The following is a 57,554-nucleotide window of genomic DNA, read 5'->3' as shown; positions in this document are numbered from 1 at the left end:
GAGAAGGAGGCCTCCCGACTCTCCGCCATGACTTCATAACAGCAACAGCAAGGAAGCAAAACAGGCATTAAGTTTAGTCAAATATGTGTACTGACTAGAAACACATCTTTTTGTCTATAGTTGTGGATTCTATTATTTTTTTTCTGTATTTTTATGCATATGTGTGTATTTTTCTATTAACTATAGTTGAGGCTTTGAAAATAAAAAACAAACTTGGGAGAATAAATCCAATGAACATCCATTCGTCTGTCTCCTTCAGAAAAAAAAACTCCTGGCTGTTTAAAATTGTGACTCATTCAGACAGAGGCTTTTATCTCGTCTGAGTTCAAACCCTTGCACTCATGATAACTGGTGAGAAGAATCACCTATGGTTTACAGAAAGGACGGGAAATGGTTTGTGTTCAACCCAAACACTTGCAGAGGGTTGAGAGGACCTTTTCCTTTTTGTTTGCTGAGGTGGTGAGAATGTTTACATTCAGATTCACAAATGAATCATTCCCTGTTCAAAAATTGGGACTCAGTTAATCTTAAAGGAAGCTCCTCACACAAAGACATTTAGAAATATGGTCACTTTGTGTCTTTTACAGTTTACTTTTCTCCGTTCAAACTCAATCAAACCAACCACAGCCACAGGTGGAAAAAGCCCAGTAAAAAAAAAAAGAACCAAACACATGGTACTTTTATCTGGACATCAAATAAGTCAGCTACAGCTGAGCTGGAAATCAAGCAATAGAGATCATCATTTACAGTGGTAAGTCTTTATGACTTCAAAGAAGAAGATGTGGTTATACAGCAGGGTTTCAGACAATTGTGGACTTTGGAGTGTCGCTTTACACACACACACACACACACACAAACACACACACACACACACACACACACACACACACACACACACACGTGCGCGCGCGCACAAACACACACACACGGATCACCCCACGCACCCCCTTGTAGTATGACCTGAAGTGTGCATCAAGGGCTGGTAACAAGGTCCATATGTGGTGACTTCCTCCCTCTACTGCCCTAATGTGGGGATGTTGCATTAACAAGACTGGAGAATCCATTGATTAACTCTCCAGAGGAAGAAGAAAGGCAAACAGAGAGAAGAAGAAGGAAAAAAAAAAGATCTTACAAGCTTCCTTGTGCAATAACTTTCTTTGGCATTGAAATGTGAAGAAAGCAACAGGCTTGAAAGCTTTGGGCTTCCTGTCGTGGTTTGTGTGACTCTTCACTAATCCAGTCTGAAACAGTGAACAAAGCAAACAGGCCAAATACCAAGTGAATCGTTACAATGCGTAAGTGGATTTTAGAATGATGTGGAAAACCCTTTCAAAATTTGTAATATATGTATCTGTATATGGTACGATATCAGTTTCTGTTGTGACAAAGTAGTATCATAAGAGTATCATAAGAGTCACGATGAAACTGGCAACCCTTCTCATTCACTTTGTTGTGAATTTGAAATGTTTCTCTGAGGAAGACTTTGAGGGGCATTTTTTTAAATGAGAAAATGCAGAAGTGACAAATTCTAAAATGTTTGAGTCATTCATTTAATTACTATAAACATGTCTTTAGATGCATTTGATCATTTTCAATGTTGTGGTATTCGAAGTTTGGGGGTGGGATTTCCCTGGGAGGCACCAGAGAGCTTCAGGTCTGGTGAAGGCCTTTTTCTACTTTTCTAAATATTACTTTTAGCTTTTCATCAAAACCTACATTTTTAGAAATGATGTTTTTGTCATTGTAATAGAAAGTAATTGAAATCATGAAATTAATTTTGATGCAGAAATGGATCGTATCATCATGATTATATCAGTTTGGACTGTTGCAGACAATATGCAGAGCAGGCTGTGAACTGTGGCTGTGCGATAAAGTTCAAGCTCAGTAATGTGGGGTTTTGTCATTTCAACACTTTAATAACTTTTCTGAATAATAACATGTTAACAGGTTTCTTCTGGTTTTTTTTGTGTTAAATAATAACTGATAACTGACACTTTTTCATGATATCATTGTCGCTGTGAGCTGTTTTAAACCTGTGAATGTCGGTTGTTGTTCACACATGCACCCCATGGGAAACGCCTCTTCATTCTGCCAGGGATATGAAATCCAATGGGCTGAAATGACAAATGAAGTCAATTTGAATGTGAATCCACACTACTTGGTGTGGGAGTGAATCAGCTGGTTTCTGGCAGTGCACTGCTTCGTCTTGCTGTTTGCAACAGAATGTAATAAAAATGGAGACTGTGATGAGCTGAAAAAAAGCAGGTACAAACACTTTAGTAGATCGATGTCATTTCAATTGTGTACTGATTTATATTCATAAATGTCAGTCATGTTGCATATACACCCTATGAAACAAGTTGTGTTTTTCTTCCAAATATGTCAAATTACACACGTGAACCCGAGCTGAATCTGAATCTTCTGAATTTTGTGTGGGTGTGGATCAGCTTGTTCTTGGCAGTGCAGTGCAGTGCTTCACCTTGCTTGGAGGAAACAAGCACAGTAACGTTCATACAAGTCAAGGAACAAGCATGAATTCTCCTTCCCAATTGATTTGAGACCGTATCTCGTGCAACATAATCATTGTCCCACATTGATCCAGCAGTAATAATTGATTTGTTACAGAAGAAATGTGCTGCTTTTTAAGCTCAAAGGAAATATTTTTTCCCCTCAAATATTGTTAATGTCAGGTTGGCAGGTTTTATGTCCACCATCTGTTTATTGGAATCAATGTGTCTTCAAATAAATCTTGGTATTATAAAAACAGTGGGACAAGAACATTGAAATGTTGTCTTGACGGAGGAAGATATTGCTGTTGTGAAAGAGGTACTTACTTGCTTGGAGTTTCAGTTTTAACAGCTGCCAATGAAATAAGGTTCAACTATTTGGGAGTGAAATGAATGCATGTTTGTTATTTACAGTATTGGAAAAAGAAAGCGTGCACAAAACCCACCAACCATTTGTTGACATTGTTCCTCATCACCTCATTTGGATCTCATTAAAGCCGCATGAAAAATGTTGTCGTAATCAGGGTGACTCCAACCCAAAGAGATGAATTACTGCTAATAATAAAATGCCTGCAGCTTATTATACCACGGTGGATAACAGCCTGGCCAGTCGGAATCATGTGCAGCAAAAGTAATTATATTGCAGACCATCAGCAATGGTCGGTGTCCAACAGATGTGAACAAACAGTAACGTGGATTATTGTTATATGTTTGAAGAATCAAGTTCCAGTCCTCAAAACAGTTGTGTCGCTTTTTGTTTATTGCTGTATAAAAGGTTTCCCCAGTCACCCTCTACATGTATCACGCAAAACACTTTTGCACAATCCCCTAATGTGCCACATTCTCATACGTCATTGCGGGACTCTGTCGAAGATATTATGTTTCATGACATCTGCACATCCCCAGTTTGCTGTGTCAGAGGTTCATGGCAAAGTGGGTTGATTTACCAAATTATAGCTCATAAAAAAACTCATTTGACCCTTTTGTTGTCTTGAAAGGTCACAAGAAACCATATTTAATATCAGATTTAAAATTCTAGTTTTCCTCAGAGCATCTGAAAACTGTAAATTTTCTCTTCAGGGATTGAAGACTGCCCACGGACTGATTATTAAGCAGGCTGCATCACTACAAGTGAGGAGACACACAAGCTGTGAACATTTAACGTGTTCAGTACAGAAACATAAATCGACAAACCTTTCTGTCTCCTAAAATTACAGGAATTGACTTTGCATGTTCTCTTCGTGCATGTGTGTTTTCTAGTGAATTGTTGTCACTAAATTGGTTGCATGTGTTGGCCCATGGGAAGCTGGAATCAGATCCAGCCCTGCACACTCTGAATTAGATAGAGCGAAGTTACGATTGATATGAAAAATAGTTTATAGGTGAAGAGTCAATGAGATACATACAGTTTAATTTGATTGGTTTTCTCTAAATTTGTCTTTACTTTAATATATCATGTATGTGATCTGAAAACCATGTTATGTTGTCATTTTTTTGACATCCCGTATCAATAAGGTTATTTCTCACCCTTTGGTATTCTGTATTCTCCCTCCATCTAGTGGTCAAATTGAAGAATAAGCGTCTGAGTAGCTTAATTCCATCATGGAAACCTGTTGCCAGGATGAAAAAAATGTGGTAATCTCTAAGGCATTCTAGTTATAATTTCATTATTTGTATATCAAAAAATGTATATATGTATTGGTGTGCAGAATCATGTGTGGATAGGAACAAACACGAAGAGCCATACTTATTTATTCACATGGTTCTCTACACATAGTTAATATATCAGTCATATACATACAACATCATCATATTGCTGCAGTTAACAAAAACAAACATTTATATCCAGATCTCATTACACATGGAACTTCATATCACCATTACGTCTTCAAATATATGGGAAAAAAAATTGTGATCCAACTGTTCTAAACTCTACCAATAAAAAATATATAAAAGTATCTTATTCTTGATTTTGAGTAGCAATAATAACTTTTCAAAATTACAGTTTGTGAAACTTATTGCAAAGTGTTGAGAAGTTACTTCTCTCCAACTACCAGAAGAGGGCAGTGTGTCACCACTGCCTAAAGGAAGGTCGCAATCAGGTGAGTGTTTCTCAAGGTCAATGTTTCACATCATGTTGACTGTTAGGGCAGGTAGTAAGGCTCTGTTAATGTGCAGCTACTCAGCACCAGATCAGTTTATGGAGAGGACAGAGGGCCTAAAGCAGAGCTGACAAGAATGGCTTTGAGACTTTGCTTTTCCAGCAGCTGTCACTGGTATTCTCAGAAAGCTTTCTCAGATATCTCAATAGCAAATGAGTCCCTGTATGTCAAGGATTGTCTCATTAAATGAAGTGATGATTTACTCACACACAAATCCAACACACTGCTTGTGATGTGCTTGCTTAATTCTAATCACAGCTGAGACTGGAGGTGCCGTTGGCAGTAAAAGGACACATCATTATTAATAAGCACCTCAGTGACACACACACACACACACACACACACACACACACACACTTGCTTTGTCTTCAGCAGGGGCTGCAGTGGTTGCACCATTACTTCTTTGCACTTGCAGATGTGCATGCACGCGCGGGCACGTACACAGCTAACCATCTCTGAACTCACCCACTAGAAGAGGATCTGAGCTGAGTTAGCCGCACACACACACACACACACACACACACACACACACACACACACACACACACACACACACACACACACACACACACACACACACACACACACACACACACACACACACACACACACACACACACACACACACAGTGAACGCCTGAGCCCCCATTGGTCGGCGTCTCTCCACCCCACCGCGGGAGTCTCTGAGGGGTCTGCTGCAGTACTCTGCTCCAGGGGCCTGGAAACGCTGGAGTGAAGCTTTTTTTTCCCCCCTTACTTCTATTTTTGGGCTGAATATTGAAGGTCCACAGTCTCCCTCATTCTCCACTGTTTTTCTCTACACTGGTTCCCAGTGTACACTGCGTGTGCAGCTTCAGTTTCCGCTCTGCAGAGAGAAACAGCGGCAAGGCCCGCAGCTCAGAGGCAATATGATACCACCGAGACAACAAGAATCTGTGCAATAAGCTTGTGAGGAACGACGCATAAATCGTGCCTCCGCTGCAAGGCCCAGGGGCAGCAACCTAGTGCTCAGCGAGCCATGTAGACTCATGCCAGGGCTAAAAGAATTTGGAAAAGGACCCTTCCTGCAGCCCACCCCTCCCCCTCCATACGAACAGACACGACTTAACCAGCCTCCTTGCCTAGCAAGGATTCCAAGATCATAATTCTTTAATAGTCCATAGTAGCTTTTTTTGCTACGCTCTGCTGAAATAAAGTAGGCCATGAGATGTTATGTGTTGATAATCTCATAATATGAAACAACAGATAAAATAAATGTGATATAGTGGTTTTTATTTACAGTAAAATACATTATGTCATGTTAGAAAAGTTTAATTATCATCCAAATCAAATTTACTTACCGGTAATACCCTATATGAATGGGATTCGTTATCAGATGGTGTTTTATGAAAATGTAGTGAAATTAATTGTGTTGTTGATTCCGTAGCTGATTAACAAACATTCACATAATTGTGTATTATACGCAAAAGTGAATTGTTGGGATTGTATGTTCATCATATGAATAAAAAGGATACCTACTGGTAACATGTGCAAAGGTTATATAGGTGAATATTTGTATTCTATATTCCTTATTACACTTATGTATGCAGATTATGCAAATTAATGTGAAGCAGAGAGATGGAGACAGCATTGCATACATTAGGATCCACATCTAAAGCCTGCAGGGCATCAATCAATCTCACCCAGGAAAACTCCTCACCCTTCATCCTGGAGTAAAACACAAGAGTATCTGCCCACATTCATAAAATAGAGGGAGGTCCCTAATTCCACAATAGCCTATAGGGCTTCAGATTCATGTAGGAACCTGTCAGAGGGAAGAAGCATGTTTATGAATGAACAAAGTGCTTGTCTGAGTTCAGTGTGTAGTCTGCTGAGGGTAAAGGAGAAGCTGTGGATACAGTGGAAACATCCACCGTGCACTTTGCATTTTCGTCTACCTTCAAACGCTTTAATAAACTTACATAAGCAGAGCTTTTCAAGAAAACAAAGTGTTGCAAGTCCACTTTTGTGATGTGTGTGCAGGAGTTTTGCTTTAACTTTTCACACCCTGGAGTTTTCAAGCTTTTTGACAAGTTTGATTGACAAGCACAGTGGGGAGGGGGTGTTTTGTGATGTTTTTTTTTTTTTTGGGGGGGGGGGGGGGGGGTAGATTGTGTTTGCAGGCAGAGGTTTCTGTATCTCCACGGCCTCAGAAATGGGTATCCGGCTTATTGATGGTGGTGAATGCCAGCGGGCATTAGAACAGCGAGCGGCCATCTGCCAGCCTAGCGAACTAGCAACCCCACCAGCTGCAGTCGCAAAACGCCCTACAAAGCAGGACATGCATGCAGCTTCTGACGTCTGCGGCCACACTGCGCTACAAAGCCCAGAAAAACCAGGAGCGGAAACAATGAGAATCAAGCGTATAGACGCCGCATAGGTCCACCGCCGGCAAGTTTTTTTTCTCCCTTCTTCAGCGGGAGGCTGCCGTTAACGGCACATCACTTCATTTCGGATGACCGGTTTGTGCGATTGTTTTACCACGGTGAGGAAATATACATAAAAAAAAAAAAAATAGGACTCATGCAGGGGCACTTTAATACCCCGACATGGCGACGGCAAGAAAAGGGAGAGAGCTTTTTACTATTTTGGAAACTAACGCGGACGCAGAAAGTAGCACGGCGTGTGACAGTCAAGACTCTCCGCTTAATCTTTCGGCCGATGTGAAGTGGTTTGAAATTCCTTACAGAAAGCCAGACTCGGACGAGGAAGAAGACGGAGAGCGGGAGGAGGAGGTGGAGGAGGAGGAAGAAGAGGAGGAGGAGGACGACGGCGGCGGCTGCTGCGAGGGGGAGAATGGATTCCCGGGTACAGCCGCCGCCGCCGCCGCGGAGGAGCCTGCAGACGCGGCCAGCTTCATCGCGGGAGGAGGCTGCAACATAATTTTGGTCACTGGCAGCAATGGGGTCAAGCACGACGAGGAGGAGTACGCGGAGGACTGTTATTTCTCCACCTCCACTAACTGCTCCGACACCACCTCGAACGACTCGGATATTGATTTCTCGGATTTGGAGGAGGAGGAGGAGCGCAGGAGTTTTTTCAGCTTCGAGGACGACTTCGACGAGGACTGCACTTCTGGCGACTTCTGGGGCGAGCCCGACCAGGTGATCTCGATCGAGCCCTGCTCCGCTGTCAGTGGCCCGCAGCACTCGCTGGGGGACGATGCTGACACCCGTGACTATTTCCGGATACTGTTCCCAGATTCTCTTTTTGAACACATGGTAGAACAAACAAACAATTACGCCCTCTACCGGCAAAGGAGGAGCGGGAAATCAGACCCCCACTGGCACCCCACTGATGTGAGGGAGATGAGAGCTTATGTGGGTCTGAACATCCTTATGGGCATCAATCAGCTTCCAGACACTGGCATGTACTGGGCCAGTGATATTTTCATAGGAAACGCGGGCTTTAAAAAAACAATGACTGCCAGGCGCTTCGAGAAACTCACCCAGTACCTCCAGCTGTGTGACCGCGACTCGGAGCCCGTGCGCGGCGAGCGGGGATATGACGGCCTCTTCAAAATTAGGCCGCTCCTTGATGTGGTGGAGAACACTATGTGGGACGCGTACGTGCCCAACCGCTGTTTGACCGTGGACAAGTGTGCCATTGTGGCGAAGGGGCGTTTCTCCCCCACCCAGTACATGTCGTCCAAGCCCCTCAGGAAGGGGCTGACTGTGTGGATGCTGTGTGACTCCCGCTCAGGCTACTGCCACCGGGCCAAGCTCTGTGTTTTCAAGCGCTGTGACGATGAGGCAGCGTCTCTCCTGGGCTACAGGGTGGTGACCTCTCTCGTGCGAGGCCTGGAGGGTCAGTACCACCACGTCTTCATGGACAGCTTCTTCACCTCGGTGCCTCTCCTCCAGAGGCTGTTGAGGGACGGGCTGTACGCCTGCGGGCCCACTCAGCCCGGCCGCAAAGGTTACCCGGAAGTCCTGCGCCCCCGGAATGTCGGAAAGCTGTCCCAGGGTGAGTTCTACCAGTGCCAGCGAGGAAACCTGGTTGCCACGGTGACACGGGACGTAAAGACGGTCAGCTGCCTCTCCACAAACTGCGCTCCGGGGATTGTGGGTATCAGTCCCGGCAGGCAGCAGCGCGACACAGACGGGGACAGCGAGAACGACAGCATGGAGTCCTCGGGTGTGTCTTTTGGCGTCCCCCGACCCCTGCCCCTGCTCTTGTACCAGGAGAACATGAGAGGAGTGGACCTCTGTGACCAGCTGAGGGAATGCTACCAGGTTGGCAGGCCGTGCAAAAAGTGGTGGCGCTACTTCCTCTGGTTCTACGTCAACCTGTGCATAGTCAACGCCTACATAATCTTGAGGGAGAGTCGGGGGGGCACGCCGCCGGCGGGCTTCAACGGCAAACAGTTTACACAGCGCCACTTCCGCGTGCGCCTGGCACAGCAGCTGATCGGCGACTACCAAGGAGCCAGGGGCATGGAGCGGGCGGCGCGCAAGAGACACGCAGATTCACCCATAGAGTACGGACATCGCCTTGAGCGCATGTCGGAGCGCTCTCGGCGCTGCAGGAACTGCACCAACAAGGGACTACGACATGAAAGTGTGTTCGGCTGCAAGATATGCAATGTCCACCTATGCAGGGGAGGGTGCTTCTCTGAGTTTCATAAATAAAACCGAACTGTTTTTTTTATTATTTTTTTTTTATCCTTTGTGTATTAAAACAACTTGTGTCAAGGGATTTTTAAAAAAGTAGAAAAAAACAGTAAAAAGTATTTGTAATTCCAAAGGTTACCACTACAAGTGCACAATATAGTCACACACTTTATGTAGAACTAGTTTTAGGTTAGAAGTATTATTGCACGTTAAATAATCTGAGAAACTGTAGATTATTTGAATTAGGATAGAATGTTTTGGCAACTCGCCTTCTGTAACATTGACAGAATTGCCTTGTCTCACTTTTTTATACATTTAAAATATGGTAAGGATTTTATATGAAACAGAAGAACTCAAACTTTTCTGCACTTACAATAGACCAGAAAATGTTTACTATGGGAAGTTTATCGCTCTCCTTTTTTCCAAAATAAAAACTTGAGTATGATGAAGAGAATTGAGTTACTTCTTTTTGATGCATGAGACACTGCTGCAGGGTGATATTCAAGGGAGAAAAGCATCAATGAAGTCCGAGCATGTTGATATAGACTGCAGTTGAAATTTTTGTTCAGCTTTGGTTTGCCTGTGCTCCCTGCACATGAAAATCTGTGTGTCTTTGGGCCTTCAAGGGGACACAGCTTGGAGCAATTAGAGAGCAGAAAAAGCCCCTGAGTGCTCTCCAGCCAATGGACCTAGTGATGCCATTTCTTTCTCCAACCGCACTACAGACACAGAGCCATCTGTGGCACTATTACGCCGAGTCCAAACCCAGAGAGCGGTACTTGTCATGGACACGATTGGAAGAAAGATGGCAGAGCATGCACTCTTTCAAGGAAAACTCTGTCTGATGGGTCAGAAGAAAAACAAAAAGGGGCGAGGGGCACTTATTTCAATCGTGCCAAACAGCTTGTACCTTATTAGTTAATTCAGGGCTCGAACCATCCTGACCACTTCTGTCATGCTCGCAAGGCAGGGACAGTCGAATCAAGAAGTATTTGTGACTAGTGTTAAAGAGGTTTGGGATATTCACCAGATTTTCTCAGTACACTGCTATCTGCTGGCAAGCTAAGGGCTGCATGTAGGCAGAGATAGGGCGCCTGCAGCAGGTCAGACTAGCCGTCTCCTCTCTCTCTCTCTCTCTCTCTCTCTCTGACTCTCTCTCTCTCTCTCTCTCTCTCTCTCCCTGCAGGCTCTGCTGTGCCATCCTACACATTAACGCACACACAAATGTTACACACGCAGACACACTCCCTCCTTTCCCTTCCCCTTCACTCCGCTCTCTTGCGCTCCCCTCAGCCGTTCCCCAGCTGGGAGAGAGTTAGTCAACTGGACGCCCATCCCGCTGATCTGCGGGAGCCCCGTGGGGAGTTGCCATAGCAACCGTGGCCGATGAAGACAGGGAGTCGCCAGCAGGCCCACATGGTTGTCATGGTACTCGCTCTGGCTACGGAGGTGGGAGGTGCCGGAGGCCACACCTCCCTACCCCTTCTCCCAAACTGGAGAGAGAGAGAGAGAGAGAGAGAGAGTGTGTGTGCGTGCGTGCGTGTGTGTGCGTGCGTGTGCGTGTGCGTGTGCGTGTGTGTGTGTGTGTGTGTGTAAAATCCTGTAAATCTTTTGCCGTGAGGCCCGAAAACTCGGAGGAGCCTAACTTGTGGGCCCAGAAAGCTGGTCTCCACACTGGTGTATGTATACATGTGGTTAGGACGAGCTTCTAGTGATAAAATCAGACTAAAGTACAGGTGTGTAGCGTCAAAATGAGGCAAACGATCCAAAGGAAATAAGTGATGTTGGTGGGTGATGTTTTCTTAAAAAGACATAAAAAAGATATTAAGGGTTGAAAACAAACTATTAGATTTAGGGTTAGGAGATGCACTATATCAATAAGAAGGCCCCACAAAGATTGCACCATAAGTGTGTGCGTGCGTACGTGTGTGTGTGTGTGTGTGTGTGTGTGGCGCTGGCTGCACGCCGTACACTGAGCCAGACTGGTTACCAGGCAGGCTCTGCTTACAACAGAGCCAAAACCATGATGGCTGCCAAAAGACAACCAAACTGCTGCTCTGGAGACGTCTTCATGCAGGTGTTCCCAGATTAGAGGAATCTTACATCTTCTGCATCATACTCAAACATAAAGAATCAGCACCGGTGTATGTATTTGTCTACAGTGATACATTTCAGTTCAAGCCCACCTTTTAATTATTCCTCCTTCAACCCAGATGCATGGGCTTTGTTTTGTAATTGTGAATTGTACTGATTGCTCCCTTGAGCAGATCCACCGTACAGAAAAGATTTTCATCTGAATGAGAAAGAAACAAAATAGTACCGGATCTACAGAAATTGTAACCTCTGCTGCTTTTCTGGTGTCACGCACAGGTAGGCGGGGAGGAAGAATAAGTGCTGCGTATTACTAATCCACACATTTCCACTCTCTTCAGTCACACAGAGTTAATTCCCTGGGTTTTACTTTTTTTTTTTGCTAACATATGCCAAGACATGTCAATGACTGCCACTCTTCCTCTACCCACATGGTCATTAAACAGTCCAAGTTATTACACTCACTGACAATAATTGACAGATTAAAAACCACTTTTTTGACATATTATTGAAATTACACTTTATGTGTTTTTACTCAAATACGAGATCGGCCTGATGCCAAGTCAGTTGAAGCAGATTTGAGCTAAAATATGAGTTTCATTTTCCGATTACAAGAATGGCTGTGCCCAGACATGTACACCACGATGGCGAAATTCGAAGCCGGTGTTGATCACGGTCGTGCTTCTGTATTATTAAACTTGAGAGGAGAACATTCTTCTTTCCTGTAAATCTTCTTCTCCGTTTTGTGGGCTGACTGAAAATGTGCCGCCCTTTTTTTGTGCTGAGTCAGGACCGAACGCGGCTCCCTCTCTGCGGGTAAGTGGGAGTGCTGTATGTGGTGTCACTAAAGCCAGAGCTAATGTTTCCAGGATGGATCCCAACCATAAAATGCTCAGCTCTTGACTTGTTTCCCGTCCTGGGCGAGTAAAGATCTCTGAGACACTGTCAAGAACATGGGCCTGGTTTCACTTAGGAACAACTGGTTGGGTAACACATGTTCTGTTCCAATCATGAATGTGCCTTTGTTAAATACTTCCCTGTGTTGCAAAATGAGGACTTGGACAAGAATGAGCGTGAGAAACCCCAAATATCTTATTCTCAGCTCTCTCCGATTCATTGTGCGTCTCTCTTGCCGTGGCGTACGAATGTTGTCGACACGCTGGGGATGATGAGGATTTCTGAAAGGGACGAGAAGAGTTCTGCCAAAAACATTGCATGGTGATACGCATATATCCTTGAAATCCTTCTTCCTTTTCTGGACAATAACCACACTGGCTGAAGGGGGACCCCAGTTGGTTCAATGGTTTAAAATAATGCTAATAGAAGTCATCATAGCATGTCTTTATACTGATAGGAGAAAACCTAGGATTGCACAGGGTGCCCATGCAAACGCCACATGGAATGGAGGGGAGTAGAAAGTGGTTAAGAACATGTGACATGAGAATTCCTGTCTGTAATGCAAGAGTCTTGAACATGCAGCCCCCTTGCAGAAAATCAAGTGTCAGAGATTCATTGTGATGTTAATGCTGCTGATATTGTTGACGTTAAGTTACCAGCTCTGTGTGGAGTTTGCGTGTTCTCGGTGTGCATGCCTGGGTTGTTTCTCTGTGTGTGTGTGTTTCATTCATCTATTCATTCATTATTAGCTGTCTTGGCAATGGTCATAACAGAAATGACAGCGAGATTATAAATTCCTTAACATCACATGTTTGTAAACAGTAATTAATCCCAGAAACAATGATGTGGTTTTTACAGGAAAATAACTGCATGGGCATACTGAAATAAGGGGTTATTACTGACACTTTACAGCCACTTATAAATTGTTGGGGAAATATTGCTTCTGTTTTCAGTTTAAAACCTTTTCTAAAGACATCCCTTAAATGAAAGACAAATAATATGAACACAGCGATCATGTTGATAAATACCACAGTGAGAACATTTGTTTTTGTATTGTGGTTGCTGAAAATGATGTTTATTAACCTGACCATTTCTTCTGTCAACCCAGATCTCAAATCAACAATGAGAAACACATGAAACAAAATACATGTTGAAATAGGTGGTTTATTGGACACACTCAGCCCTTTGTATTCCAATTATGAAATCCTGCTAAAGTATATGATCGACAATTGATGATTTTTTAAAATCTTCCCCAGATTTTCTTTGCTTGACTATCCCACAGGAGTTGAGGATATAATCTATCTGAAATTTCATATTTCATCAATATATATTTGTTGGCAATAAATACAATTGCTTAAACGCAAATAAATCCACACTGACTGCTGTGTCAAACACCCCCATCTAGTGGAAACTGCAATGAAAACATTCAAAGTCACTAAATAGTTCAATTTTTCCTAAATCATAATCATACATTCATTATCTTTTACGCCACTTTAATTCAGTAAGGGTCAAGCTGGTCAGCAGATGACTATAATTTGAATCCTATCACTGCTTCACAAACGTCATATATGTGCTGCTCGCTATCTCATTCTTTCAGCTTCCTAAACCAGATCGATCTCTTCGGCCTCTGTTGGTGTGGTTTCGGTGAACCCAGCAGGACAATCAGCGGGAGCTTAACTTCCTGGTCTCTTACCAGAGGGACATCAAGGATAACCTGTAGATAAAAACGTAAATATTTAATCTGTATTATCAATATACAAAAACCAACTGGGATATGTTCAAGAGTTCCAGAAAATATTGAAGAAATACACTTCAATTGAAACACTAGTAACAGAAATATAATTTGAATTAGGTTGCACAGTCAGAGTTGCATGTACCATCATCTGAGAGTTTACAGGCTCTGAGGAATGTTTCTTTTAGTCCCAACCGGTGTCTCTCTCTCTGCCAGATTTCTTATCAAAATCACATTTCATAGTTTCATGGTACTTTTGTTGTCTCCTTTGATATCAAACTTTAATTCAGTGACATTGTGTAGTAGAACATAACTACCTTAAGTCTGTACTCCAGCTTCATCATGCAGCAGTTGAAGAAGGCCGGGGGCAGCTGTGGAGGGATGCTTAACACTTTGGTTATAGTCCCACTGGTTTCAGCGGGGACAGAGTCCCCTGTCCCAAAGAAGACGTCATTTGTGTAGACTTTCGTCTTCGACTGAGCAACAAAGGTCTGCTTTTCACAGAGGTAGAACTTGGGTATTACTCTTCGAGCCGAGCCATTGGTTATATCTACAGACACTCCCATTGCTTCACCTGTTGAGGAGAAAAAACTTTTTTTTAAAAATGATTTTCAGTTGAAACTCCTGACAGAAAATCAGCGTGAAATCTGTTTACCTTGCTTCAACCCCATTTTCTCCGAAGTAACCATCATAGTAATCTTTCCTGACCCATAGAATGAAATCCTTGTTGCGCATTGCTGTTCCTGCAGAATTATATAAAAGGCAAATCTCAAACTATTTGAATGTGACTGAGACAGATTACTGAATATTTAGGTGGACTCAAGTTGGAAGTTGAAGAAAACTCACATTTCCATACCTTAAGTCCAATAATAATCATTTCTGACTTGGAAGCAAAGGGGAACTCAGACTTGGTCAGGAAAGGGATCTCAGTCTTGGTTTTGTGGACAAGCCAGATTGACTGAGTCAGCTGCGCTCGCAAACTATACGTAATGTTGCCCCATTTCCCACTGAAAGATGAAGGCATGTCCCTGGAAGGAAATGCATTTTTGTTTTGTTTTTTCAAAATTACAGCAGGACAGTGCTTTACATTTTATATAACAAGACTGATTTATCGGGAACACATACATCTTTGGAATAAGAAACTTGAATGGATACACATTTTTTCCAGGGACGATGATTTCTGAACCTTGTGAAAATAAAGAAATTGTTGGGTTAAGTTTACATGACATCAAGGTTATAACTAAAGTGTGATGCTTGTTTAATAGCTTTGAGCAGAAGTGAAACAATACCAACCATCTCCCTTTTGTTTATCCTGAAGAATAATGTGTTCAAAATAAAAGTATCTCCTCTTGTTGCAGTGGACCACTGTGGATTGTCCTTCTTGTTCATACCAAGTGACTTTGGCTTTCCCTTTAGCTTTGACCAATAAACACTGTACTTTGGTTTCCTTGCTGGTCACCACCGTTACTTTCCCAGAGAGAACGTCCCCAGGAGAGAAAGTGCCTCGATCGTTCACCTTGTCATATTCTACTGAGAGATGCCTCACAGTCATAATAACACCAGATCAGATAGCGATCCCGAAAGGTCGTGGAGTTGAAAACAAAAACAAAAACAAAAACAACTTCAGTGAAAATAAGATCCAATGAATTTACAGCGAGCAGGTTTGAAATGATCCAGCATGGTATGGAGACGGGCCTTTCTTTGATAAACAAAGATCCTGGTCAGGTTGGCCACTGGGAGTGTAGTGTCGCAATGGATTCCTCCAGATCCAGAGTCTGTGTCACACGCGGTCACATGAACGACCCTGCAGGTATCACTTTCAAGTAACTTGAACCAGAAGCTTTGCAAACTTAATTAGGCTAAGTACACAATGTGTGCTGCGGTATTGAGTACGACTGATCATTTATTTGAAAGAACACAGGTGAAATCAAGGCCAGCGTTAAAGAGTGTAGGGGAAAACAGTGCTCCACGTTGCACATGCTGTCAAGGCATCACAAGCACAATGTTCTTTATTTCATCTATCTCATAATGCAGGGCAAAACATATGAGGTCCATGTTTCTACTGACTTAGCAAATGTAGTTAAAATAAAACAAATTAAATATAGAAAAGTGCTATTTGTCCCAAATACCCAAATTTACCATGCAACCAGTTTGGATTACTATACAAACATAGTCCCAAAATTCCCCACAAGTGTTTGTGTAATAATGTAATGTGAATGCATTAGTGCACCAGAAAGTGTCTTATTCTGACTTCAGCATTTATATATTCTCCCTCAGAATGTTTAACCAAAAAGACACACTAAGCCTCCATTGTCTGGCAAAACATTTGATACATAAACTATGAAAACACATACTTGAGCAAGGCAGCTTCCACATGCAACTATTGCAAGTTTTCACAATTATGAAGAAGGATTTTAGTTATTCATATTGAGTTTACTTTTTTGTGTGCAAATGATATTGATCATTGCTCATTATATTGAAGGGCAGTGGTACTCAATAGAATGGTCCCAATCTTTTACAGAAGTCCAGTCAGAATTGTACTCAGTGTGGACACTTTTTCACTAGAAATATCTGACATATTGTTTATGATGTTCAGCACGATTGAACATGTTTCATCATGTGCAAATGGCACACAAGATCGTTTTTCAGTCACTGTGAAGTCATGAAATATCTTTCGACAACTCTCTGGGATGATATTTCAATGAATGCCCTATAAAGGGTTAAGGGGTGTGGCGAACCAGTCTATGATTTGTTGTAACCAACTGGGGGGTACATTGAATGTGATTCATAAGGCGGTGGCGGATCCACAAATTGGTGTGTTGCTTGTTGGGGTGTGTTTATCTGGGCTTGTTCATTTGGAGCTGCAGAGGAGCCAAACACAATGTTGGGGGGTGATGGTTGTTTTCTCTCTGAAGCCATCGGTAGGATGATTATTGGGAGAATGACCGTTGGGTCTGGATAATATTTGATGTCCAGGTATACCTGTAAAAAAAATAATGTGATGAGTTAGTATACCTTTGATAACTGCTTGAGCTTATGGTTAGACTGTTTATATTGAATATATTAAAGTCAGTGGGGCTTTAATAAATGGCTCGATTATTTGCGGCCTTTTCCCTCTTCAACAAGCACAGTTCATTACAGTCTCACCTTCAGTATGCTGCATGGCTTTTTCGTAAGCTGCATATAATATTTGCATATACGGTTCTTTGGCTGACTGATATGAGGTACGTAAACATATCTACTTTTTATGCTGGAGGCACTTCTCAGTGCTACAGGATTCCCATCTGACTCTCCCACGTGCAAGGTAAATACCCAATCCAAACACATTAGCCTTTGCAATCTTAAAGTGGGACACATATACCTTCAGAAAGTAGTCCAGCTTGATGATGGAGCAGTTCAAGATGGAGGCAGGCAGTTCTCTTGGGATGATGAGCGTCTCGGTCACAGTTTTTGTAGACATAGTCCCCACAGCCTCATATTTCTCTCTGAAGATCTCACGCTGGCACACTTTTTTCTGACCTTGTGCAATAAAAGTCTTCTTCTCATACAGCACGAGTTTGGGCTTCACTGAACGACTGGCGTTATTTTTTATTTTAATTATGACTTGTGCCGATTCACCTGTAAATGCAAACATTTAAATGGAAAATGACATGATAGGATCAGTAACAAAAAAAAGGAAAGAAAAATCACTGAAGACCCAACAGAAGAAACAGTAACAACACACACACACACACACAGCACTAAGGTATGGTAAGATACTGTGAGGATACTAAGATATTGTGGCATGGCAGTAACTGAGATTACTTTGGTGCCTCTGTTTATTATGTGACTGCAAGTCATATGTCGTTATGCAGTTCAGGCAGTAGAGGGCACTGTAAGGAAACAAGTCAGTCGCTTCATGCTGTTTATAATGTTTTTAGCGCAGTCTGACCTGTAGAGGTAGAGCAAGTCACCAAATATTAGTATTCTGTTACTGTAGTTGACTAAATTTTAAAGCTACCTATGCGTTGCATGAATTTTTGTTTCACTACATTTCAGTTTTACTCCTTTCATTTGAATAAAATATGTATCCATTCTACTCCCTACATTACTGAAAGTTACAAGTGAAGAATCAAAGCAATTATCATTCATACTGAAGATGAAGAGTGATCAAGTTCCAAGTTCCAAGCCACGTCCTGCTCCTCTTTATAAGGATAAGAGTCTTCTAGGGTTTTTTTCCTTTGCTTGTGTGTGTGTGTGTGTGTGTGTGTGTGTGTGTGTGTGTGTGTGTGTGTGTGTGTGTGTGTGTGTGTGTGTGTGTGTGTGTGTGTGTGTGTGTGTGTGTGTGTGTGTGTGTGTGTGTGTGTGTTACACTGTACCACACTGAACAATGAAAAGAAAACCTATTTTCACAATAAAGAATAGTTAAATGAAAGTCATGATAGCAGTCACTTTCATTCATTCAATTCATCGCAGAAACTCAAACTTTCCCACGGGGACATAAGACAACACAGTGATAAACCATTTGCTTCCTGCTTCAACACAACCCCTGATCTTTGTCTGGAGGTGACCAAATATTGTTTCCTCTTCAGTCGTTCCACTTGAACTCAAACCAAAAAACTCCACCAAGGTTTTCACAGTCCACTATAGTATAAATGACAACCTGAAAATTAGATGTTGTTGAGTTTTGTTCTTTTCTTAGATGTAAGAGCCACAATTAAGTGCAATTTTGCTGCAATTTGTTACACAATAGTCAAATCTGCCAGTCATGTGGCAACAGTCCAATGCCCTGCTGGATGAATCACAACAAAGCGTGGCTGTTGGTGCCTTGGGCGTTGATCAGACTATTTTATAAACTGTCAATACAATAATGCTTCAAAGGAAAAAGTTCAAAAAGGAGAGGACATTAATTTAGCAGATGTGTTAATAGTAGAAGCAGTTGATGCCAAATAGTAGAAAAAAAGTGCCAAAGTAGTTCAAGATGACAGGAAAGCTAAATTATCTCACATTTTGTACTGAACGTCTGACCCTTCAGTTGAGTTCAAACACTAATGTCCATCAGAGTAATATTGACGACCACGTTCCTTGTACCATGTCGTCAAATCTACAGCCAAGCACAACTTGTGTTTGACTGCACCTCTGTAACTATCAAATGTAGCTGCCTTACAGTGAGATCTAACACTGCATGTGAGTTTCTGATATTTCAGGTCACACAGGATCATTACCTTGCTGGTATCCCATCTTTTCTACACCAACATCCAATGACAGTTTTCCAGAGCCAAAAACCTTGATGCTTTGATTTATGGCATCATATTGAGGCTCCTAAAAATAGAACAAAAATGAACTTATATTTTACATCAGTTCAGGGAGATTCTTGATTTCTTGCTATTCATAAAAGGACACATTTCTATTAAGATGAATGTCGCCTTACCAGAAGTCCCGGAAGGTCCATGTCTGCTTTGGACACAAAACGGAAGTGGGCTTCAGTTTTTCTCTTGAGCTTCATCGGTTGCTTGAGTTCTGCTTTTAACTTGTGGACTATTTTGCCTGAGGGCTCATTGAAAGATGACGGAATCTTCCTAGCAAAGATCACAAACATAAAAATGATAAATAAATAATATATTACAGATTATAGATTATAGATTATAGCTTGTAAATTGTAATAAACAAGTACCCGTCAGGAACAACAATGGTAAAAGGAAATGCATTTCTTCCTTGCCCAATGATATGAATTCCTGGAAAGGAAATAGTTCAATTTATAAACAAACCTATAAAGTATAATAAAAAAAAAAATGCACCAAATCAAACATACAAATAAATACATGATTAATTTGATACATCACCATCTCGTCGCTGTTCTCTCAAGACATGAGTGACTTCATAATATTTCTGGTCAGTCCGGACTTTGTCCACAATGTCCACAATGTCTTCAATTTCACCCTGCATATCAAATGCTAGGAAAGAAACTTTAGCTTTAGCTTTTGCTATTAAAGTAAGTGACTGGATTTTTGTCTCTCTATAAGTCTCCACAATGATTCTCCCACTAATTTGGTCTCCGTTTGTGAAAGTGTTCCTGCTATTGATGGCATCATATTCAATAGAAAAACTTTTGATGGTCATTTTTTCTAATGAAGATTTAAAAAAAAAAATCTAAATCCCTTCAAGAAGCACATAGAAACTAAAGTTGTTGTGCTCGTTCCTGATGCTCACATCTGTTTGAGTCAACTGTGTGCTGTGTTCAACCTGTTTTTTAGTCTCATCGACAGGTGTGTCTCAAACTGAAATTCATTTCCTCAAATGGTGGAAAACTTTCATTTACAGATTACGTCCATATATGACCAACTTGTAACTGGTATGACCCACGTGAGTCTGACACAGATCTGGTAACGAGCTGGAACTGCACGCCCAGGTCTAGTTTGGGCAGCACCGTGTGATGGCCAATTTTGGTCACGTTCACAGTGGCAAAAAAACACGTGGAGGTTAGTTTCCAAGATTTTTGTATTAACATGTCATAAAATGGGATCTGTTCTACATCTATGTCACAATAATGGACAATAATAAAGTGCTCAGTCTAATGATACACAAACAAAATAGTTCATTTCTTAAATGAGGGTTGGTTGGTTGGTTGGTTGGCCTTCATTCATTACTGCTGAACAGCCATGACATGGATTAAGTGTCATCAGTGTGTATTTTGTCACTTTTCAAGGGTACTGCATTAAAATATCATGTCATCATTTTTTATAGTTTATGAAAATTTGTGAACTCGCTGGATGTAAGAGGTGTTTTCAAGGCAAGGTGGGAAAATACAAAGGCGTTGATGTTAAGAAATTTTGCTTTGTCATTTGCGGCACAGGTTTCAATGTGTTGCACAACTTCTCTCTCATCGCGTCTGTAATTGATATTTACTCATCATTATTATTAGCTTGGAGCAAATGAGGAAGCTATCGCTTGCCTGGTTAACATATTTCTTATTCTCGTGTTCTGTAGTAAAATACTTCTATGCATTGTTATCAACAGTGAAATAAGAAAACACATGTTGTCTTCAGTTGTCTTTATTTGATGTCACAAACAGGAAAGGTAGGCTTAATTTACCTGTAATATTGTTATATTTAACCACTGTATTTAATGACTGTATGTCTAAGGTTCAACTTCAACATCTTACATTTTGCCTATCAAGCTTTGCATGGTCTTGGGCCAAAATACATCTGAGATTTATTTGTAGAATATGAAACATCCAGACCCCTTAAGTCTTCAGGAAGAGGTTTAATAAATGTTCCCAGGATCAGAAGAACCATGGTGACGTCGCTTTGAGTTCCTTCACTCCTCCCCTTTTAAAGACACTGCCTGAACACCTAAGGACCTCTGACTCACTCACTTCTTTTAAATCTTGCCATGAAACACTAGTATTTGCTCAGGCTTTTATATTAGTATCTTTATTTTAATAAAGCTTTTTCTTCAATTTAATAAAGCTTTTGCTATATTTATTTTTCTTTTTAAACCCTTTCTTATTTGTGTTGTTTCAATGTATTTATTTTATTTCACTGTGAAGCATTGTGAATTGCCTTGTGTCTGAATGGTAAATAAACTTACTTTGCCTTGAATGATAAACAAACAAAATAGTTCATGTCTTAAATGAGGGTCGGTTGATCAGTTGGTCGGTTGGTCGGTCAGTTGGTCGGTTGGGTGCTTGGTCGGTTGGTCAGTTGGTCAGTTGGCTGGCCAACCAACTGGATAAACCAGAGGGTCGAATTGTAACATACTATTTACCAATGAATGTGAGTTGGAGTTCTGTTAGGTAAAAAACCTGCAAGAATGAGAAAAGAGAGACAACCCCAGTATCGAGAGCAATAAGAGTCAAAACAATAAGTCAGCTTGTACAAGGACAGAGAAATGAATTCACCTCAGGAGCTGAAGTTCACCAATCTGCCCTGATCTTCATTTCTCTGCCCCGTTTTATTCAAAGTTAGAGTAGGCGGTTACATTTTCATACACAGACAAAGCAGGTTAACACTGGTTTCCAGGCCTGTGTGTGTGTGTGTGTGTGTGTGTGTGTGTGTGTGTGTGTGTGTGTGTGTGTGTGTGTGTGTGTGTGTGTGTGTGTGTGTGTGTGTGTGTGTGTGTGTGTGTGTGTGTGTGTGTGTGTGTGGTTACACTTCTATGTGGTTCACATAGTTGAAGCAGGAGTCTCAGATAAGATGTCCCCCGGCCCAGAGGCCAGAGACCTTGAAGAGTCTCCGAGTGGTACAGTTTCAATAATACAAAGACTCGTGCCCTTGCAGGTGTGAAACAGTGAACAGTGGTTATAATAGACATGCATGAATCAACGATAACTTACAAAATGTTAATTCCCATTATATCAAGTACTAATAATAAACATAAAGTACACATTTACCTAACAAGTTCCTAATGCAGTGTAAATTAACTTTATTCAATCTAAATACATGCAAATGATTTCCACTTAACATAGGCTATAAATGTGTTTATTAGACCTTCCTTTGTGCATCACAATAACCTTCAGGCGGCAAGGAACTACGTCATGCAGGGGTTTCAAGTCTTCCGCTGGCCACCAGTTGCCACTGTTGGAAGTAGGTGCTCCTGAAGATGTTTCATCTCTTACATTTTCTAGTATGAAGAAATTACTCCCTCAAGGGGTTAGATCAAATTAGCATCTAAAGGAAGGGGGGGATCCAACTCATTTTAGGTCACAGGCCACATGCAATTCAATATTATACCCAATAAGTACATAATAAGATTTGAGTAAACGTTTTTTTGGTTTTCCTTTGCTTTATTCAAAATATGCATAAATACAGCCTTACAAGTGTTACATTTGAATTATGTTCACTTAACCAGCCACACAAAGGTGCATTTTTAACATTATGCCATTTTTAACATTGCTTCCATGCAATATGCAAAAGCGGCCAACAGTAAAATCTCCCAAAACCACATCCTCCATTTGCAGTATATTGCAGGATTCAGCATGCATTTGTTCTATATCCCATGGCTTTGATTCGACCCTCTGGTGGACCAACTTATGCAGATGGTGTACTGAATTCATGCAGATTCAGTACACCTACCACAGTGTTTATTAGACTGAATACCACAAAGTACTTTTTACAGACATACAATACATAAACCAATCCCAAGATGCAAATCCGTCACTCATACCGTACATAACATTTACGCATCATTCATAATTGCAGCAACACTTTCATCAATGGAGTTGTATTGTGGGTAATGCAGTCAACAGGTTTTCACAAGAAAAGTTGCATGAGAAGAACATGGTTGCGTTATTATTTCATATATATTTCCATAAGGAGTCTGGAAGCATCAATTGATGGCATGTGAGGGACGTGCCAGTCTATGATTTGTTGTAAGGATATGAGGGGTACATTGGATGTGCTCCATAAGGCGGTGGGTCATCCATGAATTGGTGTGTTGCCTGTTGGGGTGCGTTGCTCCAGGCTGGATGATTTGATGCCCCAAATGGCTGAAATCCAATGTTGGCAGCAGCAGGTGGTTGTTTTACACTGGGAACCTTGGGCAGGATGATTATAGGGAGTTTGATCTCTGGATCTTTAGCATATTTGATGTCCAGGAATATCTGTGGAAAAATACAGGGAGGCTTTAAAATGACTGTGTCGCACACTTGTTGAAGGTTATTTTAAAAGTTAATTTTACCCAAGATTCTTTCAGGAGTAGTGCATTAACATATGATATCATTATTTTTCATGTTGTTGTAAGAGGTGTGTTTTCGAGGCAACGTGGGAAAACGCAGACGTTCGGTTTCAATGTGTTGCACAAGTATTCTCTCATCGCCTCTGTACTCATTTACTCATCATCATTATTAGCTTGGAGGAAATTAGGAAGCTGTTGCTTGCGTGGTTAACATATTTCTTATGCATGTGTTCTGTAGTAAGTGGAAACATTGAAGTTTAGTACAGTATGATGAGGAGTGTTTTTTTTTTGTTTTTTTTATCTGAGTGGCTTCTATGTATCAACAGTGAAATAAGAAAACACATGTTGCTCTCAGCTTATTTTTGATTTGCTGTCACAAACAGCAAAGATAGACCTAATTTAGCTGTAATGTTTTAAAATCTTACATTTTGTCTGCGGAGCTTTGAATGATCTTGTATTTGTAGACTATGAAACATCCAGACCACTGAAGTCTTCAGGAGGAGGTTTATTAAATGTTCCAAGAATCAGAAGAAACATGATGAAGAAGCTTTTAGCTCATCTGCTCCACACCTGCTGAACAAACTTCCTGAACACCTGGACCACTGACTTATTCACTTCTTTTAAATCCGGCCCTGAAACGCTATTGTTTGGTCAGGCTTTTATTTTATTACCTTAATTTTAATAAAGCTTTCTCTATATTTCTTCTTTTTTTTTTTTTTTTTTTAAGCCTTTCTTATTGCCGTTGTTTAAATGTATTTATTCTACTTCCCTGTGATGCATTGTGAACTGCCTTGTGTCTGAATGGTAAATAAACTCACCTTGCCTTACAGAAATAGAAAATGTAAACAAGATTTACTCTTTGTAATTATTCATCTACCACAATGACTCTAAGAGGACAAACACCCACTCCCGACCCGAGTGCAGTAGTTTACCTTCAACCTGTATTCCAACTTGATGATGGAGCAGTTTATGATGGAGGCCGGTAGCTCTCTCGGGATTGTGATCATTTTGGTGACAACTTTGTTGTCAGACGAGGCATCCATAGCCTCAGCCTTTTCCTTGAGGATCTCAGTTATGCACAGCTTTCGGCGTCCTTGTGCAAAATAGCTCTTCTTCTCATACAGCACAAACTTGGGCTTCACTGAACGACTGGCGTTGTTTCTGATTTCAGCTGTGACGTGCAGAGTCTCACCTGTAAAATGGGAATGCAAGATGTTAGATTACAAATGATACACAAACAATGACTTTACAACCATTCTTAAACAAACTAAACCCAACAAATAAGATGAATACACAACTCGGTGTCAGTGGAGTCCCTGGCTTACAGACCTTCGCTACATGTCAGGATTCAGGATTCAGCCGCACAACAGGAAGCACAGGTCATGAATCTTCTCAAACTGGTTTCTTGTACATGACATTGCACGTTTCACACACTTTTGTCCTCCATAGTCACCTGATTTGAATGAGTATCTTTGGCATGTGGTGGAACGTGTTGCTTGTACTGAAAACACTGTGCGATGTAATCAGATCAACGTGGACAGAAATCTCATATTTCTCACGGCTTTTCAATGGCTCAATTTTTAAAAGGTGTCCTTCAAATAACCATTCATCTTGATGCCTTCACTTTCCAGGAAAGTCCAATCAACAATATCGCAACACAATGTGATGGGACGTCAGTCACTCTCAGTATACAAGTGGTTATTGTAGTTCCCATCTGGAATCTCTTTGGTTCTTTTGTAACAGATGTTTGAGGGTTTAAACTCTTGAAATAGCAGGGTTGTACAGAGGAGGACGAAGCGCTGTCAAAAGCGGTTGCGTATAGATAATACAGTGATAAATTACTTCTTAAATTGCAGTAAATTAACTTTACTAGTTATGGCAAATAAATAACTAAATACATAACTAAATTAATAGGTACTTGATAAATGAGCAACTCCTTTTTTTAATTGGTTCTACATGTAAACCTATCTTGTTAAGGTGCACATAGATGTATTGCTGATATGCCAATGAAAGGAGAAATACATGTTTACTGTTTTCATGAGCTTCATGTTCAGGTATGTCCAAGTCACTTGAAAGTTGAAAAAAATAAAAAATAAAAAAGGTAATAGTGTAGGGACTTTCTAATCAAATCCCTGCCTTTTCTTTGAAGCAGCGTCCAATGATAGATGAATCATCATGCGCCTAATGGAAAATGCCGCCTCAGCTTGTCCAAACTGTGTAGGTCAGTCAAATATGTGATTCACTTCTGAAGTACCTCTGAACTTACATTACTGCAGTTTAGTCAGAGAAAAATACTCTATAGTTTGCAAACAAAAGAGATAGATTACATGAAATGTAGAACAGACATTCCAACAGCAGGTCACAATCATCTGTGTAGAAAGAAGGCCACTGACTTAAATGACCGCTGTGACTTCATAGCTGCTCAAAAGAGGTTTTCTGGTCAAAGACAAGCACAACCTACTAGGAGACAGTTTTAAATCCTCAGCAATTGATAAATAAAGCTGTATTAATGCTGATAATGTATCACAGACGCCAATATTACAGGCCAATGCAAAATTTATTAAATGCATTCTCCTTAATAGATAATTACCTGGTATATATCCCATTTTGTTGGAATGAACATCCAAAGAAACACTTCCAGAGCCAAAAGTCTTGATGTTTTTATCCTTGCAGCCATACTGAGGATCCTACAAAAGCACATTAAACTCGTGTAAGATTTTAGATTTTCAAAAGAATATTAATTAAAAAAATTTAAATACTGATAATACTTTGTCTTACCAGAAGATTGGGAATGTCCATATCTGCTTTGGACACAAAATTGAAATGGACTTTTGCAGTTTTTGTTATTTTCATTGATTGTTTAAGCTCTGCCGTCAACTTGTGGACTATCTTGCCAATAGATGTCTTGAAAGAGGAAGGGATTTTCCTGTGAAACACAATGGAAATCATTACTCGGAATTTGAAAGATATGAACTGTTGAAATTGTATGTTAATATTGGTCATGTGACAATAAGAGTAGGTAGAGGAGAATTCAACTGTTTTTCAGACTGACTTCCTTCTATAAAAGGAACAAACGTGAAAAAAAAAAAAATCTCAATAATAATGAAGACGCACCTGTCAGGAATCTTGAATGTGAAGGGAAATACATGTCTGCCTGGTCCAATGATTTCAGTCCCTGAGAAGGAAAACCTTATTGTCAACAAACGTCCAGTAAAAGCTATTGAATTAGGCAAACTGACCCCTTTACAGGGATGTTACTGTATGTATGTGTAGGTGTGTGTGTGTCTGTGTGTGCGTGTTTATGGGATTACTTAAATAAAGATTATCTATTGTCTCTGAATATATTTTATATAATTTATGCAATTATATCGTCATCAAAATGTGTATTACGAGATTGACCGTGTGTGTGAAATACTATATGCCGAAATTAATTATCTAAAAAAAAAAAAAAATTGATACGTTTTCTTTTTTCACGTTTATAAATAAGTAAGTAAGTAAGTAAGTAAGTAAGTACGTTACCATCTTGTCTCGTTTCTCTCAAGATGTGACTTTTGACTTCATAGTATTTCTCATCGGCCCAGTAAACACGATGATTGTGTTGCCCGTGGTATTCGTGCCAGACAACCCGAGCCTTTCCCTTTGCTATGAAGACCAGAGACTGAATCTTTGCCTCCTTCGTGGACTCCACAATGATCCTGCCGTTGACTTCATCTCCGTTTGTGAAGACGTCCCTGCTGTTGATGGAGTCATATTCAATCAAAAGATTTGTAATGGTCATTGTCAGGGAGGGAGAAGTTAAAAAAAACAAAAAACAAAGTCAAAATCTCTTGACAAAAAAACACACACACACAGACACACTCACACACACACACTAAAGTGTGCTCGGTGCAGTGCAGACGCTTCTCTCACTTTATATTCGATCTCAAAGACATCCTGTTCATCCTGTTTTTCTTGAATCCTACCTGCGGGCGTGTCTGCAGGTGAGGCAGATTTCCTCATCCATTCATCCACAGCTCACGTTCACGTGATCAGCTCGTACTATGGAGACCAAGTGTCATCATCGTACATCATCACCATACTTCAGAACGACCACGAAGACGCTTGGGAGCTAAGATAGGTTTGTATCATATCCCCCATTCATTTGTCGCATCTGTTCTGATGTTGACCCTTTTTAAAAAAAAATCTTTTTTAATTAAAAAGTGTCTCTAAACACTGTCAACAGGATGTGTTGTACGTGGGTATGAATGTAAAACAACACAATTAGACGAATTATGAACTTCATGTAAGCCTTGTATATCTTTCAGATTTTAGAGTCGGGTGTCCGAGAAGATTTTGGGGACTTTAATTGGCCTTTGCATTCTTGATTATTGTTTGTATGAAAGAATGTCGGTATGGGTTTTTTCCTGTCTACATGGGGGATGTGGGACGGGCGGGATATGAGCTGTTCTTGAGGAGAACAATGCACAAGTTCCAGCCCTGTCTGCCAATAACTCTCATGGCAAACAGGGGGAGAGAGCTGACCGGATACTGAGGGCAGCTCGTGTGGGGTGTTGGTCCGCGTGGCTCCGCCTCAGCGGGGTTGGGCCGCCAGAAGATTGTGCGCATGCGCCGTTTGAGCGATAACCCTGTAAACCTAGGTCAACCCATTTCCCTTTCCTACTGTTGTGTTTTTAACGACACACGCTGTTTTTTTTAAATAACCTTCTGGACTTTACGTGCGTCCGCTTTTGTTTTTCTTTCCGACTCGCAACAATGTTCGAGTCAACGTTCCAGAATTTCAACTTCAACTTCAACAGACTGAACGAGAGAAACACGGTAATCAGCGGAGACGTGTTAACGGGACATGTCTCCTTCGACCTGACGAAGGAGACGAAGCTGAGCTTCATCTCGATGGCGCTGACAGGAGGAGTGAGGGTCCACTGGTCCACCGGAGGAGGGAAGAACCGGAGGCATTACAGCGCCAAGCTCACCCTCTTCGACCTGAAGACCGTCCTCCTGCAGCCCAGCGGAGGTCTGCAGCTCCTCCACCCCCCTTCCAACCGTGGTGTGTTCACTGACATCTGACTGGAGTTCGTTTGGTTTTTCCTCTGCAGCTGTAGGAGAGACAGACAAACTTCCTCCTGGCACACACGTGTATCCCTTCACATGTCAGATCCCACAAGGGTGTGTATGAAATGTGCTTCACCTCCTCCTGTCATCTTTCTACTTTTAGTTATTTATTCTAACCAGGCTGCACAAATAACGACTGTCTGATTAAATGCAATCATTTAAAATTTTTCTGGTCATTAATGCATAATATATGGAGAAATAATTTAGTATATTGTCCATCTTTTATATCCACTTCATACATGGACAAGGTCAATAGGACATCACAGAGTTAAGAGGCACACACACACACACACACACACACACACACACACACACACACACACACACACACACACACACACACACACACACACACACACACACACCAGCTAAACTGACAAGCATGTTTTGATATTTTAGAAGGGAATCACATCTGTTTTCTAGTGTGTTATTACTTTTTTTTCATACGAACAGAAACATTTTGTTTTATAATCAAGCATCTTGAGTCTCTCTCTGATGTTCTGTGCGTTTTGTGTTCATCATGTTCATGAAACAATGCAGAGACTTCCCCTCAACTTTTCATGGGCCTCACGGACACATCGAGTACACTTTGACAGTGAGCATCAAAAGACCCTGGCACATGGCCAAAACTTTTAAGACTGAATTGAACTACATACATCACATTGATACCAGTCATCCAGAACTGCCAGTAAGTGAAAATCATTTATCTGTCCTTTTTCCGAGTCGTCCTCCATGATGAAAAATGAAGTGATTTGAAATATTCACAATGTCAGTGGATCTAGTAAAAAGATGCGACGGCACTAATTGCTCAGCTGTATTTTCTTTCCTGATTTATCTCGTATCGTGTTTTCTGCAGGTCCCGCTTTCAGGCTCCAACAGAGTGAAAACATGCAGCCTGTTGTGTTCCTCTGGCGAGGTCACGGTTAAAGCAAGGACAGAGAAGAAAGCTTTCATCCCTGGTAGTTTCCTGTATAATAATATAAGTACTATGTTTATGGTGGGGATATTTGTTTAACCTACAATGGTTTAACGTTGTTTCCTTTCTTCCACCAGGTGAAACTGTAAAAGTAATCTGTGATTTTAGCAATGGTTCGACTAAAACAGCAACTCCAAAGCTGAAGCTGCAGCAGAAACAGACTTATTTTACACACAACAGAATTTCCAAGAGTATGCTTCTGAAAGAGTTGACGGCAGTGCTTGGAGACCCCGTCACAGCTCACACCTCTGACCAACATGCTGAGATCATGATCACAATCCCCTTCTCTGCATCACTGAGCATCACAAACTGCAGCATCCTCGAACTGGAATATTTCATCCAGGTCGGTGCAGATTGACACAAATGTTCAGACTACTTACCCCTCTATCGGCCACTTTAACATTTAAACTCCAGCTTCTTTTGTTCAAAGATTTTCAGAACAGTCACACTTTTAACATTTCAATTTGTTCAAGGCAAAAAAAATAAAACGCCTCGATGATACATCCCTTTATATATTACGTGAAATAAAATCTCATATTTCACAAATTAAAGCTTGATAATAGTCTGTAATAAAATAGTGTCTAGCATTGTTAAAATTCTCCAAATTCAACACATATCTCAGTAATGTACATTGTACTTGTCTTTGACTCACACTTCATGTTTTTTGTCTGAAATGAGAAGAAATGTTGGAAGTTACTATACTTAAATGACATGTTTACTCTTTATTGTTATTATTATTATTATTGTTGTTGTTTTAATACTGATTAACTTTATTTATGTAAATCTTGTCTTGTGTTTTCTGTAGTTGAGCCTCTGTGTGAAACCTTGCACTGATGTCACGGTGCTGTTTCCAATCGTCCTGTGTGATACTCCCATTGAAGCTCGTCTCCCTTTTTAACTGAAGACAACGTTTTCAATTTGGAGGTACAAACCTACAACTGGATGAGCCCCGTAGTGCTTCGTCACATCTCTTTATGTATCAAGTGTGTCTAACTGGGGCTCGTCTTTGGCACTGATCCTTAAACGTTTACATCTGAATGCAGATTTTATATTGAAAGTTTCGTCTTTATCTTATTGTGTTTTTACTGGAAGCTCCACCTGCTCTCAGGGGTTTGAAGACCAGTGCTCTGCTGCAGACCTGCCTTGTTTTTAATTTACATCCAAATGCAGATGTGAAACCTACCTGTTGACAGCTCACGCCATCAACTCTGTGCAGCTGTGCACCAACATGGTCGTCCATGTTTTTGTTGGGTTTTACAAGTTTTATCAGTGCCTGAATATGTGAATATTCAACTTTAATGTCATACAGAATGTGATTAGTTATGTGATGATAACTTTGTGTTTCCAGTATCAAAAGGAGTTATTGTGCCACATACATATCTGTTTGTCATAGATGTGTATATACAAATGTAGTTGGTTTGAACAGCTGGTGGTTCTTCTCTCTGCAAAATTTAAGCCAAAGACTGAATATTACGTTGATGCTGCCTTATAGGTACCATACTGTCATTTTATGAGCTTCCATTCAGGGAAATTATACAATAACCATAGTAAAGTATCACCACTTATTTGTGCATGTGACACACTGATACAGGACTCCCTGCATCATAATGTTGCCTTCAAGCCTTTATATCCTGATTCTGCCATAAAATATATGCACTTTTTTTAATAATAAGACTAAAAAGGTGGAGTGTTCCTCATCTAATGACTACAAACATATGCAGAAAGTGAAAAGTCACACTGATGTAATATAGGGCACTGCTTCATGCCTTATTGAAGATACTATTGTAGTTACAATTTGTATGTTTCAAAAAAAAAATCACATTAAAGTGAGTTGTTTCAAAACTCCAGTGAAGACTGTTTTCTTTCATCACTCGTTTCCTTTCTCTGTCTTTCATTTCTTTGGGTACTCCAATTTTCCCCACACTCCAAAAACACGAATTTCACAACTATGCTCCATACTATTTCTACTTGTAAAATGATCGTAATGTTTAATTGCTGTCTCTTAATTCTCCAGATATGTGATCCTATGTCTTAGTGTTACCTTTGGCTTGTCTACTTTGCTTCAGCCTCTTGTGTCCCCAGTCTGTAAGAGGAGCTGTAGAAGATATGTGATAGATGTCATGCCTGCCATGAAAAGACGTGGGGAAATGTTTTGCTGAAGTTTCTTTTACCCCCTGCAACTCACTTACACCACTAGATGGCGATAAAGACTTTGTGATACTTGCCACGTGATCTGGACGTAAACACGGACTCCAGTTCTCGTACCTGACCTCATTACAGACTTGAATGTCATATTTACCTTAATTCTTCTTCTTAGAATAATAGATTTTAAATATTGTGAATCATTAAAAATGATACAATACTAATTTACAATAAAAAACACAACACAAAATAAACAACTGATAAAGACACTGGAAACCTATTCAAAAGGGAAGAAGACATATTTAGTAGTGTACAGTGGATAATGTTGGAGCTTCCTGACCAGCCTGTTCAGCCTGCTCCTGTCTCATGTGTCCTGGAGAAGCTCCATCCGACCACTGCATGGAAAATACATGTCCAACGATGATTGTATCACCGGAGAACTTTGGAGGTGGCAGCTGTCTGTGTTGTGTCAGATGTGAACAGGAAGGAAGAGAGTACTGTGCCCTGAGGAACTTCTGTATTGTAAACCACCTCATCCGAGATGCAGCTTTGAGTCCTGGTAAGGTAATACAGTAATGTAAAGAGAGTTTCAAGGGCCCGAAACTCTCTTAAAATCTCAATAAAATCACGTGGTTTCAGATCAATGACCCCGAGTCTAATATAAACATCCTGAGTCTCTTTATACATGATCCATTTCTGCGTGTTGTAATGAGTCCTGGGGTGGTTTGAATGAATTCTAGGTCTGGTTTAAAGAGTTTTCAATAGTTTCAATGATTTCCTTTTTGGGTTTTTTATGTTATGTTATCTTACTTCCTTTCAGATCGGGTAAGTCATCTGTGATTCCAATTCACAGGATCCCGCCACCACATTTTAAGTACCCCAGAAGCAAATCTGTTCATTGAGGAAAGCCACACACACACACGCACACGCACACGCACACACACACACAATCCCTAATGTGACTTGTGAGATATTCTGTAGAAGAGACATAAGGAAACTAGAGGGGAAAGTGACCAAAGAAAACAAGAGTCTTCATTGAAGTTTTGAAACAATTGACTTTAATGACTTCAAAAAAAAAAATACATTGAATTTTCTAGGCAGACAAATGATATGATAATATACTGTTCACACACGCAGACTAACCTTTAAAGTGCACGTCATCCATACACTCTGGATACACCGCATGCTCCATTCTGACATACGACATTAGTTAAATACAGAGCCGACTCTACCTACTGTGGCACACTAGATGGGATTTAATATGCCACCCCCCCCAGAATGTAACATGTCACCCAACTTACACAAAACATCAATATAAAAATGATTTATTGGATAAAAACCCAAAACAAAACCTAATGGTTATATGTTGTCTACTATGCATGTATAATATGCAATGTATTTTTTTCTGATATGGATATTAGATTACATATAACTTTATTGTCATTATTGTGAAATGTTGACTTGCAGATGCAACAAACCCAGTAAACTACAGTTTTATATGTGGGAATGTTAAGTTATGGAGTATTAATAATAATAATAGGAATAATGTGTACTTTAACACTGATGTGAAGTTAACAACATTCAACAAGCTTTAGACAATCTGAACTGCAACACAATGGACAACTCGAGTTAAAAATGTGATATATAACAGGATTAAAATGAAGTAGTGTTTTGATTTACTCTGAAAGGAGAAAAAGTTAGCGAGTCAAATGTAGACGAAACAAAAAAAGTGCAGATTGGGCCAATATCCTATAGATATAGATATACTCCTATAGAGTAGATTACATTTTTACGGATGATCTATAACAGTCAAGACTCCTTCACTTATTGGTAATATCATTTGTAGTAATATTAATTGGGCATTGCCTTACATTTGCTTTTAATTTGAATCAATGTGATTTATTTCCATTTTAAGAATTAAAAGTAATAATTAGTTTCAATATAATTATATTGGAGCAGTGGCTGAGGGATGTCAGTGACGCCCCTGTGTGCTGTATAATGCGTTAGTGTTGAAGTCAAATAAATCTAGATTCTGAGTCCCACACAAGGCTCAATGAGTGATGTATTGGACGCTCTGTTGGCCACTCTGAAGGTAAATTTTTTCTGGGTTTGTGACGGTCCCTGAAAGCCATGGCGCCCTTAGTGTGCATCCGTATCACGCAATAGGCCAGTCGACTCTGACTGAACACATGAAAAATGTTTATAATGTAACATCACATTACTGTCACATAATCAAAATAAATCTGTGTAGCGATGCCCTCAGTTATTTTCAACTCAAGATTCAAATAAGGTAAGGTTTTGCGGCATTTTCACTCCCGAAGAGAACAAAGGGGTAGTTTGTGACGCACACTGAATTCGCTCAGCTGAACAATTAGATCTTGGTTTACTTTACTAACACAATTAATTCTTGAATTCAACACACATATTCAAAACTTCATATTTTAATGACAAAAAAATAGTATCTTCAATAAGGCATGAAGCAGTGCTCTATATTACATCAGTATGACTTTTCACCTTCGGCATATGTTTCTCGTCATTAGATGAGGAACACTCCACCTTTTTAGTCTTATTATTAAAGAAAGTGCATATATTTTATGGCAGAATCAGGATATAAAGGCTTGAAGGCAACATTATGATGCAGGGAGTCCTGTATCAGTGTGTCACATGCACAAATAAGTGGTGATACTTTACTATGGTTATTGTATAATTTCCCTGAATGGAAGCTCATAAAATGACAGTATGGTACCTATAAGGCAGCATCAACGTAATATTCAGTCTTTGGCTTAAATTTTGCAGAGAGAAGAACCACCAGCTGTTCAAACCAACTACATTTGTATATACACATCTATGACAAACAGATATGTATGTGGCACAATAACTCCTTTTGATACTGGAAACACAAAGTTATCATCACATAACTAATCACATTCTGTATGACATTAAAGTTGAATATTCACATATTCAGGCACTGATAAAGCTTGTAAAACCCAACAAAAACATGGACGACCATGTTGGTGCACAGCTGCACAGAGTTGATGGCGTGAGCTGTCAACAGGTAGGTTTCACATCTGCATTTGGATGTAAATTAAAAACAAGGCAGGTCTGCAGCAGAGCACTGGTCTTCAAACCCCTGAGAGCAGGTGGAGCTTCCAGTAAAAACACAATAAGATAAATAAAGACGCAACTCGTAAGAAGAGGGTCAGAATGTGGAAAAACAATATAGAAACTTTCAATATAAAATCTGTATTTAGATGTAAATATTTAAGGATCAGTGCCAAAGACGAGCCCCAGTTAGACACACTTGATACATAAAGAGATGTGACGAAGCGCTACGGGGCTCATCCAGTTGTAGGTTTGTACCTCCAAATTGAAAACGTTGTCTTCAGTTAAAAAGGGAGACGAGCTTCAACGGGAGTATCACACAGGACGATTGGAAACAGCACCGTGACATCAGTGCAAGGTTTCACACAGAGGCTCAACTACAGAAAACACAAGACAAGATTTACATAAATAAAGTTAATCAGTATTAAAACAACAACAATAATAATAATAACAATAACAATAAAGAGTAAACATGTCAATTAAGTTTAGTAACTTCCAACATTTCTTCTCATTTTAGACGAAAAGCATGATGTTAAAGGCAAGTACAATGTACATTACTGAGATATGTGTTGAATTTGGAGAATTTTAACAATGCTAGACACTATTTTATTACAGACTATTATCAAGATTTAATTTGTGAAATATGAGATTTTATTTCACGTAATATATAAAGGGATGTATCATCGAGGCGTTTTTTTTTTTTGCCTTGAACAAATTGAAATGTTAAAAGTGTGACTGTACTGAAAATCTTTGTACAAAAGAAGCTGTAGTTTAAATGTTAAAGTGGCCGATAGAGGGGTAAGTAGTCTGAACATTTGTGTCAATCTGCACCGACCTGGATGAAATATTCCAGTTCGAGGATGCTGCAGTTTGTGATGCTCAGTGATGCAGAGAAGGGGATTGTGATCATGATCTCAGCATGTTGGTCAGAGGTGTGAGCTGTGACGGGGTCTCCAAGCACTGCCGTCAACTCTTTCAGAAGCATACTCTTGGAAATTCTGTTGTGTGTAAAATAAGTCTGTTTCTGCTGCAGCTTCAGCTTTGGAGTTGCTGTTTTAGTCGAACCGTTGCTAAAATCACAGATTACTTTTACAGTTTCACCTGGTGGAAGAAAGGAAACAACGTTAAACCATTGTAGGTTAAACAAATATCCCCACCATAAACATAGTACTTATATTATTATACAGGAAACTACCAGGGATGAAAGCTTTCTTCTCTGTCCTTGCTTTAACCGTGACCTCGCCAGAGGAACACAACAGGCTGCATGTTTTCACTCTGTTGGAGCCTGAAAGCGGGACCTGCAGAAAACACGATAAGAGATAAATCAGGAAAGAAAATACAGCTGAGCAATTAGTGCCGTCGCATCTTTTTACAACTGATCCACTGACATTGTGAATATTTCAAATCACTTCATTTCTCATCATGGAGGACGACTCGGAAAAAGGACAGATAAATGATTTTCACTTACTGGCAGTTCTGGATGACTGGTATCAATGTGATGTATGAAGTTCAATTCAGTCTTAAAAGTTTTGGCCATGTGCCAGGGTCTTTTGATGCTCACTGTCAAAGTGTACTCGATGTGTCCGTGAGGCCCATGAAAAGTTGAGGGGAAGTCTCTGCATTGTTTCATGAACATGATGAACACAAAACGCACAGAACATCAGAGAGAGACTCAAGATGCTTGATTATAAAACAAAATGTTTCTGTTCGTATGAAAAAAAAGTAATAACACACTAGAAAACAGATGTGATTCCCTTCTAAAATATCAAAACATGCTTGTCAGTTTAGCTGGTGTGTGTGTGTGTGTGTGTGTGTGTGTGTGTGTGTGTGTGTGTGTGTGTGTGTGTGTGTGTGTGTGTGTGTGTGTGTGTGTGTGTGTGTGTGTGTGTGTGTGTGTGTGCCTCTTAACTCTGTGATGTCCTGTTGACCTGTCCATGTATGAAGTGGATACAAAAGATGGGCTCGATACTAAATTATTTCTCCATATATTATGCATTCATGACCAGAAAAATTTTAAATGATTGCATTTAATCAGACAGTCGTTATTTGTGCAGCCTGGTTAGAATAAATAACTAAAAGTAGAAAGATGACAGGAGGAGGTGAAGCACATTTCATACACACCCTTGTGGGATCTGACATGTGAAGGGATACACGTGTGTGCCAGGAGGAAGTTTGTCTGTCTCTCCTACAGCTGCAGAGGAAAAACCAAACGAACTCCAGTCAGATGTCAGTGAACACACCACGGTTGGAAGGGGGGTGGAGGAGCTGCAGACCTCCGCTGGGCTGCAGGAGGACGGTTTTCAGGTCGAAGAGGGTGAGCTTGGCGCTGTAATGCCTCCGGTTCTTCCCTCCTCCGGTGGACCAGTGGACCCTCACTCCTCCTGTCAGCGCCATCGAGATGGAGCTCAGCTTCGTCTCCTTCGTCAGGTCGAAGGAGACATGTCCCGTTAACACGTCTCCGCTGATTACCGTGTTGCTCTCGTTCAGTCTGTTGAAGTTGAAGTTGAAATTCTGGAACGTTGACTCGAACATTGTTGAGAGTCGGAAGGAAAAACAAAAGCGGAAGCACGTAAAGTCTAGAAGGCTATTTTGAAAACAGTTTATGTCGTTAAAAATACAGCAGTAGGAAAGGAAAGCAGGATGGTATGTTTACAAGAACAAGGCTTGTCGCTCAGACCGCGCATGCGCACAATCATCTGGAGGACCAGCCCAGCTGAGGCGGAGCCACGCGGACCAACACCCGCACGAGCTGCCCTCAGTATCCGGTCAGCTCTCTTCCCCTGTTTGAGTTACTGGCAGACTGGATGCGGGGCGGGGGTTTTATTTGCAAACAGTTCAGTGCGTATCATGGACATGGTTTGGATAGATAGATCACTTCACCCTCTTGAACCCTTTCACATTCACTCTGAGTCCATGCCAGGGAAAATAGACATTGGACACTTTCAATGATTTTAAGAGAAAATAGCTTTTGCTTTGAAATGGAAATGTCTTTGTTAAAAGGTTGAGTGTCCTTACAGGAGTAACGATCTGATTATTTGGTTGTTTTTCTTGTGTTCCTCATTTTTTTAGTTATTTTGACAATGACGGCATCAAAAACAATAGTTAGTGCTGTATTGTACACCTTGCAAGCCAACCCTGCTCTTTCCTGCAGTTCTTATTTCTAGATTTTTACAAATAAAAACAAAATGTTAACCCCAGTTCACTCCACTTTTTACAGAAGTTTTATTTCCCCCATGCAGAACACAATCGTCCAGTTTCTTTCGTTCTTTAAAGGCATTCTAGTGACAAAATGGTGACTAAAAGTACAACAATGTAACAACCTGACAGAGCCTGAAGGCAGTGAACTTAACGACTGTACTGTCTGGGATCTGCTCTGCAGGGTATTTATCTGAGGACGTGAGTGAACATGATTTGTTTCTTGTTTCCTTTCTCTCCTTCTGTGATAAAACTAATTCTGATGTTCAGGCCTGATGGTGGTGCCTGGTGTCTTTCTAATTATCTGAATTACTTAGAGATTTGTGAAAGCTGCATGATAGATTTGGTACAAACTGCTGTCTTCAATCTCGGATTCCATTATCTCAGAAAACACCTCAAATGTGATCAGTGGGAAGACAGTTTGTGTAACAAGTAGCATCATAGTTGAACATTTTTTCTATGTTTTCTCTTTCAATATCCCATATATGTACCATAGTTCTGTACAAATATAAAAAGTGTATATTGTATTTATTTCTGGTTTCTGATTATTGTGCTTATAAACACACTGCATGATGGGAGGAATCATCGCACTGTAACAGGCTAACAATAGTTAGAGGGTTCTGCTTTTAAGGAACTACTTGATTCCTGATTGGAATCCAATAACAATCATATACAACAAGAAATTCTTTGTTGAAATGTTGCAGTATGACATCAGTGTGAGGTCAATGAATAAACAAACCAGATATCATTTAAATGTGTATGTCCATGCATGTGGGAGTCCAAATGAGCCACTGCAAGGCCCTTTACATTTATTAGCATTATGACAACTCACTGAGATTAAAACTACATTAAGCTTTATTTGGAATTCTACATTGCACATAGGTGTGACTGTGGTTTGTACGTCTGTGTTCAGGGTGTACCCTGCCTTCACCCAAAATCAGATGGGATTGGACTCCGCCCTTCAGAATCCTGAATTGGACAAAGTGGTGTCAAAAATGTATTGCTGCAAATCCATTGCAGTTTGCTTTTCTACCTTTGGGAGGCAGCAGTGTCCAAGGCAGAACATGTAGACCAAGCTTGATTTGAGCTCGTTTCAATTTGACTTGTAAATGTGTTTAGGGTGAAACTTTTGTTCTTGGCTGAGTCACTGACAAGAGAACAAAAAACTAGTGATATTCTGTGGTACAAGTCAGTGTTTTTTTTCTCATTCTATTGATTTTTTTTTGTTGGAAAAGACCCAAAACAAAATCTATGAGGAACCAAACATTTTTTTTATAGCTTTCCGAATCTTTTATTTTCTGTAAAATTTAAGTAAATATCACTCAGACATTAAACGTGGACCTGTTCACTGTGGCCTGTAACATATATTAATGTAGGTTACAATTATATGAACTCCTGTTACATAACTTGATCATGTGCTGAACAAAGTCCCCTTGCTATTGGGAGTTTTTCCACTGTATACATAAGATTACAATTGAGACAGGGAAGAATGGAAATTACATAATGACATAGTGGCTCGCGCCCATCTGCCTCACTGTGGCCCCTGAACTAAAAATCAATTTTGCACACCTGTTCTCGACCAAACTACAGGAAGGAGACCTTCAAAGAGAAATGTGCTTCACAGACTACTCCGATTGGAGCTCCAACATCAAGTTCTCCTTTATGTGCAGAGCTTGTGGTGATGTTGGGTGATATCAGCTTGAATTTTGACTGGCCGTTAACCTCTGTAAAATACTGACTACCTGTGTTTACCTTCCAGCTTTTATGTGTTTTAGCATGTTAAACCTACCACAATGTCTGAACTGACTGCATGCTTTCAAAATACATGCCAGGATTTGATATTTCACCTGACAGTGTGTGTAATAATGCAATGGTTGCAGACGAATTATAGTATCAGGTCAAATTGTTGTTAAAATGATTTCCCCTACAACCACCAGTAAAACCAATGATCTTTAGAGTTTGGATCTTGGGTGCAGCTGACAGAAAAGGTGGCTGCATGTGGTTTGTGGTCAGGGCCGCCCCTGGCCAAGTGGGGGCCCTAAGCAGGATTTTATTTTGGGGCCCCTCTTACAATAACATAATAATAATAATAACAATAATAATAATAATAACAATAATAAGAATACTAAGAATAATAAGAATAATAAATTACAATTACTAGCGAATCAAATGAACAGCCTCTATCAACAGTGGAAAAATAACTTTACAGATGCACACGTCTGCATTTTCTGGATGCAAAGTCATCAATGATCTCATCATATGGCAGCTGCTGTGCCACTTCTGAGTTTATGCTAATCACAGCCAGGCCACTCAACCGTTCTTGCGCCATTGATGAGCGAAGGTAAGTTTTCAACAACATCCCACCTTCAAGTGAAGCACGAGCCTCTTCTTGTTTGGACTTTTTCTTTCTTTTGCTAGCTCCCGAATCGTATTGACGTTTGGAAGCCATCTCTCTCTCTCTACTCTCTACCTGTAAACAACTGCCTGCCGGCCCATCTGACCGCTGATTGGTCAGATGGTGATGCTTCGCGCTTTCAATCATTGAGTCTCTTTTTTTTCTCTCTCTCTCCTGCCTTGGGCTGACTTGGTGGGGGTGCTCTACGCACGCCTCTCGGCAAAATGCACGCGCATCCTTTGTGCATTTGCAGAGAATGATGATACTTAATTGATCCCGAGGGAAATTCAATTCACTTGCGCAAAATAGGGCCCACCCATGGATCGCCGGGCCCTACGCACAGCGCGTGTTCTGCGTGTAGGGAGGGGCGGGCCTGTTTGTGGTCAGTGTGCAGACATGCTTCATACTCGACTCAGGTTCTCACAGTGTAATACATTTAGGTACCTGATAAAGTGTCGCTCAATAATTCTAAATCTCCATAGCTGTGCGTTCTGTGTCCTTGTTTGTTTATCTTATCTCGTAATGAGCAGGCGACCTTGTCTCTCACCCACTATCAGTACACCGCAGCTCTTCCACCCTCACTCTGCTTGAAGCAGGTAGAGAAGATGAATAACTGGATGGTTTTACTGTAATCCTCTCCGACCTGGTCACGTGCACAGTTTGCCAAACCAGGTGGACTCTTGTGCTTGTCTGCATGTTTTCGTCATCCCATAATACTTGAATCAAGGTGTTTTTCACTGGTCCCTCACATCCATTTGAGAGCCAGCAGTATTGTCAGTGCTGCTGCAATAAAGGCAGTAATGGCAATAAAGCAAGATTTTTTTTATTTGCTGAACCAGTGGTTCAAAGGCTGTTCACTCCCACTGTGGATGATAAAGACTTCATGGTTACTGTGTCGTGCAACCACACCATCAGAAAGAACCTCTGTCCTCGTGAGCTTTACTGACTCTTTTTCCACTTGCAGCGTTGTGAGGAAGACTTCACGATGTCAGGTACTGTTAAGAAATTTTCAGTGGATTATAATCCCATCAACGAACGCAACATTTTTGAAAGTGGGGATTTTGTTCATGGGAAAGTTACATTCAAGTTGTCTAAAGAGTGCAAAATACAATCACTCTGCATCAAGATGAAGGGAAAAGCGAAAGTCAAGTTTACTGAACACAACGGGAAAAAAAATGTGACGTACTACAGCCAAGAGAAGTACTTCAGCATCAAACAATTTCTCATCGAGGAAGGAAGAGGTAAACAATCTGATTGATTTGATTTATTCATATATCATATTACATGCTATGCATGTAGTATGTGGTTGTTGTTTTTTCTTCCTTTTTAATAATTTTGAAAGATACTGTATGTCCACTTTGTTCAGGGCTGTGACACAGAATATAAAGAATTTATTCAGTGACATGCATTTATTAAATCTAATTACTTATTTAAAAAGAAAATTGAGACGTTCTTCATTCAGGAAGTGTTTGGCTTCATAGTTTAGTACTACCCAAACCCTGTTTGCAAGCACATGCCTCAAACCCTCTATGTTCATTATCTTACATGATTCATTTTGCTACATAAACTTTGATATGTCCGATAATGTGAAGAGCCTTTCACTGGCCTATGATCACATAAACAAAAACAAAAATTTCCCTAATTATCTGTCTAAAGATGGCAAACTACAAACACTACAAAAACTAAAATAACTCAACAAAAAGTTCTTTATTATCAAACATCCATTGAGTGGTTCAAAGTGAAACATCTGGTTTATTTCCCTTAAACTATGTTTTATGATTTACTGTGGCTACTGTTTTTCATGTTTCTTATTATTTGAATTGTCACCTCTCATACAACATAATGGTCGTTGAAACTCATCCATTGATGCCATTCAAATAAGTTATTTCAGCTCTATGAAGTTCTTAACCTTTAACCAACTGAAGCCAAATTAAGCGACTCCATTTATTGCTTTACAGGTGATTGCACACTGAGCCAGGGCAGCCATGTTTACCCATTTGCCTTTCAGATCCCAGTTCAGTGAGTTGTCTATAACCATTATCTATAATTAACATTTACTATATTTTTCATCATTGGCTTTAAGAATGATGGCTAATATTTTGGGGGCCATTGTATTGTTCATTCCTTCAGACAGTTGCCGTCCTCCTTCAAAAGTCAACATGGAAAGATCGTGTACAAACTGGAAGCAAATCTGAGCAGGTCCCAGAGACTCGATAGCAAAGCGAAGGCAGAGTTCACCGTCACCAACGAATTAAACTTGCAAAGTGATCTAATGCTGATGGTACGTTCTCAAATAACATAAAAACACAGAAATTCAAGACATCTGCAGGATTTATCAATCCTTTGGATTCACTCTGTGTTACTCTGCTGTCAGACTCCACAGCATGAAACCATTGATAAGAAGCTGAAGCACTTCAACTCGGGAGAAGTAAACATGGATGTAAATATTGAACGCACAGGTTTCTATCAAGGTAACTTGATGTTTCATGTACTTTTATATCACTTGTTCTTTGATTGTGTTGAATTATATATGTGGGTTACACGATTCTAACAGTGGATTTAGTCATAATAAATAAATACATAAATACATAAATAAATGACAGCAGTTTCATTGTTGCATGATTGTGTGTGTAAATGCAACTGCGAATGTGTGCTGACCCCACCCATACAGTATAAAGCAATATAGAAACTAAGTCCATTTGCTTTGACTTGCTAATGCCAAATCATAAAATGAGTTTAATCTCAGAGGCAGATTTGATTTGCACACTTTAACTTTGTCATGATGATATCCACATTTTAAGAAGTTGAAAATATTATTGTTGTGTTCTGTTTTCCAGGGGAAGGCATAAACATTGTGGCTTCCATTCAAAACAAATCCTCTCGGGATGTAAAACTCAAGTATTGTTTGTACACAAAGCACAGCTTCTTTGCCAAAGACATGAGAAAGCTTGAGACTAAAGATATCCTGAAAGATGAGGGCGAATCTATCCCACCCTCTGCAAGTCAAACCGTCAACAAGATCATCACCATCCCTCTTGAGGCCGGCGTGTCTATCCTGAACTGCGAGATCCTGAAAGTAGAGTACAGGCTAAAGGTAGGTGTCAGTTTTCCCAGCCGTATTTGTCTGTGATTCTCTGGCAACAGGACTGCATGCCAACTACCATAATCAAAAACTATGTTTCTATCGCAGGTCTACCTGGATGTCAAATATGCTTTTGACCCAAAGATCAAGTTGCCCATAGTCATCCTGCCAGCATTTGTGGAATCATGTGAAGAACCATCCACCCATCCTCCTGCTGATGGATTGGAAACATTATCAGACTTTACCCAGTTTGGAGGACCCAGCTTCTTCCAAGAACCCCCTCCCTACAACCCTTCAGCTCCACAACTCCACCCTCCCTCACTCACCCAGTCCTGCGGGATGTTCCCCCCTTTGACCAGTTTGGATAAAAAGTCCTAGAAGGTCAAACGGAGGGCCTCTAGTCTCAATATTATTCCTTTCCACTTGAAACTGATTTGATGATGTTGTGGAAGTTTGTTTCTCTCTGAAGATTGTGCTTTATTATAGGACACACAAGTTTACAAGTGTCGAGAAAGGGGCAACAAAGCAGCGAGTCACTGTCAGGAATAATTAATTGAAAAGAGATAAAATACCATGCACTGTATGTGAAATTGGAAATCTGTTGTAAAGTGTGGAATTGACTAAAATACCATTGTAGTTTACAGTTTCCAATAGGTACATTTAAAAATATCACAAAATTTATTAAAAAACTCACAATCCTATTGTCTTAGTCTAAACACCACATGGTCCTAGTGTCATGTCCAAATATAATTTTAATAAGAAGAGTGCCATCATCTCCTATTGTTTTAACACTTAGTCTTAAAAACAAAAAGCTAGAAGTGACCAAATATCCCTCTTTATGGGGGGATATTTTCCCAATCAGATTTCTAAACATCAACTGACAGCAACTTCCCCCATATAATCCTGCTCCTTTTGAAATTTAGGTCCCCCACAAGGGGGCAACAAAAGCTTAAGGGGATGATTCGCTGACAGGTGACAGACATGACACTGACATGTTGAAATGTTCTACAAGAGTTTCTACCGTGCAAGAAAATAAAATATCTCGAATGCAAATGTAGTCAAACTCTTTACACAAGATGAATTACTGATTCACCGTCTCAACTAACCTTTCTCGGGGGAGTTTGTAAACGTAATTCACAAGCACATGCAGCAGCAGCTGATTCATTGACTCATCAATGATAGGAATCACGATTAAACATGTAGTTTTCAGACAGAAAGTAAAACGATTAAGCTGGAAAAAACAAGAATCTTACTTTTAGTGAGGGTGACTTTTGACTAAAACATTGAACTTAATTTAAAAACCTTCAGAAGACTTGAGTTCAAATGCAATCAGTGGATAGATCGCTGTGGATGGGGGCTGATCTGAAATGCTCTCTCTGTTATTTCTTTTCTTGGCGTATTTTAGGACCAGTTTCATTTCGGTTGGGGGTGAGCAAAGCCCTCCTTTCAGTGTATTGTGGAATTGTTACTGCTTTTTTATTTTTGTTAAAGTTTTTTACAATTGTTTACACACTAAAATAAAAATTTCCACACAATTTGCAAAATTCTACTCCAAGGAGCAAAACACCTCCACAGATTTGCACAACATTACACACAATGTCTGCTTCACCCTTTTTGCAAAACATTACACACAGTGATTTGCAAAACTCTGCACACATTTTCACACCTTAGACACAGATAAGGATTGTGAGGTTACTTCCTTGTCATTACAAAGCCCCGGATTGCCAATGACAACACTAATGAACAAATTGGAAAATCACATCCACCAGGTGTGGAAGCACACTTGTGCTAATTTGAAAACGCAGCACTCAGGTGGATGCTGAAGAAATTCGACATGAATTTATATATGTGGATGAGGCTGGATTTAACCTTGCGAAAACAAGAAGAAGAGAGAGAAATGTAATTGGACACAAGGCAATCACCAATGTGCCAGGGCAGCGAGGCGTTAACATCATCCTTTGCGCTATTACACAAAATGGGGTCCTCCACCACAATGCAAATCTGGGACCGTATAATGCAAATCTATTACTTGCATTTCTTGACAGATTGCATGAGATTGTCACAGCATTAAACCAAGTGGACCAGATGCGGTACATTGTCGTTTGGGACAATGTCTCATCCATCGGGCTGCTCTGGTCCAGAATTGGTTCCATGAGCACCCTGAATTTGAAGTCTTATACCGTCCCCCCATAGTGCCCCTTCCTGAATCCAATAGAAGAGTTTTTTTTCAGCATGGCAGTGGAAGGTATACGACCTGCGGTCCTATGACCGTTTGCCCCTCATTCAGGCCATGGAGCAGGCCTGTGATCATATTGAAGCAGCTTCTGTGCCGGGGTGGATTTGTCACACGAGGCGATTCTTCCAACGGTGCCTTGCCAATGAAGACATAGCCTGTGATGTGGATGAAATCTTATGGCCTGATCCAGCCAGACAGAGAGATGATGAATAGTTACAGTATTCTTGTTGCTTTTACAGTAGTTTTTCTTCAGAGTCAAGTGTATGTACTTCATGCAGTCATTTTTATTTGTCTACAGATTTTATTTGTTTCATTGATTTCATTGTTGGTTGATTACTGTAACTGATTATGATAAGAAATACTGTACGTATTGAAATAAACACTTGAAATATTCAATCTGCAGCAACAGTGTTGTGCAGTGCTTGGTAAGTTTATAGTAGGCCTATTTGTGTACATTCTCCCTATATCTCAAACTACTCATGAAGAATGTTGTGGGTTTGTCACACTTTTTTTTTTTACATCTAAATGATCCCTTACACTACAATGTTTGGCCAAAATTCTAGCACATGCTATTTCCTAAAATTAGTTTTTTTTACAAATGTGTTTTTTATTTATCACAGCAGTGTGAAACTGGCTGCAATAGTGTCTGATCATTGAGGACTGTGTTGGTTAAATGAAAACTAATAGCATTTTCACAAATATGTGTATATGTTTTGACTGAAGTGTGTCATTTTGCAAACAATCTAGGAATTGTGCAAATTGAGTGTGGTGTTTGGATAATTGTGATTATATTTTGAAAAAAGAACCCGGTTTTCAAAATTGGGTGTAAACAATTGAAAAAAACTATAATATTACTGCACCCTCTTTAACCCTTTCACACTGCAAGGTCTCTGTGTCTGCCCCTGTGTGTTTCACCTCATGTTTCCAATTAACCGATGGCCTTATCCCTGTGTGTGCTCCTCTTGTTGTGCTTCACCTGTATCCACCCCTTCTCAATGTATTTAAACCCTCTCCCTCTGTTGTCTTTGTTGGCTACTCTCGTCAACATGTCGCTCCTCTTGTTATCCATCATTCATGTTTCCCTGTGGTTTTTCATGTTCACGGGACTTTTCCAACATTAAACTCTGGTTTATATGGAACTCCGAGTCTGCATTTGGGTCCACCTGCAATCCCCCGCTGCCGGCTTCCCGGTGACTTGTTCCTCTCAGGCCTTTCCCTGGTTCTTTTGAGCAGTTGGTTCCCTATGTTCCCGTGTTCCCCCACAGCCCTGTGTTTCCTGTGTTTCCCAGAGTTCTGGTTGCCTTCTGTTCCCGAGTTTCCTGGCAGGTGCCTTATGAGTCCACGTGCTCTGCCGGGTATTTATACGAGGACTTGAGTGAACATGATTGTTTCTTGTTTCCTTTCTCTGCTTCTGTGATGAAACTAATTCTGATGTTCAGGCCTGAGGATGGTGCCTGGTGTCTTTCCAATTATCTGAATTACTTCGTCTCAGCACGAAGAGATTTGTCAAAGCTGCATGATAGATTTGGTACAAACTGCTGAATTCAATCTGGGATTACATTATCTCAGAAAACACCTCAAATGTAATCAGTGGGAAGACAGTTTGTGTAACAAGTAGCATCATAGTTGAACATTTTTTCTGTTTTCTCTTTCAATATCCCATATATGTACCATAGTTCTGTACAAATATAAAAAGTGTATATTGTATTTATTTCTGGTTTCTGATTATTGTGCTTGTAAACACATTGCATAATGGGAGGAATAATTACACTGTAACAGGCAATCAATAGTTAGAGGGTTCTGCTTTTTAGGAACGACTTGATTCCTGATTGGAATCTAATATCATATACACCCAGAAATTCTATGTTGAAATGTTGCAGTATGACATCAGTGTGAGGTCAATGAATTAACACACCAGATATCATTTAAATGTATGTGTCCATGCATGTGGAAGTCCAAATGAGCCACTGCAAGGCCCTTTACATTTATTAGCATTATTACAACTCACTGAGATTAAAGGACGTAGCTTCACCTAACAAGGCGCCTCTCTCTCTATAAAGCTGGCGTCAGATCAAGACTCGGCGCCGGATCATAAGCTATCGACAGTTACGGTAGTTGTACCTTGCTCTGCTTTGCTCCACTTTGCTCTGCCTTACTCTGCATTAAACCTGTCTTTCCTCTGCTGCAGTTCTGGACCAACCCTGCTGCACCAAGCTCCTGCTTGTTCATTGGCCAACTCCAATGGCTTCAGCTCAACAGAAGCCTCCCTGATCACCCTCCTTCAGGCTGCAGCGTACGCCACCGTCGTCTTCAACGCCGACCCCACCATTCAACATTTGCCCCTTCATACCCGGCAGTGTGCTCCTTTCAGTCTCTCGCTGGGTCCTAATGTTTGGTTTTTTTTAGCGGTACCTTAGCCATAGTAGTGTTTGTGTGTTGGCACTTATCTTGTGATGAGTTTAGACAGTATCCAGTTTTAGAGTACCGGTACTCTGCATAATTCACCAGTTCTTGCTTGTTGGAGGTCTGTTATCTTGTTTATTTGGGTTGAGTTCTTGGCCACATTGTTTATAAATAAAGTATACTGAGAGAATTCCTGAATACTGTGTTTCTGTCTGCGCCTGAGTCTCCGAGTGTGAATTGTGACAAAAGTAGTGTTAAAAATATATTGTTGCAACTCCATTCGTTTGATTTTCTACCCTTGGGAGGCAGCCGTGTCCAACACAAAACATATAGATCAAGCTTGCTTTGAACTTCTCTTTTTATTTGAGTTTTAAATGTGTTTGGGGTGAAATTTTTTTTAGATCTTTCAGTTGTCAGTTGTCTTTGTCTTCACTATTATTCACTGTGGCCTGTAACATGTGTTACTGCGGGTTACAATTATATGAACTCCTGTTGCATAACTTGATAAAGTGTCACTCAATGAGTAAGCAAGTCAGTCATGTCGGGCACAGAGTCAAAGGTTCTGCCATCGACAAGACCCTTTCTCCATGTAAAGTTTGCATGTTCTTTTAGACTCTGCACATTTTTTATCCAGTCCAAAGATAAGATAAATTTGATTGGTAATTTTAAATCTCCATAGCTGTACATTATGTGTCCTTGTTTGTTTATCTTATCTCGTAATGAGCAGGCGACCTTGTCTCTCACCCACTATCAGTACACCGCAGCTCTTCCACCCTCACTCTGCTTGAAGCAGGTAGAGAAGATGAATAACTGGATGGTTTTACTGTAATCCTCTCCGACCTGGTCACGTGCACAGTTTGCCAAACCAGGTGGACTCTTGTGCTTGTCTGCATGTTTTCGTCATCCCATAATACTTGAATCAAGGTGTTTTTCACTGGTTCCTCACATCCATTTGAGAGCCAGCAGTATTGTCAGTGCTGCTGCAATAAAGGCAGTAATGGCAATAAAGCAAGATTTTCTATTTGCTGAACCAGTGGTTCAAAGGCTGTTCACTCCCACTGTGGATGATAAAGACTTCATGGTTACTGTGTGGTGCAACCACACCATCAGAAAGAACCTCTGTCCTCGTGAGCTTTATTGACTCTTTTTCCACTTGCAGCATTGTGAGGAAGACTTCACGATGTCAGGTACTGTTAAGAAATTTTCAGTGGATTATAATCCCATCAACGAACGCAACATTTTTGAAAGTGGGGATCTTATTCATGGGAAAGTTACATTCGAGTTGTCTAAAGAGTGCAAAATACAATCACTCTGCATCAAGATGAAGGGAAAAGCAGATGTCATGTGGACTGAGAATAAGGGGAAAAGAACTGTGACATACTCCAGCAAAGAGAAGTACTTCAGCATCAAGCAATTTCTCATCGAGGAAGGAAGAGGTAAACAATCTGATTGATTTGATTTATTCATATATCATACTACATGCTTTGCACACAGTATGTAGTTGCTGTTTTTTTCTTCCTTTTTAATCATCATTTTGAAAAATACAGTATGTCCACTTTGTTCAGGGCTGTGACACAGAATATAAAGAATTTATTCAGTAACTACAAACAAAAAACTAAAATAACTCAGCAAAAAGTTCTTTACTATAAAACATCCGTTGAATGGTTCAAAGTGAGACATCTGGTTTAATTCCCTTAAACTATGTTTTATGATTTACTGTGGCTACTGTGTTTCATTTGTTTCTTATTATTTAAATTATAACCTCTCATACAACATATATACACAATAGTCATCGAAACGCATCCATTGATGCCATTTAAATAAGTTATTTAAGCTCTATGAAATTCTCTTTTTAGGCTTTTATTTTTGTTGCTTTGAGTTGAAGCAGCATTCAAACAAACTCCATTGTCAGTCTTTAAAACAATTTCAGTCTCTATTATATGTGAATTTTATAACCAATCATAAGAGAAATAATGTTTCTGTGGTCTTGACACATTAACACTGAAATAAATTTGGTTAATTGCAATCTTTAAACCTTTAACCAACTGAAGCCAAATTAAGTGACTTCATTTATTGCTTTACAGGCGATTGCACACTAAGCCAGGGCAGCCATGTTTACCCATTTTCCTTTCAGATCCCAGTTCAGTGAGTTGTCTAAAATCATTATCTTTAATTAACATTACTATATTTTTCATCATTGGCTTTATGAATGATGGCTAATATTTTGGGGGGCATTGTATTGTTTATTCCTTCAGACAGTTGCCGTCCTCCTTCAAAGGCATACATGGAAAGATCGTGTACAAACTGGAAGCAAATCTGAGCAGGTCAATGAGACTCGACAGCAAAGCGAAGGCAGAGTTCACCGTCACCAACGAATTAAACTTGAACAGTGATCCAATGCTGATGGTACGTTCTCAAATAACATAAAAACAGAGAAATTCAAGACATCTGCAGGATTTATCAATCCTTTGGATTCACTCTGTGTTACTCTGCTGTCAGACTCCACAGCATGAAACCATTGATAAGAAGATGAAGCTGTTCAACTCTGGAGAAGTAAACATGGATGTAAATATTGAACGCACAGGTTTCTATCAAGGTAACTTGAATGTTTCATGTATTTTTATATCACTTGTTCTTTGATTGTGTTGAATTATATATGTGGGTTACACGATTCTAACAGTGGATTTAGTCATAATAAATAAATAAATAAATACATAAATAAATGACAGCAGTTCCATTGTTGAATTATTGTGTGTGTAAATGCGAATGCGAATGTATGCTGACCCCACCCATACAGTATAAAGCAATATAGAAACTAAGTCCATTTGCTTTGACTTGCTAATGCCAAATGATAAAATGGGTTTAATCTCAGAGGCAGATTTGATTTGCAGACTTTAACTTTGTCATGATGATATCCACATTTTAAGAAGATATTATTGTTGTGTTCTGTTTTCCAGGGGAAGGCATAAACATTGTGGCTTCCGTTCAAAACAAATCCTCTCGGGATGTAAAACTCAAGTATTGTTTGTACACAAAGCACAGCTTCTTTGCCAAAGACAAGAGAAAGCTTGAGACCAAAGAGATCCTGAAAGATGAGGGCGAATCTATCCCACCCTCTGCAAGTCAAACCATCAACAAGATCATCACCATCCCTCTTGAGACCGGCGTGTCTATCCTGAACTGCGAGATCCTGAAAGCAGAGTACAGGCTAAAGGTGGGTGTCAGTTTTCCCAGCCGTATTTGTCTGTCTCTCTGGCAGCTGGACTGCATGCCAACTACCATAATCAAAAACTACGTGTCTATCGCAGGTCTACCTGGATGTCAAATATGCTTTCGACCCAGAGATCAAGTTCCCCATAGTCATCCTGCCAGCATTGAGGGAAACATGTGGAGAACCGTCTGCCCTTCCTCCTGCTTATGGATTGGAAACATTACCAAACTTTACCCAGTTTGGAGGACCCAGCTTCTTCCAAGAACCCCCTCCCTACAACCCTTATGTTTCCCAACTCCACCCTCCCTCGCTCACCCAGTCCTATGGGATGTTCCCTCCTTTGACCAGTTTGGATAAAAAGTCCTAGAAGGTCAAACGGAGGGCCTCTAATCTCGAGATTATTCCTTTCCACTTGAAACTCATTTGATGATGTTGCAGAAGTTTGTTTCTCTCTGAACATTGTTATTTATTATAGGACACACAAGTTTACAAGTGTAGAGAAATTAGTGTGGAACTTACTTCATCATAAAGAAGCGTATTGCATTCACATGAAAAAGTAGAAATCAAAGTTTTTTCTGAATTAATGACATAATTATCTCAGAATTATGAGATAAAATTAATTATTAAAAAATTGGCTGTTTTTCTGAATTTATGATATACTGTTTTCTGAATTAAAAAATGGCTCTGTTTTTCTGAATTTATGTGATACTGTTTTCTGAATAATAAAATTGGCTCTGTTTTTCAGAATTTATGATATACTGTTTTCTAAATTTAAAAAAATTGTCTCTGTTTTTTTGAATTTATGAGATACTGTTTTCTGAAAAAAAAAGTGGCTGTATAAATGCTATGGTGTGTCTACGTGCTCCAAATCCGCAAGGAGGCAGTACGCACCATGTACGGATCCCCAAAGTTTGCCCACGTTTTTGCACGTCAACAGCACGCAAATGCAAGTACGGCAGGTTGTGACGGTTGCTTAACTCTGTCCATTAACATTATTGAAGTATTTGCTTGATATTTGGTTTAATTCTGTTTGTTTTTCTACAATTGAGTTTGTTACTATTTTTATATAGATCTAATGATTTTATTTGTTGTTGCACTAAATTGTTGTAAAGGTTATTTTTGCACATTGCTGTTGCAATTTTTTGTAACCAAAAATAATAAACCAGATGACACTTTTACTGTAAATACAAAGCTTTATCAGTTGGAATGTTCAACCCCAGGCTGCTCTTGTAGCTGAATGGTCTACATCTTGAGACTAAGAACCATATGTGGCACCCTGCACATCATTCATCATTCATTCATTGGTATTATTTGTATTATTATTATTGCATCGTTGTTATTGATGTTCTTAACTGGGCCACCCCCCATGTTTTTATAAATGACATGCCATAAATAAAGACATGTCAGGCTGACAATATGATAATGTAAACAGCACTGCCAGAACTACAATGAGTTTATAGTAGCCGTGTGAATGATCAACAATCAATATTATTGGCAGAATTAAGGGCCCCAAAATCTAATTTTGCTTGGGGCCCCATGGAGGCTTGGGCCGGCTCTGCTTTCAACTATCAACTATCATTCACTGCGGCCTGTAACATGTATTAATGACCTCAATCCACACATTTGAAAATCACATATTTGTTCCTCTGTTCTTCCTCAATAATCCACCCACTCCTTAAAACCTGTACTCCCTGGCTTTCCTAGAGGCAAAGTCATTTATGACGTCACGGTAAGAAATCTGATGGCCAACTTTGTTGTTGATACTAATCACTGCTCATCCATTCGGTCTTTCTTGTGCCATTGAAGATCTCAAGTAGTTTTTTTTTATTAATTTGAGCTTGGAAAAGCTCGGCTCTGCAGATGCTATAGTCACAGGGAGGGCTAGGATATCCGTAGAGCGACCCAAAGATTTGGTACAACTCACAGAACTCATTTGTCAGACGGGTAAGTGAGCAATTCAATGGGGGTCATCTGTGCTTTAGGGAGTTCTGAAAGGTTCTCCAACTCTGTAGCCAGTGCACTCCCATCAATATCAGACTCTTTTCCAAAGGTGAACTTGTCTCAGAGAAGTTTACACTGGTTCTTCCTTGTCTGTGCATCAAGTTGGCTAAAGTTCAAAAGGACTGAAAAAATGCTTTGTTCGCTTATTTCTTGGGCCGGCTCTGGACGGAGGGAATGAGTCTCTGTCTGCCAGCTTGCTGTGAGGCTGGGGATTTATGTTTTTGTGAACATTTGTAAAAAGACTTTTTACAATAAAACCAATATAGTTTTTGAAAAGACAACTACCACCTCTTGTGCTTGTCTGCATGTTTTTGTCATCCCATAATACTTGAATCAAGGTGTTTTTCACTGGTTCCTCACATCCATTTGAGAGCCAGCAGTATTGTCAGTGCTGCTGCAATAAAGCCAGTAATGGCAATAAAGCAATATTTTTTATTTGCTGAACCAGTGGTTCAAAGGCTGTTCACTCCCACTGTGGATGATAAAGACTTCATGGGTACTGTGTGGTGCAACCACACCATCAGAAGAAAACCTCTGTCCTCGTGAGCTTTATTGACTTTTTTTCCACTTGCAGCGTTGTGAGGACAACTTCACGATGTCAGGTACTGTTAAGAAATTTTCAGTGGATTATAATCCCATGAACGAACGCAACATTTTTGCAAGTGGGGATTTTATTCATGGGAAAGTTACAGTCGAGTTGTCTAAAGAGTGCAAAATACAATCACTCTCCATCAAGATGAAGGGAAAAGCGGATGTCAAGTGGACTGAGGGTAGGGGGGAAAAAACTGTGACGTACTACAGCAGAGAGAAGTACTTCAGCATCAAACAATTTCTCATCGAGGAAGGAAGAGGTAAACAATCTGATTGATTTGATTTATTTATATATCATATTGCATGCTTTGCACACAGTATGTAGTTGCTGTTTTTTTCTTCCTTTTTAATCATCATTTTGAAAGATACAGTATGTCCACTTTGTTCAGGGCTGTGACACAGAACATAAAGAATTTATTCAGTGACTACAAACAAAAAACTAAAAATTTTCTTAAACTATGTTTTATGATTTACTGTGGCTACTGTGTTTCATGTTTCTTATTATTTGAATTGTCACCTCTCATACAACATAATGGTCGTTGAAACTCATCCATTGATGCCATTCAAATAAGTTTTTTCAGCTCTATGAAGTTCTTAATCTTTAACCAACTGAAGCTAAATTAAGCGACTCCATTTATTGCTTTACAGGCGATTGCACGCTGAGCCAGGGCAGCCATGTTTACCCATTTGCCTTTCAGATCCCAGTTCAGTGAGTTGTCTATAACCATTATCTATAATTAACATTTACTATATTTTTCATCATTGGCTTTAAGAATGATGGCTAATATTTTGGGGGGCATTGTATTGTTTATTCCTTCAGACAGTTGCCGTCCTCCTTCAAAGGCTTACATGGAAAGGCCTTGTACACATTGCAAGCAAATCTGAGCAGGTCCCAGAGACTCGACAGCAAAGCAATGGCAGAGTTCACCGTCACCAGCAAATTAAACTTGAGCAGTGATCCAATGCTGATGGTACGTTCTCAAATAACATAAAGACATAGAAATTCAAGACATCTGCAGGCTTTATCAATCCTTTGGATTCACTCTGTGTTACTCTGCTGTCAGACTCCACAGCATGAAACCATTGATAAGAAGCTGAAGCACTTCAACTCGGGAGAAGTAAACATGGATGTAAATATTGAACGAACAGGTTTCTATCAAGGTAACTTGAATGTTTCATGTATTTTTATATCACTTGTTCTTTGATTGTGTTGAATTATATATGTGGGTTACACGATTCCAACAGTGGATTTAGTCATAATAAATAAATACATAAATAAATGACAGCAGTTCCATTGTTGAATTATTGTGTGTGTAAATGCGAATGCGAATGTATGCTGACCCCACCCATACAGTATAAAGCAATATAGAAACTAAGTCCATTTGCTTTGACTTGCTAATGCCAAATGATAAAATGGGTTTAATCTCAGAGGCAGATGTTATTTGCAGACTTTAATATTGTCATGATGATGAATTTAAAAAGGGTTAAAAACTTTATTAGGTTGTTATTAGGCTGTTATTAGGTTCTTTTTTTATCTCCAGTGGTTCCTCTTATGGGTCGCTACACTGGTGGTGGCCGGGTTCCCTGCTGGTGGTGCCGCCCCGTGGGTTTCCCTGCCCCGGGCACCTGGCTGGTCCCCCACATATGTGGTGGGGTTGGCTGGTCTGCCCGGCTGAGGGGGGATCTGTGGGGCGGCGCCCCCTGTGGTTGGAAGTTGGGCCACCCCCAGTGTGGACGGCCCAAAATGCAGCCCTTTCTTCACCTTAGTCCTCGGTGCCCTGCCATGTCTTCATATCACTCGGCATGTTTTCATTCATGTGTGTTTGTCTGCATGTGTGAGTGTGTTCATTTGCTTTTTAATTATTTATTTTATGTTTGCACTGTTTTTAAATCTTGCTAAAGCACTTTGTATTACTTCATTGTATAAAAAGTGCTATATAAATAAAGTTGATTGATTGATTGATTGATTGATTGATTGATTGATTGGTTTATTGATTGATTGATTTATTGATTGGTTTATTGATTGATTGGTTGATTGGTTGATTGGTTGATTGATTGACGATATCCACATCTTAAGAAGTTGAAAATATTATTGTTGTGTTCTGTTTTCCAGGGGAAGGCATAAACATTGTGGCTTCCATTCAAAACAAATCCTCTCGGGATGTAAAACTCAAGTATTGTTTGTACACAAAGCACAGCTTCTTTGCTGACAGCAAGAGAAACCTTAATGTCAGAGAAATCCTGAAAGAGGTGGGCGACTCTATTCCACCCTCTTCAAGTCAAACCATCAACAAGATCATCACCATCCCTCTTGACACCGGCGTGTCTATCCTGAACTGCGAGATCCTGAAAGTAGAGTACAGGCTAAAGGTAGGTGTCAGTTTTCCCAGCCGTATTTGTCTGTGTGTCTCTGGCAGCTGGACTGCATGCCAACTACCATAATCAACAACTACGTGTCTATTACAGGTCTACCTGGATGTCAAATATGCTTTCGACCCAGAGATCAAGTTCCCCATAGTCATCCTTTCGGCATTGAGGGAAACGTGTGGAGAACCGTCCGCCCTTCCTCCTGCTGAACCATTACCAAACTTTACCCAGTTTGAAAGAGTCAACTTCTTCCAAGAACCCCCTTCCTACAACCCTTATGTTTCCCAACTCCACCCTCCCTCGCTCACCCATCCCTACGGGATGTACCCCCCTTTGACCAGTTTGGACGAAAAGTCCTAGAAGGTCAAACGGAGGGCCTCCAAGCTCAAGATTATTCCTTTCCACTTGAAACTCATTTGATGATGTTGTGCGAGTTTGTTTCTCTCTGAAGATTGTGCTGTATTATAGGACACACAAGTTTACAAGTGTCGAGAAATTAGTGTGGAATTTACTTTATCAGAAGAGTGACATCTTCTCCGATTGTTTTAACACTTAGTCTTTAAAAAAAAAAAAAAAAAAAAAGCGCTGGAAGTGACCAAATATCCCTCTTTATAGGAGACGGCACCATATATAGTGATCAACCGTGGGTGGGGAGATATTTTCCTGATCAGATTTCTAAACAACATTAACTGACAGCAACTTCCCCCACATAATACTGCTCCTTTTTAGGATTTAGGTCCCCCACAAGGGGGCAACAAAAGCTTAAGGGGATGAATCGCTGACAGGTGACAGGGGCGATGCTGACATGTTGAAATGTTGTACAAGAGTTTTGTATGTATTTTTTCACAAAGAAAGTGAAACGTTTAAGCTGGAAAAAATAAGAATCTTACTTTTATTGAGGGTAACTTTTGACTAAAACACTGAACTTCATTTAAAAACCAGAATTTGGTGAATATGCTCTCAGTTGAAGTTAATGCTGATTTAATCATTTCACTGTTATGCTAAAAAGTCAAGTTGTGACCCACTTTTAGGAATGTAAGGAGAATAAA

At 40.2% G+C, this 57,554-nt stretch overlaps 6 protein-coding genes across 6 annotated transcripts; 2 read left to right on the top strand and 4 right to left on the bottom strand.

Moving 5' to 3' along the window:
• Positions 1-13,894: 13,894 nt before the first annotated feature.
• LOC308132851 (arrestin domain-containing protein 3-like) lies at positions 13,895-15,593 on the bottom strand (the record flags this gene model as incomplete). The annotated part of the gene is made up of 6 exons (XM_080500035.1): positions 13,895-14,023; positions 14,359-14,615; positions 14,697-14,784; positions 14,898-15,069; positions 15,167-15,227; positions 15,335-15,593. 6 exons carry the CDS (start codon positions 15,591-15,593, stop codon positions 13,895-13,897), a joined length of 966 nt encoding a protein of 321 aa, XP_080356161.1.
• Positions 15,594-16,783: 1,190 nt separating this feature from the next.
• LOC308132850 (arrestin domain-containing protein 3-like) lies at positions 16,784-20,140 on the bottom strand (the record flags this gene model as incomplete). Its single annotated transcript, XM_080500034.1, has 6 exons — positions 16,784-17,023; positions 17,403-17,659; positions 19,246-19,342; positions 19,452-19,599; positions 19,695-19,755; positions 19,864-20,140. The coding sequence occupies 6 exons, from the start codon at positions 20,138-20,140 to the stop codon at positions 16,784-16,786; spliced, it is 1,080 nt and encodes a 359-aa protein (XP_080356160.1).
• Positions 20,141-22,816: 2,676 nt separating this feature from the next.
• LOC308132562 (arrestin domain-containing protein 3-like) lies at positions 22,817-27,540 on the bottom strand. The gene is made up of 6 exons (XM_080499706.1): positions 27,215-27,540; positions 26,810-26,870; positions 26,474-26,621; positions 26,286-26,382; positions 24,628-24,887; positions 22,817-23,621 (listed from the first exon to the last, which is right to left on the bottom strand). Exons 1-6 carry the CDS (start codon positions 27,471-27,473, stop codon positions 23,379-23,381), a joined length of 1,068 nt encoding a protein of 355 aa, XP_080355832.1. The 5' UTR covers positions 27,474-27,540; the 3' UTR covers positions 22,817-23,378.
• Positions 27,541-28,367: 827 nt separating this feature from the next.
• Positions 28,368-31,528, top strand: LOC308132463 (arrestin domain-containing protein 3-like). The gene is made up of 6 exons (XM_080499564.1): positions 28,368-28,706; positions 28,789-28,858; positions 29,345-29,492; positions 29,661-29,763; positions 29,858-30,123; positions 30,586-31,528. The coding sequence occupies exons 1-6, from the start codon at positions 28,448-28,450 to the stop codon at positions 30,676-30,678; spliced, it is 939 nt and encodes a 312-aa protein (XP_080355690.1). The 5' UTR covers positions 28,368-28,447; the 3' UTR covers positions 30,679-31,528.
• A 1,437-nt stretch (positions 31,529-32,965) lies between these two features.
• Positions 32,966-37,670, bottom strand: LOC308132920 (arrestin domain-containing protein 3-like). The gene is made up of 6 exons (XM_080500129.1): positions 37,298-37,670; positions 37,146-37,215; positions 36,493-36,640; positions 36,220-36,322; positions 35,860-36,125; positions 32,966-35,401 (listed from the first exon to the last, which is right to left on the bottom strand). Exons 1-6 carry the CDS (start codon positions 37,554-37,556, stop codon positions 35,309-35,311), a joined length of 939 nt encoding a protein of 312 aa, XP_080356255.1. The 5' UTR covers positions 37,557-37,670; the 3' UTR covers positions 32,966-35,308.
• A 4,070-nt stretch (positions 37,671-41,740) lies between these two features.
• Positions 41,741-44,074, top strand: LOC308132849 (arrestin domain-containing protein 3-like; the record flags this gene model as incomplete). The annotated part of the gene is made up of 6 exons (XM_080500033.1): positions 41,741-41,855; positions 42,573-42,633; positions 42,745-42,895; positions 42,989-43,085; positions 43,452-43,708; positions 43,805-44,074. The coding sequence occupies 6 exons, from the start codon at positions 41,741-41,743 to the stop codon at positions 44,072-44,074; spliced, it is 951 nt and encodes a 316-aa protein (XP_080356159.1).
• Between the last annotated feature and the right edge of the window lie 13,480 nt (positions 44,075-57,554).

Source organism: Blennius ocellaris (genome assembly GCF_963422515.1).
Source record: "Blennius ocellaris genome assembly, chromosome: 7".
NCBI classification, from domain to species: Eukaryota; Metazoa; Chordata; class Actinopteri; order Blenniiformes; family Blenniidae; genus Blennius; species Blennius ocellaris.
This window is presented reverse-complemented; position numbering and strand designations above follow the sequence as displayed.

What these genes read in the sequence shown, in the direction of transcription:
- LOC308132463 (XM_080499564.1), top strand. Translation starts at nt 28,448, where the DNA reads ATGTTCGAGTCAACGTTCCAGAATTTCAACTTCAACTTCAACAGACTG. An exon ending in CCAGTCATCCAGAACTGCCA is followed by an intron (nt 29,493 to 29,660) that starts GTAAGTGAAAAT and finishes TGTTTTCTGCAG; the next exon opens with GTCCCGCTTTCAGGCTCCAA. An exon ending in AACTGGAATATTTCATCCAG is followed by an intron (nt 30,124 to 30,585) that starts GTCGGTGCAGAT and finishes TGTTTTCTGTAG; the next exon opens with TTGAGCCTCTGTGTGAAACC.
- LOC308132562 (XM_080499706.1), bottom strand. Translation starts at nt 27,473, where the DNA reads ATGACCATTACAAATCTTTTGATTGAATATGACTCCATCAACAGCAGG. An exon ending in GAGAGAAACGAGACAAGATG is followed by an intron (nt 26,871 to 27,214) that starts GTAACGTACTTA and finishes TTTCCTTCTCAG; the next exon opens with GGACTGAAATCATTGGACCA. An exon ending in AGTTGGAATACAGGTTGAAG is followed by an intron (nt 23,622 to 24,627) that starts GTAAACTACTGC and finishes ATTTTTCCACAG; the next exon opens with ATATTCCTGGACATCAAATA.
- LOC308132920 (XM_080500129.1), bottom strand. Translation starts at nt 37,556, where the DNA reads ATGTTCGAGTCAACGTTCCAGAATTTCAACTTCAACTTCAACAGACTG. An exon ending in CCTCCTGCAGCCCAGCGGAG is followed by an intron (nt 37,216 to 37,297) that starts GTCTGCAGCTCC and finishes TTTCCTCTGCAG; the next exon opens with CTGTAGGAGAGACAGACAAA. An exon ending in AACTGGAATATTTCATCCAG is followed by an intron (nt 35,402 to 35,859) that starts GTCGGTGCAGAT and finishes TGTTTTCTGTAG; the next exon opens with TTGAGCCTCTGTGTGAAACC.